Source organism: Cibotium barometz, chromosome 49, assembly GCF_041138505.1.
Source record: "Cibotium barometz isolate CiBa-2024 chromosome 49, ASM4113850v1, whole genome shotgun sequence".
NCBI classification, from domain to species: domain Eukaryota; kingdom Viridiplantae; phylum Streptophyta; class Polypodiopsida; order Cyatheales; family Cibotiaceae; genus Cibotium; species Cibotium barometz.
In genome coordinates, this window is record NC_141094.1 from 31,472,552 (window position 1) to 31,544,640 (window position 72,089).

The 72,089-nt window shown below is 38.5% G+C and overlaps 1 protein-coding gene across 5 annotated transcripts; it reads right to left on the bottom strand.

Moving 5' to 3' along the window:
• Positions 1 to 32,622: 32,622 nt before the first annotated feature.
• On the bottom strand, positions 32,623 to 38,606 carry LOC147610492 (putative aquaporin PIP2-8). Of its 5 annotated transcripts, none has more exons than XM_086786298.1 (5): positions 38,367 to 38,606; positions 37,951 to 38,235; positions 35,482 to 35,777; positions 33,519 to 33,659; positions 32,623 to 33,422 (listed from the first exon to the last, which is right to left on the bottom strand). In XM_086786298.1, the coding sequence occupies exons 2-5, from the start codon at positions 38,231 to 38,233 to the stop codon at positions 33,303 to 33,305; spliced, it is 840 nt and encodes a 279-aa protein (XP_086642424.1). In that variant the 5' UTR covers positions 38,234 to 38,235; positions 38,367 to 38,606; the 3' UTR covers positions 32,623 to 33,302. The 5 variants fall into 5 exon arrangements, with proteins under 5 accessions (XP_086642424.1, XP_086642422.1, XP_086642423.1 ...); XM_086786296.1 differs by having other exon boundaries at positions 38,340 to 38,606; XM_086786297.1 differs by having other exon boundaries at positions 38,327 to 38,606.
• Positions 38,607 to 72,089: the final 33,483 nt, after the last annotated feature.

Consider the following 72,089-nt stretch of genomic DNA (forward strand, 5'->3'; position numbering starts at 1 on the left):
AGCGAGGCTCTTCGCCTGGCTTAGCAATATCAATTTTTTTTGCATCCTCTGGACCATCATATGAAACCCCTGGCATGCATGGCTTTTGTCGCATGGGCTATTGAAGAACAATCTTCCGATCTTGAAGAGTGTACTGTGTGAAGTTGGGGGAAACATTGAGACCTTGTTCTTGTCCACTTGAGTCGTCACTCATTGAAGACCATGCGGTTTTGAGCTCTCCTTTGCAATCTTGCATCAGATTTTTTTGTTCAACCGTTATCTTTGCACTTCCGACATTCTCTTTTGAATCGGTTGTAGACTTGAGTTTTGGTTTTTGTTTCTTCGTTTTTTTTATGATTTTTGCTAACAGTTTTTAGCTTTTCTCCTGGTTGGAATCCATCTGATCGTTTTACTTGGTCTTTGATACTATCTTGTGCTTGGACATAGTATAGATATCCATTCTTTCCTGAGAAGTGAGGTGGTGGTCGAGAGTGTTCATTCTTAACCTCCTCCTTTTCTTTTTGTAGTCTCTCACGTCATTCCCTCTCATCTTGTTTACAGATTCTCTTGTGGCTCTTACAGCATTTACGTTTAGGTCGGCTTCGAGGGATATCTACTTGAACCTCCCTTCCTCTCAAGAGTAGGCGTGCCTTTCCTAACTCTTCCTCAGGGATTATCACATCATCATCAAAATCAGAGTCCCATCCATCTTCCTTATCAGCATCATTAGCAGATTCGAGTGTTAAATCCTCCACTGAGACTTCCTCTACATGCAGTGCTGTTGTGGATGCATCCCCATAGTACAAAACATCTAGAAGGTCACGTGGTTGTACCATTCGTATAGGAATAATGTCATATCCATCTGAGTCACAAAATTGAATTGGCTTAGGTAAAGCACATGTTGATAATGTTGCAAGGACATGGCTCCATTCTAGTGGATCAATTAAGTGCTCAGGGAAGGGTTGTGGAATGTATGCCTCATCTGATACACTCCGATTACCCTTAAGTCTCTCAGTGTTGAAATCTCTACATGAGGCTCCACACATCCACAGATCTTCTCGCCCATCTGACAATGTAACTCTTGAGCCCTCAGATGAAGCAAAATCAAACTCATCTATTGGAGACCTTGTTACATCATGATATGAGTGATTCTTTAGGTTGACCCTTGTGATGACAGAATCATGTCGGAGGTACAAATAATTGTATCCCCAATCTTGAATCATTTGAAATTGTCACATGAATGGTCTACCCAATATCACTTCATAGTTTGGATGTTTTCCAAAATCCACTACTACAAAGGTGTGCTCATATTCAATCCCACATGTGGTGACCAATATGTTCTCAAGCAGCCCAAGGGGATGTTCTAAGCTTCCATCTGCTAGCTGCAAGTGCATCCTGGTAACCAACTCCTAATAGCTGGTTTGCCCCACTTTTTCCAAATGGACCTTGTCACAATGCCCACTCCTGCACCACTATCAAGTATTGCAGTTGAAGCTACTTTTCGCACTTCTAATGGGAGGGTAGCATTTCCCTGATCGTCCTCACAAAATTTTCCTACTTTGTTGATAGGAACTGGCATAACATGCTTTGTCTCAGGGTGTATAGTACAATGATGGTGACTCTTTTGTAGCAATACCTGCTCTGACAAACATGTGGCAATATCATTCCACAACTCAGGTCGAAGCTTTATCAAATCAAGCAAAGGTAAGGTATAAGCCACTGGTGCTGACAAAACAGCTTGCACGATACCCATATCCATCTCCTTTGTCAACCTTTTATGCATGGAGGGTATCCTCAAGGTTTGAGAACAGTTCTCATATTCTCCCAAATATGATGGTAAGGTTTTCATTGTATGCTTACTTCTAGGAGAAACAATTGTTTGAACTTCCTCCTGGATGCTTGGGCGTCTAAAGTTGTTTTCTGTGCCCCTGGTAAAATCCACCTCAGAGAATGGAGGTGAAATAATAGAGGACATATTCTCATTAACTTTCTCATGAACTGCTGCCCACATCTCATTTGCCATGTCCTCGTTAGCATCAATAACTTCATCATTGCATGGGAAGGCAAGGCTAGGTGGTGGCAGAATACCTTCTTTCAATGGGGTGGCAATTGGTACAGACCTCTCGCTATGAGATTGTGAGATGAGCTCACTTTTCATTTCCCAACTTCATGACACTTCTGGTATGGTTTCTAATGTTGGCTTAAGAGAGGTTGGGCCTCGAGGAATAGGTGGAGGTGGTCCCTCAAGTATTCATTGAGCTTCCCTAATGAGTTGCTGATATATAGCTAGATTGATCTTCTTCTCCACGAGGGTTTGGGTATTCTTGAAGCTTCTTGGGTAGCTCAGATAAAGCTACAATGCGACTTCTATGAGCATCAATGATGGCATCTAGAGCCTCATTCACCTTATCCACAAAAACAGAATCCCCAGAACTATCCTCCGTCGTACTAGCCTCATCTTGTTTAGCACTAGGCCCAGGTTGAGGTTGATGCTCCTCATGCACTTCTTGGGATGTAAAAGTTTGATCCTTCATGTTTTGTTTAGAGGCTTCTTGAGAACTAGTGGATGCACTCTTAGTTCGCTTGCTGCGGTTCTTTTTCCTCCTAGTGGTCCTTTTTCTATTGGAATGTAGGGTCTTGTCCTCAGTTTGCATTTCGGCATTTCGTGTCTGTGATCTAGTCATGACTCTAAGTGGCACGACATCCTCATTCTCTGATGAAGGTGGCGATGGAATTGCCCCTAAAAGGTTGAGTGAGACCTTTGGTTGAGAGGTGCCTTCCTCATGTGGTTTCAGCAGACAATTCTTTGGGAAGTGTTCTACACAACACCCTAGATAATATCTTTCAATTTGTGGAAACTGTGGTGCTGTTGTATTGGATCAAGCGATGTGGACAATCACGAGGCCAATGGGGTTCTCTGCACTCATAACAGGGACCCATTAGTTTGGCTTCTACTTTCCTTTGCTGCCATTGACCTGAGGAGCCTGGAGTCCTAGGTTGGTAGCCGCCTAGCAACATCAAAGAATTTTGTTCCCCTGGTTGAATCTCCAGTGTGCTTATCTTGGATATGCGAGACTTTCAAAGAGATTTTCCTTAGATGAATATGATGCATATTCCTCCTCCACATAGCCTGGGTTTACCAAGTCTCTACACATATTTGAATTGTCATAGTCAATAACCCTCACAGGAGCAGTCCCAAGAACAGGAGGTTGAGCTCCAAGAACAGGTGGTGCTTGCTCTTATGCCATCGGTGGCTTACGTTGTTCAAAATTAGTATACTGTTGATGTATTTGTGGAGCCACTCCACCCCTTTGCTGCTCACGCTCCTATCTCATTCTTGCAATGCGAGTACATTCCTGTGTGGTGTGGGTAAAGTTCCAAGCACCACTTCTTGTGGGTTGGTTTGTGACTAGAGGAGAAAAGGTATTACATTCTTCGGTTTTATGGTTACCGCCACATGCTCCACAAAGATGAGGACCTGTAGGTAGTACACTCCTCATTCCCTCTGCTACTGTTGTTATGGATGCATGGGTGGGTGATAGGTTTGTCCCAATCTCCTTAGTAGTAGGTTAGCTATCTGGTCTGGATTTACTAGCGCACTAGACCCTGAACTTTGGTCATCACCCCAGTGATCTCTAGGTTTCACCTCAGGGCCCATCTTGGAATTTGAAGTTATCAGTGAAATCCATAGCATCATGGCAACACTCATTGAAATTCATATGCTTCTTTGCATAGAGATGTGTGTGTAGTGTTGAATTTTTGAGTCCTTTTAAGAAGAGAGAAATTAATCGACTCTGGGTGGGCTTCTCATCTTCTGGGCAACGATTAATGTACTGCTTCATCCTATTTACACAATCTCTAACACTCTCAGTCTCGCCTTGCTTGAAAGAATAGATGTTTGCTACCGTGTCATGTTGAATCCCCATCAAGGAAAAAGCAGCAATGAATCTCTCTTCCAGAACTCGTAAAGAAGATTTTTCTGAAGCCTCTAGTGCCTGAAACCAAGCAAGGTCCTTTCCCTCAAGAGTGAGCCCAAATCCTTCAATTTGAGTATGCTTGTCAGCCACTTGCTCAGCTCGAACTGCTTGCCTAAATGCTGCTACATGGTCATATGGATCTCCCGACCCTTCGTACTTCTTTACCAGTTTCTGAAGAGTTGATGACCTTACTTGTCTTGAATACTCATCATAGGGCCTACGGCCTCTCACTCTTAGTGGGAATTGTTCCTCTCTTTGGTAAGATGGTCCACATGCATCCCAAATTGGTGTGGGTCCCCTATTACCTGCCTTACAACCCCCTCCAAAGATCTTGTTACCCGCATTTCAGGAGGTGCATTTATGGGAGGCCGAGTTGGCTCCCCTACCCTGTGATTGTCATAGTGAGAGAAATGTTGTTGTGGTGTGATCTGTGGTCGCACTTTTGGTGTAGGATAATATCTTGGTGCTAGAGTTGGGCTACTTGCAGTGGTCCACTTTGATGTTGAGGGTCCCTCTCTAATGAACTCTCGTAGGGGAGGAGCAACAGTTTCTCCAAGAAAGGCTGTCTCTCCTGGTTTAGCTGTATTTGTTGAGAACACTTCCATGAATAATGGTTGTCCTTTCCACGTGAGTTCCCGAATCTCCTTCCAATCTAAGGTTCGGTATTCATTGGCCCATTTATCAACGATTCGGTTCATGTGTCCTGCAAGCTTCTCAACTACCACCACAAGTGCTAGAGGAAGATCTAGCTCTGGCAATCTAGTTGTGGCATAATATCCCTCTACAAAGAGTCCTTAAAGACCTCTTGAAGTGGGTCATCCTATAAGACCTTTGTCACTGGAATTTGTCGTACAAACTCCCATTGGTTCTTAGCCCCCTGATCCATTTTGCTCTTGCCTTTCCTATCCCTTTCCAAATTTAGATCTACAAGAAGTAAATCATCTATGGATGGCTTTGAGGACTCGGCATTGGATGGTCCAAGCATATCCGGCTCAATGAGCCAATCATCTATAGACTCCCTTGTTCTGGAAAGCTTTGATAAATCTAAGAACTCGCTTTTAGAGAGCTCCCCTAATTTGTCTACATTCTCTGGATGATAGGTGACTTCATAGAGCGAACACCATCTCCACCCATGTACATGTTACCCTGGTCATTAACTAGAGGTGCTCTATCAAGTTCTGAGAAAAAGTCTGTGATCTTAACAAGATACCGTTGTTGTGGATCCCTAAAGATCTCAGCTCCTTGAGCGTTCGTGTAGACATATTGGAGTCTCACATTGAGTGGTAACCCCATGGTGTCGGCTTCAAATGGATTAAAAGATCTTGTGGGTGTCTTATTTGGGGCTAAGGGATGACTATTTGACGACCCTAGATTGTCCATGGACAATGAGCTAGTTGTTCTAGAAAGGGTATCAGATTGGGATTCGAAAAAGGTTTCAACAATATCTGCCAAATTTCCTACCGATTGGGTCCCACTTCCCTGCGTTCGTAGGTACTCTAGAAGGTGCCCTAGGCCCTATGGCAGAGTCTATAAAACGTCCCGACCGCAAGTGCATAAGGTCAATTTTTTAATTATTTTTTTAAATATATATATATATATATTTATGTATATATATATATATATATTTAAACCCTACCTAACCGCTAAATGCAACTATCAGGAATATGTGTGTAAATACCTATCCTATTTTTTAATTATTTTTTTATTTTTTTAAACTAATTACATAAAAATACTAATTACAGAAATTTAAAAAAAGATGCAAAATATACAAAAAATATGGACTCAAAATAAAACACATAATTTACAGAATTTTTCTTTTTTTTTTCTTTTTTTTAAAACTAATTACACACAAATACTAATTATGCATAAAATTACAAAATTTTAAGAAAAATGCAAGTTACACTAATTATGCAAACAATTATAAAAATTTAAAAAAATACAAATTATGCAGAAAAACATGGACCAAAATAAAACACAATTTTTTTAAATTAATTAATTTATTTATTTTTATTTCTTTCTTTTCTTTTCTTTTTTTTTTAAAAAAATATTTTTATTATTTTATATTTTTTTTCTTTTTATTTTTATTATTTTTTTCTAAAAAAATACAAAAAGACATGAAAATTAACAAAAAATAAAAAATAAAATTACAAAAAAATAAAAAATACTCACCTTATAATCCTTATCAGCTCCGGATCGTGCGCCGGCTCCACACGTGCCTCCTCGCGACGCGCCTTCTTCATCGCCTTGACCTTCTGATGCCGCCTCATAGCTGCAGCGCCTCAGCACCCGCCCTTCACCGCCAGCTACAGCCTTCACCGCCTTCACCGCTTCCTCCTTGCCCGCCGCCTAAGCTGCACATCGTCACCTTCGGTCACCTCAGCCTCCTTCTCTTCGGTGCCTTTGTAGTGCTGCTCGGTGACACGTCACTTCGTCGGCCTCAGGCTTCTTCACAGGCGCGACCTTCTTTTCCTCCTCGCCTGCGTCTACCTCCGCTCTCTCTCCAGCAGCCTTTCACTTCCTTGCGGCCGTTTCACCACCTTAGCTGCACCTTCTTTTCTCCTCCTGGATCTTAGCTTGCGTTGGCCACTGGTTGGCTTTTTTTTTTTTGTTTTTTATTTCACCGCCTCGCCTTCTACACGGCCTCCTACGGCAAGCTCACCACCGCTGCCACTCTCCATGCCACCGGCCAGTCGCCTCCACTCCACCGGCCCTTCTCGCCTCTGCTGCTGCAGCCAGCCCTTCTTTTCCACTTCTCCTCCAAGCTCTTACCACCGCCTTCTTCTCTCCGTCTCGCCGGCCACCTCTTCACCTTCACTGCGCCTCAGCCCCAGGCTCTCACCTCCTTCGCAACCTCAGCGGCCACCTCTTCACAACTGCAACCGGCCACCACTGCTGCAGCCGGCCAGTCAACCTCACTGCTGACCAGCCTTTGCACGTCTGCTTGCGCTCCACGCTAACCTTCACCAGCCGCCTCCACTCCACCGGCCAGTGAGAAGCTGAAGCTCGCCGCCTTCTTTTGCTTGCGCTTCTTTTATTTCTTTTATTATTTTTTACTAATTAGCCTTGCTTATGCACGATGTTACTTAAAAAATGTTTTCTACATTACTAGGCACTCTTAGTCTAAACTCCTCTCTACCCTTATCTTGGATGGTCATACGTGCCTCCTCTAGAATGTTATGCTAACACACCCAAATCCTTCCATAGTAAAGAAAACTATAGTACTCAAATTGGAGAGGATCTTCTCCTCTATGGTTGTTGTTAAACTTCTCTCTTTCTTTGAAACAATCTTCTAAATGCACTGAAGAGACCAAGATTCACTCCTCCTCTTTTCTTATCTTTATCTTTCGGTTGCTTGAGCTATATTGCTCACAATAAGGGTGAAGCTAGTTAACCTAATGCAAAGATTCTAATGTGATCCTATTAACCAGAGGAGAAAGAGAAGAGATACTAAAAACATGACCTAATCTATGCTTGAATCAAACACTTGCAATGGCTAGCCGTAGGTGGCTCTGACACCATCATACGAAATATGGATCTAGGGAGGCTCATAATAAAACACTAATAAAATGCTTCAGCTTGAGGAAGTTAAAAATGTTGTGTATGATATTTTTGGCAAAGCTTTTCAACAAGGTTGTTCTTTCTCTCAGTCTTGTGTGAGTTTTGTTAAAAAAACTCAAGGGGTTTTGGGTAAACTCATAAGAAAAGATAGGAAAATCAAAAAAAGAAGGAGAAATGAGATCCAAAAAGAGATAAATGACTTGGAATCTTTGGAGGCCACTGAGAACCTCTCGACCAAGCTTTCACACCTTAAAAACTCTCTAAAATTGGAAGAGCTTCTTGAATATGAAAAGATTCTCCTCTACACTAAGGAGTTTGGGGCAGGGAAAATAGACAACCAAACAAACACATGTTTAACCCACTCAAGAAAAAGAAAATTAGAGAAATGGTTCCTCCATTAAAGGAAAACAAGGAAAACTCCGAAAACATCATGATGATGAAAGAAGACAACCTTAAATTTGTGCAAGAATTTTTCAGCAACATCTTCTCTAAGTCTCCTACTAGGTCAGAGAGGTTACTCAAGCTAGAGCCCTTATTGCTAGAACTAGGGGAAAAGCTATCCCCATTGAAGTAAAGGCTCAAATGGATTTTCCTCTAACTGAAGGGAAGTTTAAAGAAGCTGTTGATGCTCTGGATTTGGGAAAAACCCCTGGTCTTGATGGGCTACCAAATGAGTTCTATATAGCTTATGTGGAATTTTTTCCCCCTTATCGCATTTTGGTTTGAAGGGAATTTGTAGGTTTTTTCTCTTTCAATTTCAGTTAATACTGGGGTTATAAAGCTTATACACAAGAGGGGGTCCAAGAACTAGATTGAAAATTGAAGGCCCATTACCTGCCTCACTTCTGTTTATAAAATCTTTGCTCTTGCTCTTGCTAGAAGAATATCTCCTCTATTAGATTCTTTTATTCTTAAAGAGCAAAAGGGTTTCATCAAAGGTAGGTACATATTGGATGCTATCGTAGATGTGTGGGAAGGTATGGAGTATGCTAACGATCATCAGATGGATATTATTTTCTTTAAAATTGATTTTGGAGTGGGATTTTGTTTTCTAGTCTCTTGAGGATATGGGGTTTGGGAAAATTTCAGAGGGTCAATCCACACCCTCTTTGGGAATTTTAGCGCTCTTATTTCTTTGAATGGTACTCTCACTGAACCCATCCCTCCAAGGAGAACTATCAAATAGGGATGTCCCCTTGCCCCTCACCTTTTTGTCATTACTACTAATGCCCTAGGATGGCTTGTCTCTAATGCCTTGAACAAAGGCTCTTTGAAAGGGCTGAAGCTCCCTAGATCTCCCAAATATCTTTGTCTACAACAGTTTGCTGATGACACTAACTCTCTTGTTTTTAATGATGCTCAATCTATAAAGACTTTTTGGAGTTGCTTAAATACCTTTTGTTTATCTAGTGGGTATATCATTAATCATGCCAAAATAGGTTACTGGACTTATAATGGCACCGCTCTTGATGTGCTCACTAAGGCTAGATGTAAGCAAATTATGAATGGTGAGATTTTTAGACTTTTGGGCATTCCTATGGGCTTTAAGGTTTCTCTAAAATATAGATGGAATTGGGTAGTAGACAAAGTTTATCTTTGGAAGGGCTATCAACCCTCCCTTCTTACCAGAGTGTTTGTCCTCAATCACTACGTTCTCCCTTCTGTTAATTACTTCCTATCCTGCAAAACATTATCTCTTTAGACTCTAATTTTTTGTGGGGTGGGAATGTAGGAGTCAAGAAGGTTGCTAAAGTTGCTTATAAAATTTATGTTTTACCTAAAGAGAAAGGGGGGACTTGGAGTTTACCTAAAGAGAAATGGGGGCTTGGAGTTTTGGACCTAAGTAAACTTGTTGACAAGTTTGCATAGCTAAGTGGGTTTGTAGAGGGATTGATAGTACTGATTATTGAGCCCTATTGATCAAAATAGACTGTCACATATTTGAGCTTAAGTAAAAGAAGTGTTGGACAAGGTTCTCTCCTCTGGAAATATTTATGTCTAGGAAGGAATTCATTCCTAAAGGTTCAACTCTGATTAGGAACATGTGGGGGGCTGCTTGGAAACCCTACCTTCAGGTAAAAGACACCCACCGTTCTAAGTCTAGACTCATTCTAGAGGACTTTGGCTAGTTTGGTTCCCTCCTTCCTAGCATAGATAAATAGGACTTAAATAGAGCTCACAAGCTATACAAAGTTGGTATCAAATCTTGGAGAGATTTTCAAAACAAAGATAAGTCGGAATGCTCTTCACTTTTGTTGGAACACTTGTCTACTACTTTTTGTTTGCAAGGCACTTCTAAGGGAAAGGATCAGACAAATTTCTGATATAGGTATTTGGCCCCTCTCATAGGGGATGGTAAGAGGTATTAAAAGGAATCTCTCTTGGATATTAGGTGCTATAATCAACTTTCTAGGTGATAACTCTGCTCTTATAGCTAATTTGAATGATAGATGGGGCATCAATTTGAATGCCTATTAATGGATCTATAGATTCAAATCTATTTGGGTCTTCTCTGGTAGCTCCAAACATGCTTGTTTTCTCAGGCTTATTCTGCACAAAGTAGTTTGGTCTGGCTAGAGAGCTATAAGAGTGGGGGTTTATAATGGCATTTGCTCTAGGTGTGGCAAAGGTGTAGAATATTTAATGCATCTGTCCATGAATTGTGAAAGCAATAAGAAATTTCTTAACATCTTGCATGATTGCTATCCCCTTCTCATGGAAAGAGATCCTTCTTGGTGAATGTAGGCATATGGATCCTGTTCTATGGAATAACATTGGGAGTAGTCTTCTCTGCCATATTTGGAAAGATAGGAATTCTAGTGTCTTTGGGAAAGGGTGTACTAGTCACATTTATGCCTTTGTGACTAACCTAGAGCTATTGGCTCTATAGGCTAAAATGGCTATTAAAGAAGCTCGTGATGAAGATTCCAACATCCACTCGATGATAAAGAAATACAAATGGTAGGAGTGGCAGGTTAAGCTGTCAAAAATTTATGCCTCCACAAGGCTCATTATGGTGGAGAATATCTTGGAGAGAGCTACTAAGATCCCACCACTAATGTTGATGGACATTTGCACGAATATAGTTTTTTAGGCATACATGTTTAATGTCACATTTGAGAATATTGTTGCTAACTATAGGGGGACGCACACTTGAGAAGGGAGTAGCCAGGTATATAGAGGTAAACTTGGGAAGGCTTGCATCATAGTGCTTGGAGGATGGTTGGTATAACCCTTATTATAGCTTTGTGTGGGACCAAGGTACAAGCTCATTAAATTTTTTTTAAAAAAAATCTTGGACCTTTGATAAAAAAAAGGGATGACCAAATGCCATCTGCCCCTGCACGAACAGTCGCCACACACGCACGATGGGGAAAGAGGAGGAGTATGTGTGTGTTTTTATACTACAAACCGAGAAAGGAGGAGGAGCTTGTATGGCCTCTAATTAACTTTCATCACCCATGGGCGATCGACAAGGTGCACTACTACAATCACTACAGTGGCAAAGGGTGATAGTGTGAGAGGGAGAGAGGAAGGAACTCCAAACACTGCTAGCTAACCATCACCATTCTAGAGCATAGGTGGAGAGAGGAAGATCATGGGCTGACAGGGCATAGAGAGATAGAGAGAAAGGGTGCTACTGGCCACATTGCAAGTTAGTAAGATAGAGAGGTTATTTGATTCATGGAGAAGCTCTGATGCTTGGGTCTTAAGTAATGTCTCTTAATGTTTTGAGGGTTGCAAACTTGGTTAGCTACTAGTAGAATAATGTTCTTGAACATAGATGCCATTGCTATGGGCCAAATTATGGGATCCTATATATGACTCTTCCACGTTCTTTGCAACAGTCCATATATGACTCTTGCAAATTTCGAGATGTGGACGCATCTTGCTTGGAGTTATTTAGTCAATGTTTCTGATTAGATAGATTGATCTCTCCTCTAACAATGTATCTCTAGTCTGACATATAGTTGTTTTAAATATATAGATACGATGAGTGACCACACCCATAAAGTGAAGCTGGTCATCAAGACTTTGCTACGAGGCACTGGACTTTCTGGAGATACACTGTCAGAGGCCATGGCAGATTATGTGGAGATGGAGTATGCCCGTATGACCTGGAGAGGGTACATCCTCCTAGCCACATGCAGGAGTGGAGACTTATTCTCATGCACACACTACAGCACATCGGTAAGCTTCTCGATTGATAAAATAGTAATGTCATCCTTTTTTTACATATAGAATTCTTAATATATATATCCTTTTGATGTCTTTGTTTGCTTAGGACTCCTATCCTAGGTACATCACATCACGAGAGTCAGCCGGCTTACTCCTGATGTACCTCCTGGTACTCAGGTGACACCTGATTCACAGGCTAGTGGCCGTTTGTTTGCTTAGGACTCCTATCCTAGGTACATCACATCACGAGAGTCAGCCGGCTTACTCTTGATGTACCTCCTGGTACTCAGGTGACACCTGATTCACAGGCTAGTGGCCGTTCGTCTCGTAGGTATATCTTTTATGGCGATTACGGATTAAATATCAAGTACTTTTTAAGAACTCACATCTCAATATATCGTATGTTTGTATTTCACGTAGGCGTCGGCGGCGGCAGAGTAGAACACCACTAGTGCCCCCACCAGTGCCCCCACCAGTGCCGATGCGCACGTGCACTGGCACTTTGTGTGGTGTCACATGCAACATCACGCCTAACAGGGGTATCCTTCAGGTCGGAGCCGGCATCGCCTTCAGACGTCGAATGAGAGACCTTTGCATGTCTTATCTATAGCGAGTTCATATACCATGGCAGTAAGTATTATTCAACATAAAGAATATGAATTACAGTTTTTTATTTGAATTACTAACTAGCTTTATTTTGCAATGTAGCGATCAACTTGAGGATGACAAGAAATATGTCATCAACACACTGGAGATGGAGTTTGGGACAGGATGAATGCACGGTAAGTAGAGAGAGAGAGAGAAATGAAACAAAATGAAATGCTATATTTACGTCTTCAAAAGGCCAAAATGACCCATGAGACCAAAAATTTACCACCAGAGAGCTCTGATACCAATGTCAAGTAGAACAGCGGTACTGATGGTTTGCTGCGGAACAAAAGGTGAGATCATACATATCTGTGGTCTCTCAATCTATGTTCATGAGGTGGTTGACAAGCATGGGGCCCATACTGCTGTCGCATACATCAAAGCTAGGGTGACCATACATCAAAGCTGGGGTGACCATAGTGTCATAGAGAGAGAGAGCAGAGCTAGAGTAGCAAATGGGCAGCGTGGGGGGTGCTGCGGCTAAGGGTACTGCAGGTACTCACTGAGGGTGCTGCTGGAACTACCGCCACAAAATGCTAGAAGACTGCTGGCTTCGATGGTCTACTGCTAGGCCAAGTCGATCCAAGAAACAATGCATGATTACGGGTACTGAAGGTTGAGATGCTGATACTCGGGTTGAAACGCAAGATAGAAGCCTTGGTAGAGGAGGGGAATCAAATCCCAATACGAACTTTCTTTCAGTGAACTTGAAGCTGAAATTACCCTGTACATAGCTAGAGCAAGAAAAACGAGTCTGAGGGGAATCAAACCCTGACACTAGCCATATGAGGCTATCACCACGAGACTCCCATACCTTGCAAGAAATCCAAGGCAATATATTACATCTCGGACTCCTCTTGTAGTGCATCCATCAATAAGAAGGGGTAGAACATGATGCATACATGATTAATCCGATCAACAAAACATGCAAGAAAATAAATACTTACAAAGATCTGGATAGATTTACCTTCACAAAATTGTGCCAATCATGTGTTATTAAACCACCAAACAAGCTCTTGTCATCTAGAGTGAACATGTTTCGACAAGATGCTCCATATCCTATAGGCATACGAATCGAATGAATCTTCCTGTTGATAGTCTCCAGCTCTTCTATCTTGAGCACCCATGGGGCAGGCTTGTAGGTTGTCTCACGTCGAGTTTCATCATAAAGTGGCCATAGATTGGGCTTTGAGTTTTGATCCTTTAAGTCATTTCTTGCTGCCGCTGTGTCTTTCAAGCCAACGAGGTGTTGCCATAACAAATGACCAACGTTCTTGAATATGTGCATAGGATCAAGAAGATGACATATCCTCAAATCCTTCCAATATTCCAAAGTATACCATATCGAAGGACTTTGAGGTAGAGCACGTTTTCCTCTCACTTTCTTTACAGCCGCGTCATCATCATCGCCGCTTATGATCTCTGACTCCGGAGATCGATAGCGGGTCCAACAGTCCACTTTAGATACTAATCCTTCGGTGTCATTGGTATTGGACATCTCCCTTCTTCTACCTTTCCATTAAAATGTATGGGTTGCCTTTTGTCTTGTAGATAATGATCTTCAGATAAAAATCATCTATGTCAAAGATATATATTTTTGTTGAGGTTTTTGCTATAAGTCGATCTCAACCAATCACCACAAAAATTGGACAAGCTTTTTAACCCTTGGTACATATCCCTCCATGGAAAACATAACAAACATGATTAGCGCAATGAACATCGTACAAACGTATGAGACAATATATATATTTAAACCATTTACTTGAGCAAAAACCATATCCTAGAAAGTCATGGATAGTCCATGCTAAAATTCCATGAACAATGAACTGTCTTTGAACAATGCTTCTAGACATATCCATGACATCAATCCCTCTCCACAAATCTTGAAGATTGTCAATGAGAGGGGCCAAATAAACATTCAGATCTTTAACTTGTCGTTTTCTCAAAATTAAGAGTGAGAGCATTAAATGTTCTTTCTTAATGCTGAGATATGTGTGTCGGGGAGAGAGAGTGTGAGTGACAGGTATATAGAGTCTAATTTTCATTTAATTTAAAGTTTCAATTTCAAAAATTAACAATTTTGCATGTGAAAGGTCATCGAGCAAGAAAGGTTCTGCATGCAAACAGAGAGAAACACAATAAATAATTGGAGTGTGCATTTATTTAAAAAGAGTTACCTTGTGGGATTGGCGCGCAGCGGTTGTCAATTCTTGAAAGGGATGCATTACATCACTTGGCACTTGAGATTAATCTTTCATGATGGTTTGGAGAGGGGTCAGATATCAAAGTGATGGATATCTAGGTGGTGAATTAGTGGTGCTGCCACATCGATGAAGGGATTTGGTGGCATTGGTGCATGGTAAGATCGCAAAACAGTAGCCATGACAAGCTTTTGGGATTGTTCACCATTGAGCATGCTGAGTAGGAAGGTGCCATCGTAGAACTTATCCACTATCTAGAATAGTCCTATCCACGAGAACTTCAATTTTTCGGGATGCAAACCCATGCGAGATTGAAATAACATAATCAGATGTTCTTTAAACATGTAGAACTTGGAGTGACGCTCTACCTACTTCTTCCTTTGTTTTCAAATGACACTGGTGAGACGAAGAAACTTTTGAAGTAATCGCGAGCCCGTGCATCGCCTGGTCATCAGAACCCTCTAGGATCCTCCTTAGGTGTCCTAGCACTTCACTCAGGGACCGCTTCGTTGGTCCTCGCCCATCGTACCGAAAGTGCACCATTTTAACCGCACCGAGGCTGGTCAAGACCTCGGCAGGCTTTGCCGCGAGCGACGTCCCTTGACAACTCCCCGCCACCAGCTATTCCAAACGAACCTCCTCTTAGAAAAACATAAGCCAGATGCTTCCTCCAGCATTCTGGCGTAAAACAGTCCTTTGAGTTTAAAAAAAACAGAGGTTCCAATATGCAAGTAAATGTCAATTTGAGATTGGTTCTAAAAACCCTTTTTTCATAATTTTGAGTTTCTTAATGAGGATCCTTGATCCCTCATCAGGGTAATCTACCCATCATTTAGTCTGATTGTCCAACTAGATTCTTGGTGAGTTCGGTCAGGAAAAACTAGTTTAGTTCCGGTAGTCTATTCTTTGTGATTAGAACTGGAATTGGTCATGAAGTTTTTACTTGATTAAGATCGAGAGATGGACAAGTAGGTTTACTGTCCGTCCCTCTCGTAGTCTAACCAAATTCATTCGGTTTAGTTCTACAAGGATTCCCTTCAGATAAACATCTAGTTTTGGGTAAATATCCATTTAGTGATTTTACCAATTAAAATATCCAAAGATATTCCTTCTCACATAGTTTCTCAACCTTAATTCATTAGGTAGAATTATGGTGGAAATTCATCTTTTGACACTAAAATTTAATTAAAATCCATCTTTTCTTAATTATCATAAAAATTCTTCTTTTTAACTAAATATCATACCTTTTTTTGTATAAACTTGAAATCCCTCTTTTTCTCATTTTAATGAGTGCAATCCAATTATCAGGGGAATTCCTCTTTTACCATAAATTAAATCTATTTAAAATTCTTCTTAAAAATTATATAAAAATATCCATTAATTCCATTAAGCTAAAAATTTCACTTTTCTCATTTAAATATTTGAATTTCAATATGGTGGGAATTCCTCTTTCATCATTTAAACTTATCTATGCAAAAAGATAAATTTAACTAAATTTTCTCTTGAAATTTAAATAAAAATCTCCATTAATTCCTTTACACTAAGAATTACAGTTTCCTTATTTAAATATTTGAATTCCAATATGGTGGGAATTCCTCTTTCATCATTTAAACTTATCTATGCAAAAAGATAATTTTAACTAAATTTTCTCTTAAAATGTAAATAAAAATCTCCATTAATTCCTTTACACTAGGAATTACACTTTCCTCATTTAAATATTTGAATTCCAATATGGTGGGAATTCCTCTTGCATCATTTAAATTTATCTATGCAAAAAGATAAAATTTAACTAAAATCCTTCTTTAATTTTTAAATAAAATATACATTATTTTAGCATCACAATTTTTCTCTTACTTCATTGGAATACATGGATTTCCATTGTCATGGGGATTACTCTTTTAACATAAAAATGGATTACTAGAAATTCCTCTTTTTTCTAATTAACTATTTATGCATAAACAGAAAAATCAAAATTTCCATGATTATAATGAGAATCTTTCAATTAATCTAGGATGATTAATCCTAGAATATGGTAGGAAGACCTCTTTTCATATTATGAATGAAAATGATTTATGTGTTAATTTTTTAGAAATTTTGCCATAGCTCCGCTGCTATTACTAATAATTCTCAATAATTTTTAAAAATATAAAGTTTAATAATATCATATGATAAAATAACCATTAATTAGATCAATATCCAATTATGGACTTGTTTCCTAGTTTTTCCATGAATTAAATAGCATAAAAGCATTAAAAAGCCACTTATTTGGCCTCAATTTGACAAGCATAGAAATTACTTTTAGATTAGAGAATTGCTTCATGAGAAGCTTCATTTGAATATAGAATAGGTCATAGGAATGACCATTCTTTGGGGAAGAGAGAGAAATCCTTTAAAAAAACATTATAATTAAAGCATTTATCACTACAATTCATTAAAGAGCTTCAATTGTATTAAAAAGCCATTCAATTGAATGCTTCTCAAGCTTGAGAGGGGTTGAGAAGAGAGAAACTTTTGGAGATTTTAAAAAAAAGACCATAAACCACACTTTACCTCCTAGATTGCTTGATTATTTAATCAAAGTAGAGGCCCCCAACCAATCAATTGGTTTGGTATGTTGATGAAGACTCCAAGGAAGATTGAAGAGAGAGAGAGAGAAGCTCCAATCTCTTCAATTTGTAGAGGATTTCTAGAGAATAATAGAAAATAAGCTTATCTTAGAGTAATGCCGACATAGTTTAGCTCACAGATGAGAATACAAAAGAATGAGGGTCTATTTATAGGTGAGGGAGGCCACTAACTGAGTCCAGCTGAGTTCTAGAGTTTTTTAGCTTCAGTTTGGCTGAATTTGGACAAGATTTGGACCAGTTTGGCTCCCTTTTTTATTTGGTTTGATCTAGGAGAGAGGAGAGATAAAAATATCCTATTATTTTTTAGTTTAAAACTCATCCACACATATGAAATAGGCGCCTCCTTGAAGGGCCCCCTTCTCCTTACCAATGTGTTAAAAATGAATGATTACTCTAAAATATCTCATTTTCTTATTAATACTTCATAATTTTTAACTAATAAATCTAGTACTCAGTCAACTCTTCATCTTATATGGACATTTACTCATTTTTGGGTATTTTCTTTTATTCTTTGGATTTATCTTATCCCAACACTTGGATTAATCTTATTGGTCCATAGGAACCTTAATCCAAAATTTTCAGAAAATCTTGATCCTTAGGCTAAGGTCTTCTAAATCATTTTTAATTAGTTCCAATTGCACCTTGGAAAATCTATTTTGATTTTCTGTTTCAGGGAAACATGCTTTTGATATTTGTAAAATTTATTTATCCAAAAATATCCCAATATTGATTTACCACTCTCTAGAAATTTTTATCTCACTAGGCCAAACAAGGAAAAATAATATTTTCTTGTATTCAGAACATAGAATGATTTCAAGGGATTGAAGTAGAGGCTTATTTGTTATTTAGGCTGAGGAGGAATATTACAGCGGACAGGTGTACTACCACGTGCACCCATGGTAGAGGCTACACAATAAGATTCTACTATTGCTGCACAACAAGATTCTACTATCAGGTGCAGGTGTACAACCACATGCACCCATGGTAGAGGCTACACAATAAGATTCTACTATTGCACAACAAGTTATAGAGGATCCTTGATAGCCACCCAAGAAGTATTAACAATAATTGATAAGCATGGCTTAGTGAAGACACTAAACTATGCTCATGCATTAATTGGGCTTCACCTAAGACCAAAACATGGACCAACTCAATGGCCTTGAGATTCAATATAAGGGACTAGTTAGACTTAGGTTTATGAAGAATCAGAGCATTAAGACCCCTTAGGGTGATGGAATAGTTAACACCACTTGATTGGGATTTTTTCCTTCATGAAACAACATGTTGAAGGTCTTGCTAGGGACCTAGGGAATCTTAAATAGGTGGCTTCATGCGCGATCCATTCACAACAAGTGCTTGAGAAATTAAGCTTCAACTTGGAGGTTCTTAATCGTAGATTAGGTAAAGTTTAGGCAAGGAAATGAAGAAGGAAGAAGTGTCAGATTAGCAAGACTAATGCCAAACCAAGTGGCCATAAGCTAAGGACCCAAGTGCTAGAGTTAGAGTGCTAAGAAATGTTAAAGAGGAAAATAAGAGTTAGAGAAGAAACTAAAGAAGAAAAGTGAGGAAATAAAGAGAAGAAAAGAAAAAGAAAAGAAAGAAAGTGAAATTTAGAATTAGTAAAGAGGAAGAATGCATGGTAATGCGAGGAGATTATAAGAAATTTTAAAAATAAAAGGTGTAAAAAAGAAGGAAAAATAAGGGGAAAAAGCACAAAATCTAATCAACGAATGAGGCAATTGCACTAAACAAACCAACAAGCAAGTGGAAAGGAAACAAAAAATAAGCTAACAAAAAATGTGAAGAAAGGTACACACTTGGACCTCCTTAAAGTCTTTTTTAATCATCTCAAGGCTTTGTTGAGACTTGTCTCATGGCTCCTTACAAATTTTAAAAATAAAAGGTGTAAAAAAGAAGGAAAAATAAGGGACAAAAGTACAAAATCTAATCAACAAATGAGGCAATTGCACTAGACAAACCAACAAGCAAGTGGAAAGGAAACAAAAAATAAGCTAACAGAAAATGTGAAGAAAGGTACACTCGTGGACCTCCTTAAAGTCTTTTTTTATCATCTCAAGGCTTTGTTGAAACTTGTCTCATGGCTCCTTACATCCCCTTAGATTCACCTTCAAGCTCTTCAATGCACGAGTTTCTTATCTTCCTTTAAGCTTCTTAAAACTTTTATACTTGTTTCAAAATTCTTCTAAGATTTTTAGCACCTATTCATCCCATGAGCTTCTCAAGGCATCATGAGCCTTGCATAGGTCTTGAGATTTCTCTTAACCCTCTTAATTTATTGTGTAATCTCTAGCTTGATTGGCTTCACAAGAATCACAAGAAAATGGCAAGAACAAATTTTGAAGACCGCAAATGTAATAATACTAATATGTAGGGTATAATCCACCTTTGATTGAAGCAAAGGAACATGCTAAAATCAGTGCAATCAATCACAAACTGTATGGGATACATTAGGCAAATTTTGGACTTAACTTTGGGCCTTTTTCGTGTAGAGAGAGAAAGGCTTTCGACCAATAGGAAGAGAGCCATCGTAGCAGAACTTTTGATAGTTAGACGTTTTTCATATATTATTTATATGAATATATTGTTATTAAAGAAATACGAAACCACACTTTATAATGTCATTTCTTTAGTATATATGAAAATTAGAGTGTTGTCAGCTCATTTAATAAATCTCAGCTTAATTAGTGATGAACGGTTTTCAATCTAAAAATTTCCCTCGTTCAGCTCATTTAATGTGTTTCTTTCCTCTAAAAATTTGACATGTCTTTGAATTTCCTAGCTCATTTAATGAATGGATTTCCCTCTGAAAATTTCGCACGTTTTGGAGGTTATCTCTTCTTCCATCTTCTTACATGTGCTTTTATTTTTTATTTTCTTCCATGGAAACCACACGTCCTAGGCGTCCTTGCTCCTCTACTAGAGCTATTATAGTATACAACAGTTTTGATATGGATAATCAAAGGTGGATTCCTACCACAATCTCGATTGGTAGTTGGATTATGTTGCAGGCGAGGAAGCCAAAAAAAACAAAGAATGAGTTTATCGAGACTTACAAAGGTAGAGTTCAGAATTTCAAACTCTCTGACATAGGAGGTAGGAGCATTAAGGAAGGCTTTATTCAACATGCCTACATGCACTTAGAACTCCATTTGCAACATTTGCCTAATGGAATCCCACTACATAGACCAAACTGTAAGTAAATGTTTTTACATTGTGTTTATGTGATGTGTTTCATTTCTATACTCATGCTTCTCTTATATTCATCTGTATAGATATAAATCCTTCAAACTTGGTTGACTGGCAGCCTATAGATAGTATTGTGGGAATCTTTGATGTTTTTCATGCATCTATTGCTATACAAAGAAACATCAAGCATGTCTTTGGAAGAGAGAGGAGTTTTCTTTTATAATGAATTTTACATGGCACCTCATAGTGTTACAGGTTATGGATCTTTGAAAGCATTACCACTGCCTTCATTCGACAGTCCAGAATGGCCAATACCAAAACAGCACAAACAAGTGAGTGCTTTAGATTAAAGATATACCAAGACGTGGAGAGGTGTATAAGACCAAATGTAGCAAGTCATCACTTGAAAATCATTGTCTTTATGCCACTGCATGTTTTTGTCGACTTCTTTTATGACGAGGAGGTAAAAAAACATCGTCAATGTTTATCCGTAAATTAGAGAAATGTTTGGATTTCTTAGGTCAAAATTGGGATGTGAAAGAATTAAATAGGGTTACTTGCAAAATCCATAGGAAATCTATTGTTTGTAAATATACGATTAGCTCCCAAAATTCTATTTTGGCCTTTCATTATATGAGATGGCATTATGTCAATGTAAAACTTATAGCAATTGATCAGGACTTGGAGGATGACATTGAAAATCCATTGATATTATTAGAGGTATGGTTTGAACATGAGCTCTTGAGACAGTACTCAATATAAGGTCAAACAACTCACTGCGTCAAGTGAGAACAGACTTGGCAAATGAGGATGACCTACAAGTGCCTCATGATTATGTGTTCAAGTGCAACGACCATAAGGTATGTTATTCAATCTAACCTTGAAAAATTATTCATTTTAAAAATATGCCATAATCATTATTACTTATATATATTACTTTGATTTTTGGAAAAAGGTAAGGACCATTCAATGTACAGACATTATAAGAAGGAAGCAAGTTTTCATGGTGCAAACGACCATCACATAGAGATAAATGGAGATAAATGTATTTTTGACAGCATATAGTTACATCAATCATGATAACATTTTGTATTTCTCAGAGCAATAGAAACTAAGACAAATATTCTACATTTTCTTATTGGATGTTTAAAACATTGATAGCATGTTCTTATTTTTTCCTATGAAGCGTGCTATCGGGTGTGGGAAGATTCTTGTTGTTGGGGTAGTGAAGCTTGTCGTTGAGGGGGTGCTTGCTCTTCGAGATGCTCTTGGGTTGGTTGCTCTTCCAGACGCTCTTGGGGTGGTTGTTCTTGGGGACGAGACGCTTGCTCTCTCGGGAATAGAATCTTGTTGTTGTTGTTGCGGGGTTGAAGCTTGACTTTGCATAGTTTGCTATTGTTGGAAACTTGAAGCTTCTAAATTGACGTCTTCAGATCCATCAGATTCTGGAAGCTCGACAACCAACCTGTCAACTTGTGTTTGGGGATACTACTGTGTGTGGTGGTGGTCCTGGTAGCGGCCGTGGGGTGGAGGGGGCACAAACACAACAAGGATATTAGGTGGCCTGCTATGAATGTTGATAATAATATGCTCAATGGTCTCTTTCTTGAACAACCCTAAATCCACATCGGAGTATTCTGATAATCACGGATTCTACAAAAAGCCAAAAAATTAGACATGTGCCATCAAAGAATGAGGAAGGAAAGTAAGATATCATTAAAAAAAAGGATCATGCCTACATTTTCTGCGGGGCAATGAGAGAACTAAGTGTAGCAGCAACTTTGCATTGTAGCACACCCTCCAACCACAACTATGGCCATCCCGTTGTGTTGCGGGACTCTGCATCTCACAGTCCTTGTGTGTTCTAGCAGTGTGTCCTCGATTATGGCCTCGAGAGCAGTTATTAGCTTTCTAATCAATCTGCACGAAATAATAATGTTGTCAATACTGAAAGTTCTCTAACTACCTCTCCTTCTCTTCTCTCTCTCTCTCTCTCTCTCTCTCTCTCTCTCTCTCTCTCTCTCTCTCTCTCTCTCTCTCTCCAACTTGTTATGATATATAAATAATGATTGTGTGGACTTATTATCTCATGGTGCCATGGAATTCTTCACTGAATTGGCCAAGTAACAAGTCTTGGATTCCATATCATAAAGGATCAAACTCCAGTGTGAACTACAACATGAAATTAGAAGTATCAGAAGTAACATAAAAAATATATAGTAAATTTAGGTCACAATACTAAGACTATAAATGAGATTGCATGTCACTTACTCTTCATTGTATGCCATTAGAATTATTTGAGCTACATCTAAATTTATCGGACTAAACCATGGACATACATCAACCAATGAAGTATGTTGTGTAGTAAGAACCGAGGAAAGGAAAGTCAATATTAGATAAAATGGGAAAAATCCCTCAAAATGGGAATGTATTTAAAAAATTTGTTTTGGTCATAACTTGAACATGCAAACTCCAAATTTGTCGGACAAAGTAGATCTAGATTCTACTTTTCAAGCTCTTTCCAATGATATGTCACATGAATATGTTTTGACAAACTTTTGGATGAGTTTACCATACCTCCACTTTTTTCATGGGAATGGGATTTTCCCCACTTTATCTAATATTGACTTAGGAGGGAATCTACAATATATACACCATTTTGAACATCAAATGGGAGATTTGATATAATCAACCAATGAAGTATGTTGTGTAGTAAGAACCGAGGAAAGGAGGGAATCTACAATATATACACCATTTTGAACATCAAATGGGAGATTTGATATAATCAAGCTGCACAAGAAGATTACATTATATAGGTTCTTTTGGACAAGCAAACTACTTTACAATCAATATGATGAGAAGGATGTAGCAAACCTTAGATCTGCTATGATAATTCTATCGTTGACCTCCTTTGAAACATTGGATAAAACATCAATCTCCTCCGCATCGAAAGGAAAAAATTGCACGGTGCCTCGCACCAGAAGTCTAACATGAAATGAGGGGACAAAATAACTCAAAGCTCTAACATTCCACTTATGCATTTCCCGAATAGCCGCTTTCTTCAACTGCAATTCTTGGAGCTCTTGCATCCTGGCTTGGTCTCCAATCCTTTAAGCATTGAGCCTTGTGTTGAGCCTTGTGTCATGAGAATGACTAGCCTCTGTCACTTCTGTGATCTTAACTTTCTTCGTCAAAGGAGGGATTTCTAAAATTCCTTTCATTCTCTTATCACTATAAGTAGGATGGGCTCCAGCATACGGTCATATCTGAACCTGAGCAAACGAAGCGAGTTCATGTCTTTCGGCATCACAATGATTCTCTGTGCATGCACGGCAAGGACGTAGCTATCCTAAAAAAACTCGACAAGCCAGTCTTCCGCAGCCTCTTGGCAAACATCCTAGGGCAAAGGCCTGCCAACGCATATTAATGCCAAAATCTTCGCATGTCGATCGGACTACACGCTGGAGTGGCAACTTTGGAACCGCGCAATGCATTTGTTTCTCCACCTTCCTTAGTTCAAGAAGAACGGATCTATGTTGGTCGTATGCGTCTCCTCATTAAGCGTAGTGCAGACATTTTCTTTCCCAAACTAGCTTCTTTACCTACTTTAGGGTCATCTATAGATGAGAGCCTTGCAGTCTTCCTTGTACCCGCCATCTGAAAATAGTCATAATGTTATATGATAAGTTTCTTAATAAATACATAGGACAATAAAATAGCAACAAATCACTACAACCGTGATTTGGGCATATCAGATACAATCACAACACAATCCTTGCATTGTAGTGATTTATCACGCTTAGCGCTTCAAAACACAAAATAATACAAAAACTACTGAAAAAGTTAGCTTGGATAACAAAATAGCTTCAAATCACTACAAACGCGATATGGATACATCAAATAAAATCTAAATCAACTCCTCGCGTTGTAGTGATTTCTCAAATAGACCCTTTCATTTGATAAAATAACACATGAACAATACACCTAATAATATCTATGACGATAAAATAGGTTCAAATCACTACAACGCGATATAGGCACATCAGACTTAATCGTCATACCCTTCTCATGCTGTAGTGATTTCTTGCACAGAGCGTTTCATTTCACAAATTAAGTCATGAAAATAAGTCATAGATAACATACATGACACATAACAATGATAGGACAAGAAAGTATGTCCAAAATATTATAACGCGATATGGCTACATCAGAAAAAATCGTAATTCATTCTTCATCATAGTGATTTGTCAGATATTTCTTTTCGTTTGACCCAATATCTAATGAATGTAGGTAAAACATGATATATATGATTGAATATAACATTTAAGACCAGTAGTGATTGCTTGATAACTCAGCAAAGAATCACGCAGGGAAAATGTTGAACAGATGTACGCTTGCTTTGTAGATAAATCGCAGAGATGGCGTAGATGAAGCAGGACAGAGAAATATATGTAGCTGAAGGAGGTAAAACAAACTGGGGGCAAAAGACAAAGACACTTACATTTACCGAGGACAAGTACCACATTTACCGAGGACAATACGACACACGTGTGAAAGAGCATTCCAACACGTGCGAAGGAGGACATGGGACTGTACTCATTAAATACATGATGATTACTATCAATTCATTTTTGACACATGTCATCATACGTGCGCAGAGCACGTGGTCTGCCATCATGCATGTCTGCCATGTGTACAGATCGTTAGTTTCCATGGATAAAGGTGACCCACATTCATTATTCATTGCTTCTCGCTCTCCTACAATTTTTCTCACAGTCGTGACCTTCACATTGCTTCTTGCTCTCCTTATAGTTAACTCCGTTGGCTGCTTCTTGCTCTCCTAGTGAATTTTGCGGTATGTTTTCAAATATTTTCACGTTTCAGTCTGGTCCAAATTGTATAATTGTTTTATAAATATTCCATCAAAGATTTCTGCTTTTAGATTTTTAAGAATTTAATTTATTTCTCACAAACATTTCATCAAATCACTACAATGCGACGAGGGATCTTGGTGAGAACTATTGTACCCATATCGCGTTCTAGTGATTTTGCCTACAATGGTAATTTGCTTGCATAAATTTCTTGAAATCGCTACAATGCAAGAAGAGGACTCGGTGTGAACTCTCTCAAGTATATCGCGTTATAATGATTTGTCCTATTGCAGTTCTTTTTTTGCTTTTTCAAAGATTTCGGTGTTTATATTTTTAAGAAATTGATTTGTTTCTTACAAATATTTGATCAAATTACTACAACGCAAAAAGGGAACTCGGTGAGAACTCTCCCACCCATATCACGTTATAGTGATTTGTCGTGTTGTCGTTCTTGTAGTGATTTTTCTTACAATCATCATTTCCTTTGAAATATTGCATCAAATCACTATAACGTGAAGAGAGGGCTTGGTAGGAATTCTCCCACACATCTCGCGTTGTAGTGATTTTGGCACATTTTTCTTTGCAATTTCATTTTCTCACTAATATTTCATCAAATCACTATAACGTGACTAGAGATCACGGTGAGAGTTCTCCAATGCTTATGGCGTTATACTGATCTTGCCTAATCCTTTATTATCTTACACTGAACTTTTGTGTGGTCGTGACATATTTTCTGGCTTGTAGATGGATCTTTTTGGGATTGAGGTTGAGTATGATGATGCTGGCCTTCAAGAAACCCCAGATGAAAAGTTGTTCGACTTCCTTTATAAAGTTCGACAGCATCATCGCTATCCTGAAACCTCAGGCATGATTAATTTCAATTTCTCCATTGAAGACATGATTGTTTCTGCTCGTTCATATCTTGAGGAGAAAGAGCAGCAATTTCAATAGATCACTTCAAGTGGTACGGTCATGTTTGACGACGTTCAGTACGTGCAAGTGAATGATATTGAGCCCTCAACAACCATAAGATAAAAGTTAAACAGGGTTACATACCACTATGGATTTATCTGCTACCTGTATGTGCTACTTTGAGGGGATGAAAAAGTTACAAATGAAGAAATTGAGGAGAAGGCAGACAAACCTCCAAGAGCACAAGATGAAGTTCAGGAGATTGTGGAGGAGATAAACTTGGCTACGGAGAGGGACTTAAGTGAGCAGTTGGATATTGACGCGCTCAAAAGAAAAGACACCTTAGTGGTTACAGGTGATGAGCATCCCTCTATGATAGAGGAAGCAAGGGGACATTCCAGCCACACCACTCCCCACATTTCCTATTGGTGACAAAGAATATTTGTTAACTACAGATATTCAAGTTGTGTTTGACATAAGGGAAGACTACTGTCTGGCCATCATTGCACAGAATCTTGAGGAAGATGAAGATTTTGTCAATCCAGATTTGGATAAGTATCTCTTATTGGATTGAGATGTCAAGGACAGTGACATTATCTATGATGTACAAGTATGTAAAAAGCTATGAATCCAACCTTCCCGCTGAAGAGGGATTTCAGGCTATTTAGCAAAGACTTAATATTTCACACATGGGAAGGGAAGGGGCGTCCTCATCGGTGGTCCAGGACACCAACTCAACAATCAATATATGGACAGATGATTTACTTGTTAATTGATGAAAATCAAAAGGTGTGTTTACTTATTAATGACTTTTTATTGTGCTGAGTAGCTTGTTCTATTTGTTGTGTTGGCTCATTGACAATATTATTTTACAGCTAGTTGTGTTTGAGGATGAGTTTCTTGGGTGCGGAGTAGGCAAACACGTGGGAGGACTTGGAATGGGGACTCAGCACTGGGAGAGTACATAAACCGATTGCAGTTTCCACAATTCATTATATTCCACAAAAAAATCTCGAAAGACAATGCATAATTTCCTTTGTTTGCAACCAAGACATTATCCAGATACCTTGGGGCATATCCCGTCAAGTGGAATGTAGACAAAGTCATGCTTTTGGAGAAGCAATTAGCGTTGTGAATCTTTGGGCAGGGCCGTGGAGTCTATGCACTAAGGAGTAAATATTACTTAGCCTATACTGCTTATGGATTGGCATGTGGGATTAAGGATCCCAATATGCTAAGTGATTATGGCAAAAGGGAGCTTCTCAGATTCACAAAACCGAGGGTTCCTCCAGTTTTACAGTTACAGGATATTGTAGAGCTATCTTCAAAAAGGGCAAGGCTTCATGCACCCGAGGATGTTAGTTGAGTAGGTTAAGGAGTAGTAGTATACTCCTATCTCTTGTAATAATATTCTCTCTCATGTAATGTCATGACACTTTTGCATATGATCATTTCTGAATTTGAAATGTTAATCATGGATCTATGGGTATCCAAATCTTTCCATTTCTTTGTTTTGTTCCTCGCCATTATGCATGCTTAATACTTGCATTAGATCTAATGCTTAATACTTGCATTAGATCTCCTCCATATATCTTGTTTTCTTTCTTTATTCACAAGTTTTACTACTTGATTAATTTTGGATGCTTTGAACTGCTGCTTCTTTTTGGCTTTGCGTACAAGCTTCCTATACTGATGTAATTCCTCTAAATTATTAGCTTTCTTTGCTCCTCCACCATGTCTTGTATGAAATACCCAGAGCGTGCTTGATAATGTGTTTTCTCCATTCCCTAGGTTGACCATCATATTGATAAACTACCATACTTCTTTGCAAACCAAGGGGTATGATGGTATATAATATGCTTCAAGAGAATAAAAGAATACATTAATCAGTATATTTTTCAATATACAGTATAAAAACTAGTTCAATGCATAATCACTCTAATACCATATAGTGGGTGATGTGTTGATCCGTCCACGCATCAATCATTGATCTCTTGAACTTATCTAGCACAGTTTGAAATATCTCACGGTCCTCTTCGTCTACACTTTCTTGTCTCATAGAGCTTAAACATAGTGTCTAGAGATTTCCACACCTTGGCTTTCCGTGTTCTTCCTTGACCATTGTCTGCATGGTCTACTACTGCATTGTGAACGCACTTCCATTTGTTATATTTTACGATCTACGCTGATCATCTTCTTCTACGACCCTCTGGTGTTTGTTCAAATAGAAACCTTCTTGCTTTAAAACCCCCAATGGAAGGTTTCTTAGGTACATTCTTCCCATCCTTAGACCTTTCTTCATCTTGTTCAATTTTTGCATGTCCACCATGCAAACCAATGTCTGATAGAACTTTCTCTAGTGCTTTAATGGATATAATCTTTGTTGTATTGGGCTGTAGAGTCCATGCAAAACATATGTATAAAAACAAGAGTTTTTCAATAATTTTGCAAAGAGCATGCATTGTACAAATTTGGACACTTGACAATGGAATATCGAGAATTGGCTTGAAGTTTGGGTCTTTCAAGTGCCTATCCGGTGCCTTCTTCCAATACCTCTTATCAAACACCTTTGCACTACACATGCAATATATTAGCAGAGGGACTTTTTGAATTGGCACCCTTTGACACATTGTGCATACATTTCATAGTTTTAAGATCACCCACCATCATATGCCACTCCACCTTATATGGTCCCATGCCTTCCACATCCAAGATTTTATCATTTCTCTACTCGTTGATGATCTCGGGTATCGATGTCTTATGAAAGACCCAATGCAGAACATCAAAATTCTTTGATTCTACCTGCAATACATAAGAAACATAGGAATGCAACACCCATTAGTGTTTTTTATATGTAATTATTTTTTCACCAACATATCCAAGACTAATAAATTTTACCTCAAACGATCCCAAGGACAATATATTGTTTTCAGATTGAACACTGAACCATCTAGGATCATCTTTTAGAATAGATGTATCAAGTTCCCTGTTAGTGTGATGGTAACCCTTTCTAACTTTCTCTCCTTCGCAATTTGACACTCATCAAGCTTTAGCATAAATTTGAGGACACCATCACATTCTTTAGAAGTAACTTCAAACAATTGAACAACATATGATTGTAAGGCCTCCTGCAAGTCGTAGAAAATATTATTGTATCTATTGTAGACCACATCTCCTGTTGGTGCAGCAGCATAAGTGTGTTCAATATGAAATGGGATTCCCAGTGCTTGCAGTACCTCTTTGTTTACTTGTTTATGCATTTTTTTTACCAAATAAGGATTTGGCAATAATGATCCTTTCACACTAGAATCCTTCATCTTTTCTTGCAAAGTCTTATAAATGGTTGAGTACCCTCTGTGTGATATACCAACCTCATCAAGTATTGCTTGGATGTCCTGTGGATTGAGTTGATTCTCTTTGAAAAAGTCATCTATTTTCTTTTCTGAGACCTTCTTATATTTCTTCTCGTTCATCAGTGCTTCTACATATACTGGTAATCTAAAAGAAGACGTAAATGTGCGCCAGAAGGTTCTGTCACCATTGATTCTTTATCAGGGTGTAATAATGATCTGATATCATATTGAAATGCAAAAATTGATATACATGAGCATATGCAGTACTGATTGCTATTCATAAAATATCACAATAGAAACAATAATAAAATATCACAATAGAAACAATAAACTAGTTAATAGAAAGGAGCTCACTTGACTACATGTATTCTCTTCTTGATACCACTACCTTCTAGCTTCATTTGCTCAATATCCCTTAGTTTTTTTTGTCGTCTATAAAGACCTAATGAGGTGTGCTTATGTCTTAGTTCAAACATTTGTTTTTCAAGCCCTAAAATGGTTTCCTTATTACTAAATAACTTCTGCACACAATGCTCCATGGTTTTCTTTTTCAAATGAATGTTCTCCTTCTCAAACAAATCTCTTTCTAATTTAAGAACATTGCTTGTTGCTTCCAAATGATGTGTATATACTAGGAGCCCATTATAGCCATCTCCAATAAAGTTAATCAGAGATGTCATATTCCTAAATGGGGGTGTGGAGTTTGTAAAAGGGTCTTTTGGATATAACCTCCCATCAATCCATAAATCTATATTTTTCTTCCCTTGCATCCTCAACATTTCTTTAGAAGCAGTACACAAAGTATTAGGTTTATTTCTCTTACTTAGAGATTCATATTCATGTTCAAGCTCGATGTGCAGGTTGTAGATGTCTCTTTTCTCTGTATTCCTCCTTGCTCTTGATCCCTCTGCCATCCTCTATGTGTTCCTCCTTGCTCTTGATCAGTAGAAAAATCTGAATGGAAAGAGAAAGGTGCCAAAATAGTAAAAAGAAGTAAACAGTCGAACTAATTTATGAGAAAAACCTTGATTTTGATGGTACCAGTACCTGCAAACTTTGATATGTAAAACCTACAAAATTTGAGGTGAAGTTTCTTGTAGGGAGGGAACTCAAAAACCTTCAAAATTTGAGGTGAAGTTTCTTGCAGGGAGGGAACTCAAACTATTTTTGGATGATCCTTGGTTCAAATTTCAAGAAATATTCTATTTTAGCTTGTACGTAGAGATTTTGAGATATAAGCCATGAAACTTGGATAATTGACCAATTCATTGTTCACGTAGTACATATAGTACATGAACGGATTAAAGACTTCGAGAACTAGCAATATTCTATTATTTTTATGTACATTTAAGAATAAAAATATATCTTTTACTTCTCATGATTCAAATGCCAAGAGAAAATACGCCAAAATCAATTTAACCTTATTTTTTAGCCTTTTTGGATTCTCTCTCTCTAAGCTTAGTTGGCACTTCTTAGAGGGACCAAAGTTGAGTCCAAAATTTCCCTAATGTAGTAGAACAATAATTTTACCTCTAATCAAACACAAGCAACATGGGGTACAAAATGGCAAGGGGAGGTGTCTTTGGAAATCCCAGTAAATTACAAGGGGAGGTATCTTTGGAAGGCCCAATAAATTGATTTCATGAACTAAGTGCATGCTTTCACTTGCTTAAAGAGAATACACATAATTCAAAAAGAAGCTAAAGGTTGTATGCCCAAGATGGTTTCACACTATAAATTTATCATTTATAAGATAGATCGTGCATCTATATCAACCAAGGATAATTCCTTAATGACAAATGAGTGGGGTCAAAGTATATGAAAGAAGCCTTATTTTTCAACCGGTAGTTTAATTCAACTAGTAGTTGATATATAAATTAGAAGCATACGAGGCGGCACTATAGGCTATGCCAAGAATGTGCTTAGGTATAATATATTTGTAGAGGAATAAAGGGATAGGGAGTTGAAGTAAGGAATAATATAGTTGCGGGCTAAGTAAAAGCGTGAAATAACCCCAAATTATCTTATCAAATTGTCTATAAGTCATTTTCTTTACTTTCTAAAGGACCACACATGCATTACCTTGAATTGTGAATGTATCTCTTGTCTTTCCTCTTGCTTATGCTTCTCTTGTCTTACCCTGATTTGTGACTGCATCTCTTGTCTTACCTTTTTCTTGTGCTTCATGATATGATTTTATGTTGAATGCTTTGTATGATTTGTGAGTTCCATTATTGTAATTGTGTTTGTCTTAGCTCTAACTTGAGCTCTTGCTTTTGTTGAATTTGAGAGAGCATGTGTGGAATTAGCACGAGATTTAGCTGTATATTATGGTTGTGTGTGATATAGCTTCCTTAGAGATATCTTGATGAAAAGCACAATCCCGTTGCCTAATTTTCATTATAGAGCAGAGTGGAATGGATGCATGGTTGTGAATAGAGCTTGTAAGCTATGAGAGATGAGCTTTGAGTGATTGGGAAAGTGGGTGCTGAGAGAAGATGTGTGAGACACAATGGGAGAGAAACACATAAAATCAATTTTTAACTTATTGAAGTCCATGAAATGTGTTTAATTTTATTAAACATTACATTCATGTATTTCTTAGCATTCTCCTCCCTTTCAAATTTACTCCAAACTTATTGAATCCATCAAAACGCATGCAGGTTATGTTTAATTTTATTAAACATTAAATTCATATATTTCTTAGCATTGTACTCCCTAAACCCAAAACCCTTCCAAATTTACTCCAACCTTATTAAATCCATCAAAACATATGCAGGTTATGCTTATTGAAACTTTACCCACAAAATTAACCATACATCTCTTAACAACGTAAATGTTGTTACTCATGCACCACATATAGTTTGGAGCTTGTCTCCTTATAAGTAGTATATATGGTCCTAAAAAGCTTTTAAAAAATCACCTTCAATAATAGATCAAAATAATTTTCTCTCTTGGCATAGCCATGAGTTTTAAACTTAGTTTGGATTAACTCACATATAGCTAATCATAGCCATGAGTTTTAAACTTAGTTTGGATTAACTCACATATAGCTAATCATTTCAATAATGTCCATGCCATGGGATTTGAACTAATTTGAAAGTTGGGTATGGCTAACAATTTTCAATGTTCTATCTTTTATTTTGGTAGCTCTCATAAATGACATTAAGGAACAGAATACTATAATTTGCAATAGCTTCCCACAAAAGAAGTATATTAGGAGAACTTCAAGATTCATATGGGAGCCCATGGGCATTGTAGTGGGTTGGTTAAGGGGGGATGCCAAGAATGTAGAAGTCTTAGGTTCAATCCTTGCCCACCACATCTAGGAGGTGTAACCCTAAAATGACATCTCTTTCAATATAATACAGCACTAAGCACATGGAATAGAAAAAAGATTCATATGGTCAAAGGGCGTGTAGCTCAACTGGTAGAACTGTCGGGCTGCATGATGAAGACCCGGGTTCAATAACTAGGGGGCTACACAACGGATGGCACCACACATGGTATGCACAAATGTACCCTCCCCAAAAAACAAAAGATGCATATATGGGACTGAATTCCAAAGCTCATTTATTATAATGCCTGATGAAGGCACCATTCACCACATGTAGAAGTGGCTTTAGTGACACTTACTAGCCAAGGAGGTTCACACTTCTATGCGTAAGGATATGTGCATTTGCGTGAAGTGTTAAGGAATACAAGCGCAAAGAAGCACGTCATTGAAGGATTGAAGGCGCAAACTAGTTAATATTTACACAGCTAGCTTGACTCTAATTGTCTTGGTTTGTCATATATTTGATTGGCTACCGAAAGATCCCATGGCCTTGAATGCTGCGGCACGCAAAATATATTGATAGAACCCTGCAGCAAGGGCGGCCCCAATGAAGGGACCAGCCCAAAAAATCCACTGCACACAAGCAATCCAATAAGAGAAGCTAATTTTTCTTTAAACTTGGTTTTCAATCAAAAAGATTAAACAAAGGTGCGATTAGCTTAGAATTACGTGATCGTCCCATGATTTCTTATGGCCAAAGATGACCGCAGCTCCTAAGCTTCGTGCAGGATTGATTCCAGTTCCTGTTATGGGTATGGTTGCCAGGTGAACCATGAACACAGCAAACCCAATGGGCAGCGGAGCTAGAACCTGCAAAGTTGATTAATGCTGTTTAATTCATCTTTTATCTGTAAAATTAGTTGCTTAGATAATCTAATCCATGAGAATGAGAGAGAGAGAGAGAGAGAGAGAGAGAACGCTCAATCATTGCAAACCCAATAGGCAGAGGAGCTAGAACCTGCAAAGTTAATTAATACTGTTTAATCCATCTTGTATCTGCAAAATTAGTTGCTTAGATAATCTAATCCATGAGAGAGTGTGTGTGTGTGTGTGAGAGAGAGAGAGAGAGAGAGAGAGAGAGAGAGAAGGCTCAATCATGCTAACAAGTTGCAAACCCAATGGGCAGAGGAGCTAGAACCTGCAAAGTTAATTAATACTATTTAATCCATCTTTTATCTGCAAAATTGGTTGCTTAGATAATCTAATCCATGAGAGAGAGAGAGAGACAGAAGGCTCAATCATGCTAACAAGCTGCAAGTGTTGTCTAATAAAAAGTCTCATCATTTCCAAACTACCAACAGAAAATATTCATGGCATTTCTTTTAAACATGGTATGGTGGCCTTGTCTTTGTTTTCCCCGTCTCTTGTCTTGTTGAGATTAAAGTTACACTAACCTTTATAGATTTACAAGAATGATGAAAAAAACACAATGATGAGTGCATTGGAAAGTTTTAGTAATTTTTGAATTAATTAACAATAGTTCATTTGAGCAAAATTATTTTCAAGGGATGTTCAAATTTTATCCTCTATGAGGATTTCACATGTATACTTGTAGCATCATGCACATAATACATCAGGGATGATTGAGACAAGATGATTTGAAAGGTTAACAAACTATGCAATGTAGACACTAAACTACAAAGTAATAATGATGTCATGGATGAATCCTTAAGTTACACATGTAATGAAGTGTATCTCACATAAACATAGTTGTTGTCTAATGTCTTTTTGAGAATAGATTGTCTTTCATAGGAAAATTGGTTTACAAACATTGTATCTTGATCTCAATCAATAGGCGCCCTTGTGAGAATGGCAACATGTTGAATATGCGTAAGAACTATATATATGTTTAGTACATGCTAAGGATTAGTGGGTTATATATGGAAATGCATAATATCAAAAAAGAAAACTAAATGCTATTATGTACCCATCATAGTCTTGTGTGGCTTAGTTTTAAGCTATAGCTTAGCGGGTTAGCATAGTGTTGGGTGGCTTAAGAGGTATAGCTTAGTGAGTTAGCATAGTCTTGTGTGGATTAGTTTTGAGGTATAGCTTAGTGGGTTAGCATAGTCTTGTGTGGATTAGTTTTGAGGTATAGCTTAATGGGTTTTATAAGGAAATGCATACAGAAGAGGAAAACTAAATGCAAAGTTATGAGAGGAGAAAGTCTCACATTGGCTAATAGTAGGTGACAAGAATTTCTATTTTTTAGTTCTCAATTAATTTATAGTGAATGTGGTATATGGTAGGTGTAGGGCAAGGGGTAGTGATCGCGAATGGATATGGTCTCTGTAGGGCAAGGGGAAGTGGTCACACAAACTAATGGATATGGTCTCTGTAGGGCAAGGGGAAGTGGTCACACAAACTGTAGTTTTAGAGATATTTTTTAAGGAATTCATCAATATAAACTTATCTATCATTGCCAACTGAAGTTTTAGAGATGTTCTTAAAAGGAATTCATCAATGTGAATCTATTATTTAGATGTAGCGGCATTAATGCAAAGCTAAGGTTTTAGAGATTTTTTTATTTTTTTTTTAAAGAGGGGCGGATATGAGGAGGTAGCAGAACCTTAGAAACCAGCCAATATATATATATATGAATGTGGAGGCCTAAATGGGATTTAAGGTTTACCGGGACGTGGGAGTCGCGGGCATTGCGCTTGGGGTCCGTGGCGGAGAAGACGGTGTAGACCAAGACAAAGGTGCCCAATATTTCCGCCGCCAGGGCAGTCCCTTCGGAGTAGTCCGGATTCACCATGTTGGCGGCGCCGCCCGAGTGCACGTAATAGGAGCGCTGGAACGCCTTCACCATGCCCGTCCCGCATGTCGCCCCAAGGCACTGCGCCACCATGTAGAAGAACGCCCTCGGCAGCGACACCTTCCGCGCCAGAAAGAGGCCCAGCGTCACGGCCGGATTGATGTGCCCCCCTGCATGAATTGTTTCACACTTCTCTCTCTCTCTCTCTCTCTCCCTCCTCACACACACGTGCAAGTCCATGCATGCAAGTATCCATGTGTATTCACACATACATATATAGTGAAACAAGTGCATGCATGCCAGTACCGACACATACATATATATTCACTTCTAACTATGTATCTCTCTCTCTCTCTCCCTCTCTCTCACACATATTTGCAAGTGCATGCATTCAAGAATCCATGTTTATATATTATTATGCATGGGCTTATGATAGATATCACATCCCAAGCTCGGGTTCGTCAGTACTTGTTGGTAAGCCGCCATGTTCACTACTCTAGTGCTCTGTACGTGTCGGTGAGCTACCATGCTTATTATTGCATTGCTCAGCAAGCTACCATGCTCATTATTGTATTGTTCGGTACCAAGGATGATTTTTGACGGGTTGTGCCACTCTTCAAAATGACAAGTTTATAGAAATAATGCCCGTTTATTTTTTTGATGCACTCAAAATAACTGGTTGTATTTTACACTCAAAATATCCAAAACGGGCATGACACCCCCTCATGACTAAGTGACACATCATGAATCAGGAGGGATCTATGGTTGGAAAGAGGCATCCCGCGATTGGGATTTGATCAACAGTGTTGGATTCCCAAGTGAACTACGGGTAAACTCGGGGATAAACTAGGGGTGAACTCCCGAGGTGAACTAGGGGTGAACTCTCGAGGTGAACTAGGGGTGAATTCCCAAGGTGAACTAGGGTGACCTTTTCCAGCAAGAAAGTGAACTAGGGAAACATTTTCCGGTAAGAAAGTGAACTAGGGACCAAAAAATCAAGATTTAAATTTAAAAACACTCTCCACAACCTGTTGGAAAGTATAGCATAGTGGTTAGATGTTGAAAGCTTCAGCGAATGGTTCCAAGTTTGAATCCCCTTTTGCATTGAGCTCAACCCCTCCAAAATTTTCTAAGTCCCAAAAATCCCCATGGTATACCCTGAGTTCACCCCTAGTTCACTTGCCCGACGAGAATTTGACGGTCTAGATTAGGCAAGATCGCGACACCTCTTTTCAGCTTTAGATCCCTCCTGATTCATAATGTGTCATTTAGTCCCATGGCATGACACCCCTAAAAAGCAGCTTTGCTCGGTACTTATCGATAATACCAATGTTCATTAATGTTCGTGAACATGTGTTCACTAGTGTAGTGCTCGGCACTTGTCGGTAAGCCCCATATTCTTTAATGTAGTGCTCGGTACTTGTGAGTACCACCCTTGTTCACTATACTATGGGTGCAAACCCAGTGTCAGAAAAAAACCATCCATTAGTGTAATTTTCACAACTCAAATTGAATAATTTTACTTAGCCTTCAAAGAAATTTTAGCTATAAAATCAGTTAAGCTATGCATTTTTTAATAAAAACAGGTTGAGCTGAAGCTCATCCTTTTTTTCACTAGTCAGAAAAAAAGTTTATTTCCAACATCGATGTTCACAAAATAATAGACACATCAAACCTAGGACTTCTAGCTCTACACCCCAAAAAGTTTATTTCCAACATTGGTGTTCACAGAATAATAGACACATCAAACCCAGGACTTCCAGCTCTACACCAAAATTTTCGCATTAAAATCATTGATTTTAATATGAATATAATCTAAAAATACCTTCATTACTAGCTAAATCCACGCCACAAGTGCCACAAGGACGGCCACCTCGATATCTATCCAAATAGTATATATATTTACATATACACACACATGTATGGCAAAAATAGCATATGCGATGGATAGTCCACCTCTTTCACACACACACACACACAAAGAGAGGCACACAAACACGCTCACAATTGCAATATATAGGTAAATATATGTAGAATTTGCACCTCTCTCTTCACACACACAAACTGCAATATGTAGGTGTATGTATGTATGCATGCATGTATGGCAGCCATATTATGTGCCATGCCATAAATTCAAATAGCAAGCAGTAGAAACACAACACTTGCAATAAATACAGCCGAATCAATAAATACCATTTTTATATGAAGTAATATGCTATATAGCTATATTTAGTAAATTTCCATCTTTTGCAGCAGATTAACACAAAGACAAGCGATTAATTGGCACTTAATCGATATGGGAGATTATAAATAATTAGATGATTAAAGAAAAGATTAGTAGACCTGATATCCCAGCAGTGCAGTAGACCAGAACAAAAATCATTCCTCCAAAAGCCCACGAGATGCCAAGAAGGCCCACTCCACCACAACTCTCGGCCTGTGAGGCCCCGATCACGGTGGCAACACCTATGTAGAGGAAGAGGAAGGTGGCAATAAACTCTGCAACGAGGGCGCGGTAGAATGACCATAGCCCAAACTCAGCTGAATCCACCAAGGGAGCCGGTGGGGGGTCTGTGTAGTCCTTGGAAGACATGCTCTCATGCTCCTTTACGCCTTCCTTCACCATCTCTGTATACAAAAAAAACCTGGTTAAAGCTAATTACAATTGATGGGCTCTATGAAGACCTCAGACTGCTTTGTTTTGGTTAATCTCCCCTACATAGATTGATTACCACATAATTAGCATCCCAGGACCTTACTAAATGTAATCACAATTGATGGGATGTATAAAGAGCCTCTGTTTGTTTTGGTTGAATCTCTCTTAACGATGCTGATTAGCACATGATTAGGATGTCAAAACTCTCTCCCCGAAGCTTCTAGGGAGGAGTTTAAGGAAGGATGAGGAAGAATTAAGAGCTTAGAATGAGTAGGGCTAAGAGCTCATACTAGGAATGGAAGGGATAGGTTCGCATATTTATTGGGAAAAGGAGTGAAAGTGCGTGTGTAAAAATATGGAGAGCTCGATAGAAAACACAAGGACTGGGTGTGGATCGTGGGTTTTCAAAGGGTACTTTAGCCATTTGTGGCTATGGATCTGAGAGCCATGCACATCATTCACATATGGGAGGAAGCTCGGTGGATATGGGTAGTGCCACGACCTCTCTCATGCACTACATTTTTCAAGCATGGATGTTGAAATCTACCTAAAATACACCTAATTGCCTCTTATTAGTGTGCCCACTTCCTTTCAACTTTTATACATTGCAACAAAGGTAGTAAGAGGGTTTTACATAGATTACAAGCATAAACACAAGGGGAGGCTCCGTGAAATCCGAGTGGGTAGGGAGAACTTGGACGGGGGAGATCTCTTCACAAAGAGGATTATAAATATAACATAAGGGAAGGCTTCCTAAAATTTGGGTAGGCAAGGAGATGGACACGGGAGATTCCCTATTCACAAGCCTAGGAGAGGGAGATCCTTAGATCTTCCACAAAAAGCAGGGTTCCCTAGCTTTTTAGGGCTGAAACCCCCTAAGACTTCTTCTGATTCCCACCCCCTCCCACCACCATAACAAAACACACAAAAACCTCTTCCCCCCACTAAAACTACCTCTATCGACCAAGTTGTGAGTTCACTAACACATGCCCTTACATGTATAACTCTCCTAGATGATTATAAAAGTGCCTAGCCTCTCTTTTGGGAAACTTTTTTTATCTAGAGGACTCTTGAAGCTTGTGTTCCACACAAATCTTCTTAATGTCTTTCAATAAGTCAAAGATTGAGTGAATAAAAGAGTAAGGTTACACACATGAAAGTTAATAAACAGGCTATGCCTAGAGTTATCATCCACACTGCACACATGCTGACATTTAACGCACATACTTGTTCATAATAGAGAAGTAACCTTTTTCTTCTTCTTGAAACATGCACGGGGTTTTGTTTCTAGCTAATGAGGACATAAGCAAGCATAGTAGTTTTAACCATGAGTTAACACTAAGTCAACTCTCGTTTTGGTGCCCAAGGTTGAAGTTTTCATTTAGGGTCTTATGAAACATTTTGTGGGCCTAAGCATGCTATGGTGTAACTAAAAGTACTACACATTACTATTTGTACTATGGAGAATAAATCAATGCATATGCTTAAAGAACTATGTTTATCTTTACCAAAAACTTAAAAAACTGTTTTTTATAATAGCAATTAGATAACCCCATAGTCTATAGAGAATTTGGGGATCTAATATACATCGTATTATGATTTTACCCCTTGTATCTTGTAACATGTTGTTATGAAATTCATGCCTTATGATCATGCCATTATGTTATTAATGCCACCAATGTTATTAAGATAAGCATGAAAAGGTCACCCTCACATTTCTAAGAGAGAAACTCTTTTCCAAGCACGAAGGTACTTCTTGAGAATCGATCACACGAAGAGGCAATGATGAGAAGTTCTCAAAGAACACCCACTATCTACAATCAATTATTATAGAGATTCTTATAAAAGACTACAGCACCTTGAGATGTTTCTTCAATTATCAAAATAACTAAGATACTAATTACTATTATATGATCTGCTTTGCTTGTACACTTGCTTCAATGTTTATTTTCTAACAATTTTTCATTTTGTCTAATCAAGCTTTTCATTTTGTCTACTTAAGCTTACATTCAAATCTCAACAAGAGCTTAATTAATTATACATTTATTTCCCAAATGTCAACATAATTTTTGAATATATTTCGAGTCATTTTCTAATTTTGTAATAATAATAATTATGAGTTTTGTAACATTAATTGAGAACTTTTCAAATTTCTACGAGAAAAATTTAGTAAATGATTTGCTTTGAGCCAACATGCTATGATCGAGACTTAAGGCAATGCCTCCTTTATATACAAACATAAGGGGTAAAGTAAACATTTTTGTACAATATTTTATATTCTTAAAATTTACAAGCAATGTGTGTAAAAATGATAAAATTTATAGATAAGGGTTTTTAGTAACCCCTTGAATGCCACACCATGTTTCTCATAAAATAAATGTAGTAAGTATCTCCCCCACCCCCACCCCCACCCGCCCTCAACTTCACCCCAGTCATCGCTGCCCATCCTCCCCCATATCCTTCCCACCCTGTCTAGTCCATTCAATAAAGAACTTCTTCATTATACATACATACATACGCACACACACACACACACACACACATATGATGAAGAGGTTCTTATTGAAGGGAGTGGATGGAGAGAGAGGAAAGGGGGGGAGGGGGAGAGCAAATAATGCAAGATACCTTCAGAAGAGAAATAACAAGCTTGCATGTCACACACACACACACACACACACACACACACACACACACACACACACACACACACACCATTAACATTACTACTAGGAGTGGTCTCTTCTTTAAAAATCTTAAAAATATGATGACCACTGTGGTAATAAATATGTAAAACGAGAAAAAAGAGGGTTAAGGATGTTTCTAAGATCTTTCAATGTTAAAACATGCTTACTTAAAAGGAGTTTTTGGATGTACGAATGAACAAAATGTATTAACATTGAACAGTTTTGTTTAAAGTTTCCATTGGCACCTTGAAAAGCATGTTGTGCATTGGATCGAAATAGCTCTAAGTGCATGAGGAAAAATTGGAGAAAATTAAAACCGGGGGGTTGGATGCTTGTTTTTATGTGATCATCACCAGAGTCTTAGACAATGATATGAAGAGACTTTTTTTCCATGTACAAAAGAAGAAGAGAGATACAACAAATTTGTTCCTAATCCATGCTTTCTTTGATTGTATATTGAGTAATCAAGAACCAACAAAGTGAACTCTAGTAAACTACGAAAACATAGAGACTAGTGAAACATTCAAAGGTTAATTAGAAAAACATCTATTATTAAGAGACTAAAGGTTTGATATCTTAAATGAGGAGCCATAGAGCTAAGAACAACATGTACTGATATTAAGACACAATAGGACATAAAAATGTCAACATGTACTGATATTAAGAATTAGACAATGATATGAAGATACCTTTTTTCCTTGTACGAAAGGAGAAAAGCCTAGATACAGAAAATGTGTGCCTAGCCCATGCTTTCTTTGATTGTATATTGAGTAATCAAGAACCAACAAAGTGAATGATGCTAGTAAACTACGAAAACATAGAGACTAGTGGAACATGCAAAGGCTAATTAGAAAAATATCTACTATTAAGAGAGAGAATAAAGGCTTGATATCTTAAAGGAGGAGACATAGAGCTAAGAACAACATGTACTAATACTAAGAGACTAGAGGTTTGATATCTTAATGGAGGAGACCTAAAGCTAGTCTCTTCATGATTATTAAGAAACAAGAGGTTTAATATCTTAATGGAGGAGACCTAGAGCTAGACTCTTTATGTTTATTAAGAGACTAGAGGTTTGATATCTTAATGGAGGAGACCTAGAGCTAAGAAAATCCAAAAATGAGGTAGGTGTCTAAGGCTAGGGGTTAGGTAAGGAGACCTCTATCAAAAGAGAGTGGCCTCCACATAGAGAGACCACCACTCATGTGACATGCAAGAAAAAGGTTTAGATTCAATTGTGGAGTGAGATGTATTGATGGGTTTTGGCTTAGAGAATGTTGAAGATGAAAGTTGGTGAGATCTTGAATTGGTCAAGTGAAAGAGTCCTTGCTTGGCATACAGCCTCGTAAGGGATGCTTAAAAAGATACTCTCTTAAGTGGGATCATCATCACCAAGTTAAGACACTATAATAAATTATGATGTTTGAGCACAACAATTTAATTTACAACCTTGAACATCAATGGAGGTGCGCTTACCAAAGAAGCACAAAGTGGCTTGGTGAGTGAATCTTCAAGGTTCTCTCAACTTTTGTTTCATTGTCAAGGGGATTGATCTCCTAATGTTCAATGAATTCAAAGCATTTACCAACGTAAATACCACGATATTATGTAAATAATAAAGCTAAGCAATATGGTGTATTGAGTGATTTTTTAACTCGGTAAAACGAAGAAATTTAAATAATTTTGTCTATAAAATGTCTTCTCATGATACGTAGTGTAAATCAACCAAATTCCTCCGTGCCCCCCTTGTGTATGGCCCCTCACTGTCTTCTCTTCCATTTCCTCTCTTTTCTTATTAGCTCGGTAATCAATTCTTTTATCACATGTCTTTGAATGAGTTTTTGACAAAGATTATGTTTCATAGAGCCTTTTCCATATTTCTATTTGCTCTTGCAAAACCATAATTGGAAAATTATTCTTGACAATCTTACTCATGCGTGGTCATGAGCAAATAACACTATACTATCCTTTTAGAAAGAGTATGGGGAGAATCTGGGGGATCCATACATTTGTTGAGGTTTGTGAATTCTTTTTTTTAAAGAAATGTAAAGTGTGTATTCTTTTTTTTAAAGAAATATAAATATATTTATATTAGTGTACTATCCAAGCACACATACAACAGTCCACCTTTTACATATGCCATAGGACTAGTTTAGATCTCACGAAAAACAAAAACTAGTATACCTCTTCACTATTTAATAGCCAGCACATACCTTCCTAGCATTGATAGAGAACCCAGGTGGATTGAGGCATGATGTGAAGATATGGAGCAAGAAGGAGACTATGGAGGAGTAGACCCCCAAGGGTTTCACCAGTGAGGTTGTGCTAGTAGCCGGCTGGGTTACCATAACAGATGGGATCAATTATCTTTTGTGTGGGAGGATGAGAGGTGTGAAGTGTGGAGAGTAAAAGTGTGAAGTGTGTGTTCCAGATATGTTGGTTATAACACACATATCTAGATTGTAATAAAAGTAGTAGATTAGTAGTCAAACTTTAAAATATATATATATATAAATGTGTGTGTTCCTCTTTGGTTAGTTTATTATTTCTCGAAATGATTATGTACTTGTTTCAAGTTTCAACATCGGTCTGGATCAAATCATGTACATTTTGTACATTGGCAAGTGATGATGCTGCAAGCATTCCGCTCCGTGATATCACACGAGCTCGGATGCGATATCACACGTGCAAGAATTCGAGCTCGGATCACATGTGCAAGAATTCTGCTCCACAAGAAGGGCGCCAAAGATTCCAAACATATATATATATATATATATATATATATATATATATATATGACACTTACACCTTAGTCAAACTAAATTGCATTATAATATAAGCTACGAAGTTACCCGGTGTTCACCACTTGACTACGCAATAATAATAGCTATTCATCAATCTTTTGTCTCCATTTGTATGCTTCCTAAAAATAATTTCCCCTACACAAAAGAATACTAAAGGTGTGTAGGCACGCCAAATAGGCTTATTGGGGCGTAAATCTCAATTGGCTTATTGGGGAGTGGATCTCAATCATAGTATGTAACACCATTGCTATAGGAGAAATTTTTTCAGCTCTTTAGGTGGTCAAACTTCTTTTTTCCCATTCAAAGAGAAACTAACACTTAGGCCCGCCGCCCATGGCAAGCCAAAAACTGCCTAAATTAGAGTTACGTATGATGATTAGCCTAAACACTGACTATATCCTGCACCAAAAAAAAAACTAAAGCTATGTAGGCACGCCAATAAGACTTATTGGGGAGTGGATCTCAATCATATTACATAGCACCATTGTTATATAGGATGCTTTGTTTAGTTTTTTAAGCGGTCAAACTTGTTTTTGCCCATTCAAAGAGAAACTAACACTTAGACCCACCCATGGCAGATCAAGAAACTCTATAAAGAGACTTTCCATTTTTCTTACAATTGAGTGCGCACATCGACCCTTCTACAATAGCTCTCTCTCTCTCTCTCTCTCTCTCTCTCTCTCTCTCTCTCATTTTCTTTATGGACTTACGGGTTTATTTTTTCAAAATTGATTTAAAAACCCCTTTTGTAAATGTATTTCTATAAATTTACCTTAAAATTTTGAATTAAAAAAACCCCTATGTGTTTAAACCTTATGTGACATTCATGTTAAGCGGGCGGGAGCTGTTTGCTGCGATTTTACTTGACACTATGTACATTCTACATTGATAATTAAAAAAATAAATTATTGTCATATGTTTTCATACTTGTCTCTTTATGGTGTGTTTTTTTATGGTTTCCATTGTAAATTTTTTATTTCAGAGATATTGCTTTGAAAAAAAGTAGAGGTGTGAGAAAAATCTTTGTTGATCATTCTTGACTTATTAAGGTCCTACACTATTTTTACAATAGGCACTTGGGACCAACACCTTCATTTGCTATAGTTTTCTTACACACTCCGTAAAAAGAATGGTGTTGTACAAAGAAAAAATAGGCACATTACAGAAGTGGCATGTGCCTTGATGTGGCTGAAAAGAATATGCCACATTATTTTTGGGTAGAAGGAGTAGCAACTACTATGTATATTAGAAACAAGACACCCACTATAATTGTTCATAGTATGATGTCTAAACATAAGTTTATAGGCATAAGATTTGATGTGTCTCACTTGAAAGTGTTTGGGTGTATTGCATATGTGCATGTTCCTGATGAAGTAAGAACAAAGTTGAATCCAAAGGTAGTGAAATGCATCTTTATTGGTTATGCTATGGAGAAAAAAGGTTATAGATTTTATAACCCTACCATCCATGAGAATGTGAGTAAGCAGAGATGTTGTCTTTGTCAAGATGTGTAGCCTATATGCACCAGTTGGTGAAGGCAATATAAACATGTAGAGAATGGTCCTAGGACAGTTCTAGAATTAACTATGTTGACACAAGAGGGTGGATAACAACATAACGGCCATTCTACCATCCACAATGTGATTTGTAATGGCCCTAGGGACATTCTAAGCACATCATGGATTGTTAAATGGCCCTAGGGCCATTCTTTTAAGCACATTGTATACCATTCACAATGTTGATGTTTTATGCATGCACATGTAGAGATTGGCCCTAAGACCATTCTAAAATTCACCAATAGTTGACACAAGAGAGTAGAGAATGTCCCTAGGCCATTTTTTGAAGCACAATGTGCTTTTTAGAATGACCCTAAGTACACTCTACCATGCACAATGTGCTTGAAAGAATGGACCTAAGGAAACTCTAACATGCACAATGTGCTTTCAAAGAGTGGACTAAAGGACATTCTCTACTCTATTGTGTCAAATGTTGGTGAATTTTAGAATGGCCCTAGGGCCATTCTATAACACATTATGCTTTTTGCAAGAATGGCCCTAGGGCCATTCTCCCATGCACATTCTTGATGTTTTTTGCACGATCATATAGATAATGGCCCTGGGATCATTTAGCTTGATGTTTTATATGGTGTTTAGATTTTTGTGATAATGAAGTGTCATTGGTGTTTTAATGTTGCAAATGATATGAACATTATAAATATTTTAATTGAACAGGGACATTTGACATTCACGATGAAAGATTGGTGCTAAGAAGCTTCAACGATATTCCTATAGATGAAAATGCTATTGAAGTTGTGGAGGAGTCAATTACAAGCGATAATGAGAGTTGTACAATATAAGACATGTCTAAGAAATCAATGTTGACAGTGGTGTTGGATTTGAATGGATTGCTATTGAAGTGTTGTATTCAACCATCAATGTTGCATCAATTCAATATGTATGGTCCAAATAGATATTTTATACTTCGACGTGGACGTATAAATTTAGACCCTTTTTGAAAGATATAATGTTGGGATCTGGTCAACGGCAATGGAGGATAACGTTATTCAAATGGTGACAGCTTTGTAAAAAAAATCAGGGAAAATACTTCATTTTTTGCCATTTGGGGTCAACAGGCTTGTTATACTTATGAGAAAAAGAAATTGTTTAGGCCAGATAGTCCAGGTGTTGAGGCAATGGTTAAGCCATTGGAAAAAATATCTAAAGCCTTTGAATGTGATCCCAGGAGGATTGTTCTTGTTGTTGATGACTCTCCATATAAAGGATGTGTTACTCCCACTAGTAACTACATCTTCCCATCCAACTTTAATATAGATAAGAATAATGACAACATTCTTATGGGGGAATTACTGCCTTACTTGTGGCTTGATGATGCTGAGGATGCACGCAGAGTGATTAACTCTAACCATTATGGACATCTCCTAGTGTCCAATGACCTTAATTTTAAAAACCTTGTTAGTGGTATTGTTGATTATTGGAAAGAGTATAATGTGAAATGGTCATAATTAAGATTCAACACATGTAGACTTTCTCTTGCAAAGCAATTACAAGACATTTTTGAGGGTAATGAAGAAGCAAATTGGGTTGATATCGGTGGTCTAAGAGGTGATAAAGGAGCCAAGATTGGTGCAAGGAGTATGAAAAACGTCACCATTCATGATCGCTTTGAGAGATAAAGTATGTAATGGATGTTTACTTGAAAGATGCTTGATGAAGATTTATACATATACATATTAAGGAATATAATACGTCTGTCATGATTCTCTATAATTGTGTACTCATTTGAGGCCATGTACAACTTTGAACACATTCTAACATGTTCTACGTGTCTTGTTTTCTTACATTAGAGAATGGCCCTATGGCACTTGGACAGACCTTGTGCTTCACTAGAACAGAGTTCCCATGGTAGAATGGCCCTATGGCCATTCTCAAACCCCTTTCGCATGGTAGAGTGGCCCTAGCGCCTTTCCATATGCTTTATGCTACATTCAAGAAAGAATGTGCAAGGTAGAGTGGACCTAGGGTCATTCAATAATTTGGCATGCATGGTAGATGTAGAGTAGCCGGGACATTCTTAACATCCTACTATTAATATACTTATCTCACCTTTGATTTTCAAGTGTTTGTTTCAAAAACCAAATCTTATGTAATGCTCCCCTCACTAGCCTAAGAGACAAGTTCTATAAAAACATTCTTGATTTGAACATTTTTTAATACACGTTCTATAGATTGAGCAACCTTATTTTTAATACACGTTCTATAGATTGAGCAACCTTATTTTCAATTTCTTTTTGGAAAGAACAAAAACCTTAAAATGCATAGAAGATGGGCCAATTTGGGAATGGGATTTTTACCATTTTATCTAATATGGAGTTAGCTCTTGTTAGCCAACTGGGGATGATCATATTGTTCAAGTGGATGTTTTTGGTGGTGTGCCTTTGCACAAGGCTCCAGAGGGTGATCTAGATGAAAAGATGGATGTTTTTGGTGGTATGCCTTTACACGAGGCTCCCGAGGGTGATCTAGATGAAAAGATATTCTATGATGGTTACTTATAGGTGTTTGATCTAGATGGGAGGGTAAATTCAACTAGATGGCTATGGAAGGTGATATTATACCCTTTTGAGGATGTTGAGTTGTACCCCACCTACTAAGGAAAGGACTACGTAGACCCTTTGACCCCAAAACAAAAAAAGAAGAGCCCAAAAGCTAGGGTGAAACACTGTTTCACAATGGGGTGTTGAGACCAATGAAGAAAATACACGGAAAAGCTTAAAGGAGGAAAAGATAGGTTGTAGGACGATATGATGCACACATGCTAGACTAGAACATAGTCTGTAGTCAATGTAGTATGAAAAGGATAAATAGAAAGGCCATGAAATCACTAGAAAGGGAAATTGTGCATGAAGATACGAGGAGATCAAGAAGATCTAGATGACCAAAAAGATGCGTATGGGGAGTTCAAAGGTAATAGGTGGCAGTCTCTTGTTATGAAGGTAGGTAAAGTGGTGTGTTTGCTTTTGGGATGAAAGGGGTTTTTCTCGGAGGGGCACACAGAAGGCCCAGGAGGAAGAGAAGAGAAGAATAAGGGTACACCCATTAAAGAGGGTAAGAAGTGTGAGTAGGAGAGGGCAAGACCACAACAAAGGGAGTGCATGTAAGTTAGAGGATTAGCTTAAGGTTGCGGAGGCAAGTCCTAGGATCTTTGATTGCATCTTGGTTGGAACTTGGTGCTACCTAGAATTTTGCTCAACTGTAGATTTATGTTTGAAGAAGAAGATCTACAGAGGTGTTTGAAGAAGAAGTTGTGGGAGAATCCCTCAGTTTTTATGTCTTTTACTCTTATTTGAGCCTAGGGTCTTAGGGTTGTTGAGACTGGTTTGGTTTTATCTATATATAGAAGATAGAGTGCTTGGGTTTGAATCTTGTTTGAGCCAAGGGTCTTAGGGTTGTTGAGACCGATTTGGTTTTATCTAAATACAGAAGAAGACAGAGAGCTTGGGTTTGAATCTTTGTAAGTGGATGATAAAGTTTTGTGAAATGGTGTTTTAGTTGGGAAGGATATGTTTTTTTGATTGAAATTGTTGAGAAAAATCGATTGTGAGTGAATATATGAAGCTTGTTGAGCTAGGGCTGAATGAGTTTATGTGTGTTGAGAGTCAGCAGTGTAAGATAGGGTTAGTTGAGTGTCAGAGGAAGTTAGGTGAAGGTGTAGAATAGTAGAATTAATCTTCTTGAGTTGCGAGGGAGTCAATTTGAGTTAGATTTGTCAGTTAGAGGTCTGTTAGAAATAGTCAGACAATTTTGTGGGCTGAAGGATATCTAATAGAGTCATTTGGGGGTTAATTGATGTTAGATTAAGGGTTGTAAAGATGAATCATTGTTGGGTCTAGAGTGTTTAAGGGTTTGTAAGTGTCAGAAGGCACAAGAGTTAGCCGAGTTAACTCAGTCACAACTGGATCAAGTAGGAGTTAGCTCTAACAGTTCATTAAAAAGGTGTTGACATGTTTAGTAGGGTTCTGGAGCAAGAGATTTGAGGATTGTTGGATCAAGAGGAAAGCCTAAGAGTCTAGAGGGCAAGAAGTTTCTTGAAAGTCTGATAGAGTCAGCTGAGATCAAATAGGAGCAACAACACACAATTAGGGATCAGTTTAGGTCGGAAGATGATAAGAGGAGATCAATTGAGTTGATAGGACTAAAGATCAGAGTTTTTGAAAGTCAGATCTAACCTAGGAGGACATTTGATTCAAGCTGAGAAAGGTTAGGCGTCGGACTATATCAGTAGAGGTTCAAAGGATAGTTGTAGGGCTGCTAGGTGTCATGTGCTAGATGTGTTTAGTGATTTAGATGCTATAGAGGCAAATTTTGTTTACTCTTCCCAATGTACTTGAACCTCTTTTGACTAGGGTCGTGTAGTGAGAGAGGACTCTTAGATGGGCTACGGGAGCTTGTGTTGGGCATACAACACAGGCTCCCGTGTAGTGGTCCTGTCAGAGATAGGGTGAGCTAATAGACTCCTCGTTTCAAGTGTCCCACTGGGCATGCCAAATTTTTAGTATACCTATCTCTAGAAGACTCCCTTGGCACAACAAGATCTGTGGGAAGAATCTCCTATCTTTATAATATGCCGTTGGAATGATAGGAGTGATAGTGCGGCATCCGTGGCCTTTGTCGTTGAAGTGTTAGTGCAGCGCCTTTCTCCATCCTATGCCTGTGGTTAAGTGGGTGGCATCCTCTATCTCTTAAAGATGCACTTGACGTGGTGATATTTGTGGAAGAATCTCCTATCCTTAGAAGATGCTGTTGGAGTTATAGGAGTGACAGTGTGATGGTGACAACCATGGTTGTCAGAGTGTCAGTGTGGTGTGCCTTCAATGCTGATGCTTGCGCTGCTCCTTCAAGTTGGTTCCTTGACCGCAGTGGCACCCTTTGTGGCTACACTCAATAAATTAACTTTATGATTTTATTTGAAATCTTATTTATATGATTAGGTGTGGTGTGTAACATTTCAAAAGCATTCGTATAGTAAATGAGGCTCACATCTTTCGAGCTCGTTTCATCGACTAGGAAGATGAAAACTCTAGTCAAGTTTTTAAATAGCGCTCCTCCCTTGAAGGCATACTCGCATATGGGATTACAGGGTGCCATAACATCCATATATCCATGTAGCAACCACCATAAGAGCTATTTGATTTGCCTGCAATAGATTGTCTACATCACGATGATCATTGATGCTCCCATATGCAATGTTGTCTTAGCCATAAAGAACTATTAGAGGTTACTACCACCTCCCACGGCCCTTCAAGCTCATCCTATGCCTTGTTTGGGTCTCGTAATGTCAAGACACGATGTCCTAGAGTAAAGTCGAACTACCTTTTGGTGTGTTTTATTTTTTGTCTCATGGTCTACACCTATATGTCTTGTGTTTTTGCTTGTTTGCCATACCTTTTAATACCATCCACTAAGGCCTAAATCGGGCCTCTATGTCAAGTTGTTTAACTATGGCTTCTCTTCATGTGTTTTAAGTGTCTCTCTTAAAAAAGTTTAAATAATGTGGTTTAAAAAAGAAATGGGGATAGAATAGGTGAGAAATGTGGGGGACACGTACCCCACATATCTCACCCATTCTGTCCTTGTTTTTTTTTTTTGCAAGAGAGTACGCAACTACATGCGCTGTTGTGGATGCGGTTGTGTTGTGCACTACTGTAAACGCAACTATATATGCTACTGTAGAAGCCACTATATGTGCTGTTGTACACGCGATTATATGCATGGCTATATGCGCTGTTGTAGCCGTGTGCTGACAGCCACGTGAATGTTTTTTTTCCCATTTATGGATCCTTTGTAATTTTCATGGTTCTTCATGCAGTTGTGCTTTTCATTTGTTGTAGTGTGTCTTGTTTTTTCACTCCTTTCAATACCATCCACTAAGGCCTAAACTGGGCCTATGTGTCACATTGTTTAGCTATGGCTTCTCTTCATAATGGGTACCTTACAAAACATGAGCCAACTAAGCCCATTACCAAGTAGAGTAAGGGTGGGTATCAATGCCTGATGCCAAACCTACCTGAGCCATTTTTTAACCGTATGGCCACATATGGACCTGCCAAACCTACCTAAGCCATTTTTTAACCATGTGGACCCTCTAAAATTCTCCTTATAAAAGGGAGTCTTAAAACGTAGAGCTAAACAGTACTTTGGTAGTCTATGCAATGGCAGCATTCTTTTGAAGTTATAAAATGTCACATTGAAAAGTGATGATTTCCAAGGATCAAAACAAGAGGACTGGTTCTCTTATAACACTTCAAATTCTTAGTTTGGCTACATACAGACACTTCAAATTCTTAGTTTGGGTACATACAAACACTTCAATTTCTTAGTTTGGGTACATACAAACACTTCAATAATTTTATCTCCACTTTAGGACCAAGATCCTTCTCCACAAGCACATTGACTCACAATATCAAAGCATATTTGGGGGCTTAGAAGTCATGCGTTTTAGTATTATTGAGACCAGTACCATAACGTGTAATCATAATATACGTAGTAGTAGACCAACAAAAGGATAACCTTTGATTATAACAACTGTAGATCTTAGGTTAGACTCCTTGGTTTGAGTCCTTTGTTCTTAATGAAGTCCATGAAGCTATGGATATGGGGAAGGTTAGGGAGGTCGTCCAGCACAGGGTAGCGGTGAATACAATCGTGCCAAGGGTTTTGCCCTTCTAAGATGGGGCTATCAAGGGTCTTCAATACTCTCCACACTGCAGTATTGCACTTGAAGCCTGAGCCCAACCCAATTTGCCACATCTTATCACCTTTCTGAAGCCTCTTCTTAGCCTCACAATAGGGCAATACATACCATAGCATGAAGTGTTGCCAAACTTGTGTAGAGACATTAGAGATGGCTCTATATCATATGCACTCAAGCTCAGGCTCTTGCCCACCCCTTCACTGCCTTTCCACCTAGATGAATGCAGAAGTGATCAAAAGCTAGCTTGAAAATGGGCACATATGGCTTCACATCCTTCATCTTAAACACGTTACCCTTATTACATTCAAACCAGCCTTACATAGCTCACCCAGGGGCAACACTCTTGGAGCCAATATCTTTATATTGCTTCTAAGAGCATTGCCAGCCATGTTGATCAGTTGAGTACTCAATTGAGCTCCAGGCACACCATCTTCATCTTCTTTAACAACTACAACATTGTGGGCTTCATCTTGGGCTGCAGTATTCACCCTCACAAGATACAGCAGCTCGAGCTTGGCTCTGCTCTTATCTTTCCTTCTATTGGAGAGCAACAGGGCATTGCTAGCCGCCCGAAGATGAAGATGGTGTGCCTGGAGCTCAATTGAGTACTCAACTGATCAACGTGGCTGGCAATGCTCCTAGAAGCAATATAAAGATATTGGCTCCAAGCGTGTTGCCCCTGGGTGAGCTATGTAAGGCTGGTTTGAATGTAATAAAGGGTAACGTGTTTAAGATGAAGGATGTGAAGCCATATGTGCCCAATTTCAAGCTAGCTTTTGATCACTTCTGCATTCATCCAGGTGGAAAGGCAGTGATAGAAGGGGTGGGCAAGAGCCTGAGCTTGAGTGCATATGATATAGAGCCATCTCTAATGTCTCTACACAGGTTTGGCAACACTTCATGCTCAGGGGTATGGTATGTATTGGCTTATTGTGAGGCTAAGAAGAGGCTTCAAAAAGGTGAGTGGCAAATTGGGTTGGGCTCAGGCTTCAAGTGCAATACTGCAGTGTGGAGAGTATTGAAGACCCTTGATAGCCCCATCTTAGAGGGCTTAGTTAGCTCATGTTTTGTAAGGGACCCATTATGAAGAGAAGCCATAGCTAAACAACGTGACACATAGGCCCAGTTTAGGCCTTAGTGGATGGTATTGAAAGGAGTGAAAAAACAAGACACACTACAACAAATGAAAAGCACAACCGCACGAAGAACCATGAAAATTACAAAGGATCCATAAATGGGAAAAAAAACATTCACGTGGCTGTCAGCACACGGCTACAACAGCGCATATAGACAAGCATATAACCGCATGTACAACAGCGCATATAGTGGATTCTACAGTAGCATATATAGTTGCGTTTACAGTAGCACACAACACAACCGCATCCACAACTGCGCATGTAGTTGCGTACTGTCTTGCCAAAAAAAAACAAGGACAGAATGGGTGAGATATGTGGGGTACATGTGTCCCCCACATTTGTCACCTATTCTATCCCCGTTTCTTTTTTAAACCACATTATTTAAACTTTTTTAAGAGAGAAACTTAAAACACATGAAGAGAAGCCATAGTTAAACAACTTGACATAGAGGCCCGATTTAGGCCTTAGTGGATGGTATTAAAAGGTATGGCACACAAGCAAAAACACAAGACATATAGGTGTAGACCATGAGACAAAAAACAAAACACACCAAAAGGTAGTTTGACTTTACTCTAGGACATCGTGTCGTCTTGACATTACAAACAAGGCATAGGATGAGCTTGAAGGGCCGTGGGAGGTGATAGTAACCTCTAATAGTTCTTTATGGCTAAGACAACATTGAACATGGGAGCATCAATGATCATCGTGATGTACACAATCTATTGGAGGCAAATCAAATAGCTCTTATGGTGGTTGCTACATGGATATATGGATGTTATGGCACCCGGTAATCCCATATGCGAGTATGCCTTCAAGGGAGGAGCGCTATTTAAAGACTTGACTAGAGTTTTCATCTTCCTATTCGATGAAACAAGATGGAAAGATGTGAGCCTCATCTACTATACGAATGCTTTTGAAATGTTACACATCTTCACACCTAATCATATAAATAAGATTTTAAATAAAATCATAAAGTTAATTTATTGAGTGTAGCCACAAAGGGTGCCATTGGGGTCAAGGAACCAACTTGAAGGAGCAGTGCAAGCATCAGTATTGAAGGCACACCACATTGACACTCCGACGACCATGGTTGTCACCATCGCACTGTCACTCCTATAACTCCAACAGCATCTTCTAAGGATAGGAGATTCTTCCACAAATATCACCTCGTCAAGGGCATCAAGGGCATCTTCTAGAGATAGAGGATGCCACCGATAGGAGATTCTTCCACAAATATCACCACATCAAGGGCATCTTCGAGAGATAGAGGATGCCACTGACTTAACCGCAGGCATAGGATGGAAGGCGCTGCACTAACACTCCAACGACAAAGGCCACTGATGCCGCACTATCACTCCTATCATTCCAATGGCATATTATAAGGATAGGAGATTTTTCCCACAGATATTGTTGTGCCAAGGGAGTCTTCTAGAGATAGGTATACTAAAATTTGGCAAAGTGGGACACTTGAAATGAGGAGTCTATTAGCTCACCCTATCTCTATGTCCTCTCTGTAGTATGCCCAACACAGGCTCTCGTAGTGGTCCTGTCATCCCATCTAAGAGTCCTCTCTCACTACGCGGCCCTAGTCAAAAGAGGTTCAACTACGTTGGGAAGAGAAAACAAAATTTGCCTCTATAGCATCTAAATCACTGAACACATCTAGCACATGACAGCTAGCAGCCCTACAACTATCCTCTGAACCTCTACTGATGTAGTCCGACACCTAACCTTTCTCAGCCTGAATCAAATGTCCTCCTACGTTAGATCTGAATTTCAAAAACTCTGATCTTTAGTCCTATCAACTCAATTGATCTCCTCTTATCATCTTCTGACCTAAACTGATCCCTAATTGTGTGTTGTTACTCCTATTTGATCTCAATCTGACTCTATCAGACTTTCAGGAAACTTCTTGCCCTCTAGACTCCTAGGCTTTCCTCTTGATCCAACAATCCTCAAATCTCTTGCTTGAGAACCCTACTAAACATGTCAACACCTTTTTAATGACTACTGTTAGAGCTAACTCCTGCTTGATCCAGTTCTGACTGAGTTAACTCGGTTAACTCTTGTGCCCTCCTTTGACACTTACAAACCCTCAAACACTCTAGACCCAACAATGATTCATCTTTACAACCCTTAATCTAAAATCAATTAACCCCCAAATGACTCTATTAGATATCCTTCATCCGCCACAAAATTGTCTGACTATTTCTAACAGACCTCTAACTGACAAATCTAACTTGAATTGACTCCCTCTCAACTCAAGAAGATTAATTCTACTATTCTACACCTTCAGCTGACTTCCTCTGACACTCAACTAACCCTATCTTACATTGCTGACTCTCAGCTGACATCAACTGAGTCAGCCCTAACTCAACAAGCTTCATATATTCACTCGCAATTGATTTTTCTCAAAAATTTCAATAAAAAAAACATATCCTTCCCAACTAAAACACCATTTCACGAAACTTTATCGTCCACTTACAAAGATTCAAACCCAAGCTCTCTGTCTTCTGTATTTAGATAAAACCAAACCAGTCTCAACAACCCTGAGACCCTTGGCTCAAACAAGATTCAAACCCAAGCACTCTATCTTCTGTATATAGATAAAACCAAACCAGTCTCAACAACCCTGAGACCCTAGGCTCAAATAAGAGGAAAAAACATAAAAACTAAGGGATTCTCCCACAACTTCTTCTTCAAATACCTTTGTAGATCTTCTTCTTCAAACATAAATCTACAGTTGAGCAAAATTCTAGGTAGCACCAAGTTCCAACCAAGATGCAATCAGAGATCCTAGGACCTGCCTCGGCAACCTTCAGCTAATCCTCTGACTTACATGCACTCCCTTTGTTGTGGTCTTGCCCTCTCCTGCCACACTTGTTACCTTTAAACTCCCCATGCGCATCTTTTTGGTCATCTAGATCTTCTGGATCTCCTTGTATCTTCATGCACAATTTCCCTTTCTAGTGATTTCATGGCCTTTCTATTTATCCTTTTCATACTACATTGACTACAGACTATGTTCTAGTCGAGCATGTGTGCATCATATCTTCCTACAACCTATCTTTTCCTCCTCTAAGCTTTTCCATGTCTTTTCTTCATTGGTCTCAACACCCCATTATGAAATAGTGTTTCACTCTAGCTTTTTGGCTCTTCTTTTTTTGTTTTGGGATCAAAGGGTCTGCGTAGTCCTTTCCTTAGTAGGTGGGATACAACTCAACACCCTCAAAAGGGTATAATATCACCTTCCATAGCCATCTAGTTGAATTTACCCTCCCATCTAGATCAAACACCTATAAGTAACCATCATAGAATATCTTTTCATCTAGATCACCCTTGGGAGCCTCCTGCAAAGGCATACCACCAAAAACATCCATCTTTTCATCTAGATCACCCTCTGGAGCCTTGTGCAAAGGCACGCCACCAAAAACATCCACATGAACAATATGATCATCCCAAGTTGGCTAACAAGAGCTAACTCCATATTAGATAAAATGGAAAAAATCACATTCCCAAATCGGCCCATCTTCTATGTTTTTAAAGGTTTTTCTTCTTTCCAATAAGAAATTGGAAATAAGGCTGCTCAATAGAACGTGTATTAAAAAATGTTCAAATCAACAATGTTTTTATAGAACTTGTCTCTTAGGCTAGTGAGGGGAGCATTACAAAAATAAGATTTGGTTTTTGAAACAAACACTTGAAAATTCAAAGGTGAGATAAGTATATTAATAATAGGATGTTAAGAATGTCCCAACAAGGGCTCCTATACATCTACCATGCATGCCAAATTATTGAATGACCCTAGGTCCACTCTACCTTGCACACTCTTTCTTGAATGTAGGATAAAGCATATGGAAAGGCGCTAGGGCCACTCTACCATGCGCATTGTTTTTCTTATAAAGTGAAAGGGGTTTGAGAATGGCCATAGGGCCATTCTACCATGGGAACTGTGTTCTAGTGAAGCACGATTTCTATCAAAGTGCCATAGGGCCATTCTCTAATGTAAGAAAACAAGACACATAGAACATGTTAGAATGTGTTCAAAGTTGTACATGGCCTCAAATGAGTACACAATTATAGAGAATCATGACGGACGTATTATAGTCCTTAATATGTATATGTATAAATCTTTATCAAGCATCTTTCAAGTAAACATCCATTACATACTTTATCTCTCAAAGCGATCATGAATGGTGATGTTTTTCATACTCCTTGCACCAATCTTAGCTCCTTTATCACCTCTTAGACCACCGTTATCAACCCAATTTGCTTCTTCATTACCCTCAAAAATGTCTTGTAATTGCTTTGCAAGAGAAAGTATACATGTGTTGAATCTTAATTATGACCATTTCACATTACTCTTTCCAATAATCAACAATACCACTAACAAGGTTTTAAAAATTAAGGTCATTTGACATTGGGAGATGTCCATAATGGTTAGAGACTAGAGTTAATCACTCTGTGTGCATCCTCAACATCATCAAGCCACATCAAGTAAGGCAATAATTCCCCCATAAGAATGTTTTCATTATTCTTATCTATATTAAAGTTGGATGGGAAGATGTAGTTACTAGTGGGAGTAACACATCCTTTATATGGAGAGTCATCACAACAAGAACAATCCTCCTGGGATCACATTCAAAGGCTTTAGATATTTTTTCCAATGGCATAAACATTGCCTCAACACCTGGACTATCTGGCCTAAATAATTTCTTTTTCTCATAAGTATAACAAGCCTGTTGACCCCAAATGGCAAAAAATGAAGTATTTTCCTTGATTGTTTTTTGCAAAGCTGTCACCATTTGAATAACGTTATCCTCCATTGCCGTTGACCAGATCCCAACATTATATCTTTCAAAAAGGGTCTGCAAAAAAATTATACGTCCAGGTCGAAGTATAAAATGTCTATGTGGACCATACATATTGAATTGATGCAACATTGATGGTTGAATACAACACTTCAATAGAAATCCATTCAAATCCAACACCACTGTCAACATTGATTTCTTAGACATGTATTATATTGTACAACTCTTATTATCGCCTGTAATTGACTCCTCCACAACTTCAATAGCATTTTCATCTATAGGAATATCGTTGAAGCTTCTTAGCACCAATTTTTCATCGTGAATGTCAAATGTCCCTGTTCAATTAAAATCTTTATAATGTTCATATCATTTGCAACATTAAAACACCAATGACACTTCATTATCACAAAAATCTAAACACCATATAAAACATCAAGCTAAATGATCTCAGTGCCATTATCTATATGATCGTGTAAAAAACATCAAGAATGTGCATGGGAGAATGGCCCTAGGGCCATTCTTGCAAGCACAATGTGTTATAGAATGGCCCTAGGGCCATTCTAAAATTCACCAACATTTGACACAACAGAGTAGAGAATGTCCTTTGGTACATTCTTTCAAGCACATTGTGCATGTTAGAGTTTCCTTAGGTCCATTATTTCAAGCACATTGTGTATGGTAGAGTGTACTTATTAGGGTCATTCTAAAGCACATTGTGCTTCTAAAAATGGCCTAGGGACATTCTCTACTCTCTTGTGTCAACTATTGGTGAATTTTAGAATGGTTTTAGGGCCAATCTCTACATGTGCATGCATAAAACATTAACATTGTGAATGGTATAAAATGTGCTTAAAAGAATGGCCCTAGGGCCATTCAACAATCCATGATGTGCTTTAGAATGGCCTTACGGCCATTCCAAATCACATTGTGGATGGTAGAATGGCCCTAGTGTTGTTATCCACCCTCTTGTGTCAACATAGTTAATTCTAGAATGGTCCTAGGACCATTCTCTACATGTTTATATTGCCTTCACCAACTGGTGCATATAGGCTACACATCTTGACAAAGACAACATTTTTGCTTACTCACATTCTCATGGATGGTAGGTAAAATCTATAACTTTTTTGCTCCATAGCATAACCAATAAAGATGCATTTCACTACCTTTGGATTCAACTTTGTTCTTACTTCATCACAGGAACATGCACATATGCAATACACCCAAACACTTTCAAGTGAGACACATCCGATCTTATGCCTGTAAACTTATGTTTAGGCATCATACCATGAACAATTATAGTGGGTGTCTTGTTTCTAATATACACAGCAGTTGCTTCTCCTTCTACCCAAAGATAATGTGGTATATTCTTTTCAGCCATCAAGGCACATGCCACTTCTGTAACGTGCCTATTTTTTCTTTGTACAACATTCTTTTTACGGAGTGTGTAAGAAAACTATAGCAAATGAAGGTGCTGGTCCCAAGTGTCTATTTTAGAGATAGTGTAGGACCTTAATAAGTCAAGAATGATCAACAAAAATTTTTCTCACACCTCTACTTTTTTTCAAAGCAATATCTCTGAAATAAAAAATTTACAATTGAAACCATAATAAAACACACCATATAAAAGAGACAAATATGAAGACATATGACAATAATTTATTCTTTTAATTATCAATGTAGAATGTACATAGAGTCAAGGAAAATCGCAGCAAACAGCTCCCGCGCTTAACATGAATGTAACATAAGGTTTAAACACATAGGGGTTTTTTTAATTCAAAATTTTAAGGTAAATTTATAGAAATACATTTACAGAAGGGGTTTTTAAATCAATTTTGAAAAAATAAACCCATAAGTCCATAAAGAAAAAGGGGTCATTTTATTCATGAAAAATTCACAAGTAAGGGGTTTTTGAAATACCCCTAAACACACGTGATACATAGGGTTTCTTATTAGTAGTGCACCCCCTGAGAGATGGAATCATCGAATTGAAGAAGGTAGACATGGTTCTTAGACTAGTCATGTACCATCTTTGCCTCTCTCATGAACGGGCATCCTAAGATCATTTCATATGATTTCAGGTTGTTTGGAAAATTCCATAACAATGAAGGTATGTTTAACCCGATGTTTAAGAAGCTTGATCTTTCGATCTCATAACATCTTGATAGGTTTGGTGACAATTCCATTAGCTATCCTGACAATGATATCCGAGACTTCTAAACGGGGCTTGGCCATCTTCTCCTAGCATTTCTTAGTGATTATGCTCACTCCCGTACCACCATCTAGGACTCCCATTATTGTGATGCTTTTTATAGTGATTGGTAGTAATGCATTAGACTCATCACCTTCAAAGTATTGTCCTAGTTTATTAAATGAAATTTTAACCATAGATTTGGTATTTTCTTCTTCCGCTGGGACTATTGATTTGGGTACAACGTGAGGTGTCTCCATTGTATAGTGGGGACATGTCTTATGCATGTCAGCAAATGGTGGTAATCCTACGTTGGTTTTTCCATTAAGGAGAGCTCTCATCACTTCAAATAATTCAGGATCTCCACTCAATTGGTTGGTTATCGTTGTACTTGTTTGTGTGGCCATAAAGTCTAACAATATGGGGATGTTTACTGGCGCATTCATGACCTCCTTTACACCATAAATAGGTGTGATTGAGAATGGAAAACCCATATCCAGGATGGGCTCAAGGTTTGCATATGGTAGTTGTCCATCTCAGACCAATCACCATCCTTGCCATCTAGTGTATGACTAAAGGCATTGGTCTTTGCAAGCTCATTCCTCTCACCTTAGGCCTCACAAACTTGATCGAAGACCTTAAGATGTCTTCTAGGATCACCCTCTCCATTGAATGTGCGTGAGCTTCACAATTTGTGCAGCCTTTTGAGAGCTACTCCGTCTGTTATCTCTCATGTGACTAGTCCTATACTTTCAACTGTAGCTCACTAATGCTTGTGAGACTAGTCCTATGAAATTGGCCATAGTCTTAGCACTACATATTCATCATCACTTTGCATAAAACATAAAAGCTAGACAAAACATCCACAAATGCTGAACGTGGAGCTTGCACATGTGACACCACATAGAGGCCTCATGCATAAGCCTCATGTATGTGGCTTATGCATAAGGTTTATGTATGAGGCTTATGCATAAATCTTATGGATGAGCTTATGCACTAGCCATATGCATAAGCTTCATGTATAAAGATATAAGTCTCATGTATAAAGCTTATGGATATGGCTAATGTTGCATAAGGAAGGTGCATAAGCTTTATGCATAAGCCGCATATATGAGGCTCATGTATTAGGCTTACACATATGGCTAATACATAAGCCTCATGTATATGACAGCTTATGCATAAGGTTTATGCATGAGGCTTATGTATAGTCTTATGCAGGCTATGAATACATAGCCTTATGCATAGTCTCGTTGTGTACGCTATGAATTCTATTCATAAGCTTTATGCATATTATGCATGGGCGTGTGCATAATATGCATTAGTCGTGTGCTACCTAGGCATGCCAGCAGCTACCATGATGCAATGGGAGCTCCCATTACATGCCGGGTGGTACCTAAGCATATTGGTAGCTATCGACATGCCTAGGCTACTAGCATGCACCGGCGGGAGCTCCCCTAAGTATGTCAATACCTACCATCATACACGGAGAGCTCCCATTACATGATGGGTGCAACACCTAAGCATGCTAGTAGATACCGACATACATGCAAAGCTCCCATTACATGCTAGGTGCTACTACCCAATGTATGCCTGTCATACCGATAGGCATGTCCATAGAAATCGACATACATTGGAACCTCCAATGGATGCTGAGTACTAACTAAGCATGCCAGTAGCTACCAGAATGTATTGAGAGATCCCATTATGTGCCGAGTGCTACCCAATACATGTCGATAGGCATGTCAGTGTAGCTAGTGACATGCTCCGAGAGCTCCGATATATGAAAGCATGCCAGTAGATTGACATGTACTAGGAACTCCTAATGCATGTCGGGTGTTACCTAGGAGCTCCTAATGCATGCGAGGTGCTACCTATGCATGTCCCTAGCATGCTTCAAGAGCTCCCAGTGCATGTCAATAACTATCGACATGCACTGGGAACTACCCAAGTGCTACATATGCATGTTGATAGCTTCTCGTGTATGTTGGGTGCTACCTAGGCATGTCGATAGAGCTATAGACAACTCCTAATGCATGTCGGGTGCTACTAGGAATGTCGGGTGTTACCTGGGCATGTCGCTAGTAGCGGGATGCATGAACAATGCTATCTAGGCATGCCGGTAGCTTACCGACATCCATCGGGAGCTCCCAATGCATGCGTGGTGCTACCTAAGTATGCTCGTAGATAGCTAGCAACATTCACTGAGAGCTCCCAATGCATGTCAAGTGCTACCTAGGCATGAGGGTAGCTATTGGCATGCACTGGTGGAGGCTCCCAATGCATGCCGATAACTATCAACATGCACTAGGAGAGCTACCTAGGCATGCCGGGTGGTACTTAGGCATGCCGAGAGCTATTGGCATGTAATGAGAGCTCTTCTTGTCTTCTCTTCTTCAACTTCTTCTCTTTTCCTCTCCTTTTGCATATAATAAAAAGTAGTTTACTTATAACTTTTTTTGTGTGTAGAAACCCATTATTGTGTAGAAACCCAATAAATTATTAATTTACTAATTATTTTAATCTGGTTTAATTTTGTAGGCTCTTCTTCTACATCTTCAAGTAAATACAAACAAGTCCCTTGTAATATCTCAACACTTACACCTCTCTTGATGTTTATCATTCTTATGGCACCCTGAGGTGTTTTTTGGGAGTTTGTTTTAAATTACCTATTTTGTAGCCTCATGTATAGAGCTTCATGAAGCCTCTTTGCATAGAGAATTATGAAGCTCTATTGATATAGGCCCTTTGCATGAGACTCTATGCATAGTGACTTTGCATGAGACTCTATGCATAGTGGCTTGCATGAGACTATGCCTGCATTATGGATTAATGCATGAAGCCTTTATACATAAAGCCTCTTTGTATAAATCTCATGAATCTCCTAGACCAACACTTGCTCCTATGATGTAGGGAGTCTAGTTAGGGGTCTAATAGATGTAATATTAAGGGAGGAGTGTGATGTTTCTTTGGGAGAAGCTCCTACTAAGTCTCACAAATTTTATCTTTATACAGAGGAGAGTTAGGACAGACAAGTTCTTTTTAACGGTGGGTAGACTGGGGAGTTTTGTGATAACTTCTCAGTCTGTCCCAACTTCTTTTTGCGGGTTTTTTTTTTGCTGTTAACCACATTGGTTATCTAGTTATGCTTCTTGTAACTCATCATTATGTAGTCGGGCTAAGCGCTTCATGAAAAAGATATATGGGATGACCGACTTGTGTAATTCTAGACACAAGAATGAGCCTAGGTGTACATAGAGCTAGAAAGTCAGTTTTGGGCCCCCAATTGTAAATGGGCGGCTAGCCATTGTAAAAATTGAGATCATGTATATAAGTGATTTACAAAATATAAAAAGGGATAATCCCATTATCACAATTGAGTTTTCTCTTCTCTCTCTTGTGGCTATGGTAATAGGCTTGTATTAGTTGATGCATGCTTGCTTGATTGTGGTGTATGCATGTAGACGATGATTCTTATCTTGTCTTCTCTTCTCCCTCTTCTTGTCTTCCTCTTGAGGTCACTCTTGCATACACATATGCATTGAGTAGAGGTAGAGATTTCCATATCTCCCGTCCTCTTTTCTTTCTACCTAGCTTGTGGAAGCTCCATTTAAGTGACATAAGTGGAGGTGGAGTGAGCCCCTAGCAGCCTCACATTGAGCAGTTAACCCTTATTAGGATTGGCTAAGTGCTAGTCTTTGAACTGACACTTACATGGTCTTACTTCTCTTCTTCTCTCCCTCTCTTGTTCAAGGTAGCATGTTGATTTGGTTAACATCTTTGGCACCATTTTTGGGGATGGGCATTTAGCTTAGGGTCTGACACACTCTATCACTTGCTAGAGTCATTGTATGACTTGGTTGGAATGCAAATCCATCGGTGGTTCTATGTTTGATATGTTTGTTTGATCTTGTCTTCTTCAATAATGAAGTTTAATGGAGCATGAGGAGCTTGGGAGTGTTCATCAAAAGTGGGAGACACAAGTAAGTGCCTAATTTTACTTTTGAAGTTCATGAATTTTTGTTTCCTTCAACATATGTTCAAAGTTGCATAAGTAGCTTAATCCCTTAATTAGTATTAGGTAAATAGGTTAAGTTAAGAATTCTAGGTACCATTGGGTAGCTAGAGATAGCTCTAGCCACTCACAAAATAGGTTAAGTTAAGAATTCTAGGTACCATTGGGTAGCTAGAGATAGCTCTAGCCACTCACAAAAAGAAAAACACAAACAAAATCATTAAGGAAGGACCCAAAATCTAAAAAATCAGAGGAGGAGAATGGGTGCATTTTGTTGCTCCTTCCTCTTGAGCAAATCTTCCCAAATCTGCTCCATAAATATGAAAAGTGTGCATTCAAGGGAAAAAAACTTCAATTACAAGGTACAAAGGGCATTAAAAAGGGGTATAAAAAGGGTAATGTTGTACAATCAAGAGAATATAAGAGGGTGTATGTTAGAAAATATGTCATCCCTGCACAATTAAGAGATCTTCCTGACTCAACAAGCATACGGCCATACCTTTCCAAGTGTACGCCCATACCTTTCCCCAAAAAAAGTCATATGGCCATTCCTTACCAATTTAAGGCCTTAATGCCCGTTCCTTAGCTAGCATATGGCATTAACCAGCGTATGTTTTAATCAGCCATGCTCGTTCCTTAACCAGTGTATGGGTGTAGCTTTCTCCACAAAAATAATAATATTTTAAAAAACCAAAAAATAAAAAACTATTCAAAGGGGGATCCAACACTACTACCTCCCACATTCATGCACTTACACTCGTGAAAAAACCTTTGTTCAATAAAATAGATTCCTCAGACACTCCCTCACTTATAAAATTAGATCCTTTAGTCAATAGAGCATGGACCCAAATAGTGTTGGTCTTTGATAGCACCTATGAGAGTAATGAGCATCCTAGCACGAGGCGCACTACCTCAGAATTAGAAAGAGGAGGATTGGTGGCCCAGTGGATGGACAAACCACCTACCTTGGAGCAAGACCCAGTCCCCCATGCACTCAGAAAGAAGTTTTGCTTTGAGACTCCAAAACTTTATCTTGGGAAACGTGCAATTAGACTATTGCATCCAAGGAACAGAGGCACGAAATGTCAACCAAAAAGGGAGCCATTCCGCCTCTCGATCAAAGGTCAAAAATAGGGCAAAGAAAAAGTAACCCAACCCACACTAATCCACTAGTCTAGGGGACCATGCCAACTTGGATTGGTCGACCCACACCAAGACTAGAATCCTATGCCAAACCTAGATGAAGAACCTACTCTCCACATCCTTGGAATATCCTATCAAAGGGGGGAGAACCTACCCTACACAATCCTATCAACCTACTATACCAGTATACCCATAATATCCACCTCGTGGGGTATACCGTGGATACCATATGGAACCGTATGAAGCACAAACCAGTCCTCCCTTGAGAAAAGGACCCCAAATGGTATATTATCCACCCGGCCCAACTCCCTCACCTTTCTTACCCCAGCCTCCTGCACTAGCTCTAGCCATTGTAGGACCGACTCTTGAATTTTTAACGATACAATGGGAAATAGGGAGGGGGATGGCTACCCGAATAACACCACCAACACTAGTTCAACCATTAGCAAAAGGGCCAAGATAAGAGTGAAATAAACCATCCAACATTTCTAAACTAATCACCAAGTTTGATGGAACTGGAGATCCCATGCCGCATTAGGAAATGTTCAATAAGATCTACAAGGCATTTAACCATGCAGATGACAAGGTTAATGTAAGTGCCTTTTGGCCTCATCTTAGATGGTTTAGATCACAACGGTTGAGAATAAGGCCACCTTTGAAGCCTTGAAAGAGGCCTTCAAGGTCAGAGATTCCCGCCAATGAATCTGATGGAGCCCACTCAAGCAACTACATAACGTAAAATAGAAGGATAGGGAAACCACCCGAGACTATATCAACCAGGTGAGATATCTCCATTCCCACTGTAGTAGTGATATATACAAGTTCTTAGAAGAAAGGCTGATTGGGAGATTCCTTGAAGGCCTTGAGGATGTGCCCTTACACAACTCCTTATCTGCTCTACCCACACCTCCTTTGAGAAATTCTACTAGGAGTGCTATGGACTTTGAGGATAATTTCAAGGTAACACGTTCCTGAGAACTACATGAGGGCACACTTGAAGCTTCCTTCAAAATTACCAACACAAGATCTGATGGAAAAGTCAAAGAGTCCTCCTCAAGACAACGGGTTGAGTCGCTCTCTGACCATGGCCGTAATGTAGCAAATGACCCAACATTGGAGATTCACGCGGGCCAAGGATGGGATGTAGTTGGCCAACCCCAACTTTACCCAAGGAGGGAGTTATTGTGGTGCCGAATTTTGTTGAGCTAACCGTACTAGCATGAAGTGCCCTGTGAGATCCCCCTCCGGGGTTCCGGTGGCGAAAGCGGCATCGGCCTCCCATGCAGGTTGGGGGATCCACACTCGGGACCTCGCGCCGCGGATGTCCGGATGAGAGGCTAGCCCGGCGGTTCCTCTGAAAATTGAGCCTGGAAAAACTCCCCTCGCCAACGTCTTAGCTAGTTAAATTGATCTAACCAAACCTAAAGTCACATGGTCAAATCAAGAAGAGACTTGCACTTGGCCCATGGAATCACCGCTTTTTTCCTCTTTTACAAGGCACAGCCGTCGCTGATCCCCCCCACAGAACAAGGTCTTCTCAGGATTTATTCTAATTAATGTAACTAATCGTATCTAGTTGTTTCACAGGAATCCTCCAATCCAGCCAACCCCATCTGGCCCATGGATTAGCCAACCACCCGACCACTGTATTGGTGGGATCCATTTATAAATATTTGGTTGTGTTTTACCTGAGTACCGAGGAAAAGAGTTCCCAGGCCCCCTAGCCGGCATTTCATGCAAAAATTAAGGTAGGCATTCCACATACACACCCAATATAAAATTGCCATTTATAGCAGATTTGGCTGGCTTTAAAATAATCCTTCAATAGAAATCATAATTTTACTGATCACATCATTCTCCAATATTCTGAGTCCATTGTGTTACAAAATGTGTCCTCTGGACTCTCCGTTAAAGACTAGCTGCCCAACCAACGAGATCTAGTATCAAATTTGGTTCCCAAAAAGTTTTCCTTTTAGTCCATCCAAATATTCCTCGATGTACGCATGGGTGTCCTAGCAACCGCGAGCCCATGCATCGCCTAGTCAGAACCCTCTAAGATCCTCCTTAGGTGTCCTAGCACTTCACTTAGGGACCGCTTCGTCATTCCTCACCCATTGTATCGGAAGTGCACCATTGTAACCGTACTGAGGCTTGTCAAGACCTCGACAAGCTTTGTCACGAGCGACGTCCCTCGACGACTCCCTGCCAGCTGTTCCAACGAGACTCCTCTTAGTAAAATATATACCAAATGCTTCCTCCAGCATTCTGGCGTAAAACAGTCCTTCGAATGAAAAACAAAGGTTCGAATGCAAGTAAAATTCCTAGTTTGAGTTGGTTTGACAAAACCCCTTTCTCCATAGTTCTCGGTTTCATAATGAGGATCCTTGATCTCTCAAGCGGGTAATCTACCCATCATTTTGTCTGTTTGTCCAACTAGATCCTTGGTGAGTTTGGTCAAAGGAAAAACTAGTTTAGTCTCGATAGTCTATTCTTTATATTTAGGAACTAGAATTGGTCACTAAGTTTCAGATTGAGAGATGGACAAGTAGGGTTACTGTTCATCCCTCTCGTAGTCTAACCAGATTCATTCGGTTTAGTTTTAACAAGGATTCCCTTTAGATAAACATCTAATTTTGGGTAAATATCAATTTAGTGATTTTTCCAATTAAAATATCCAAAGATATTCTTTACGCCACACTTCAAGTCAAGCACATGGTAAACCTCTTAGTCGAAGAAAAATTAAATCTTTTTTTTTTGTGTTCTAATATTTTATTTAAATAATGTTGCCTTTTTTCATAGCATCAATGTTGTTATGGTCCAAAAGACTTGCACGAGGACAACAAAAGTCTGCGTATGCCAAGACGGCAAGGTGTACATCAAGTTGGATGTCAGTGTCATTTCTACATTGAACAATTGTACTTAGTTCCTTCTGTGGCCCGCATCAAGTACACCCACATGGAGCATACTGACCAATCCAATATTTTATGTCATGGACAAGATAGCAACAACTCAAGTATGCTGAATTCTTGTTTTTTTCCATGATTTCATTCTCAAAAAAGGCATGGGTATGGACAATTTTACACCGCTTCAAGTACAAGAGCAATGCATTAGAAATGTGCATGCTAGAAGTATGGTAGATGCAAGTTACATATTTATTCGTGATGACTTTCTTATAATGAGAGATATCATGAATATTTCAAGGAAGTATAACACCACCAAATATTAAGTGCATAAAGATGATGCTCAAAAGGTACGCATGTGGTGCATTGAGAATAGTGGCAGTGTTTTCAAGTACCAAGAGCATGATAAGGAGAAAACTCAACCATTTGTGTTGGTTATTCAAACCTATTGTTGGCAGCTTCAAAAGATGGATGAATATGGAAACAATGGTATCATCTCCATGGATTCCACTTTTGGAACAAATATGTTCAAGGTAAACTGTCTTATTTATATATTTTATAGTATTATGTATATGTATTCATTATTGCTATTTTCTTGATCTAATATCTATGATGTGTTATTGTAGTATCATTTATTTACATTGATTGTCTTCGATACACATAATAATGGAGTTCCTATTGCATGGGTTATCACATCAACAAATGATACCCAAACAAGTATGCAATGATTGAACGCAATTCGTAATCGCATTCTAGATTATAATCACTCATGGGAGCCCAATGCCTTCCTAGTTGATGATGCATCAACCGAGCATAAGGCCATCAAGTTTATACTAGAACCAAAAAAATAACATGCTCCTTGGATAGTATATGAATTCATGTAAACAAGACTCCTTGGATTCTTTTGCAGAGAAGTATTTTATGTGCCAATTTACCTCTGTATTTGGCATGTTAGACGAAATTGGCCCAAACATCTCGTTAAAAAGGTCAAGGATTGGCCCACAAGAGCTTCCATGTTTAGACTCCTTGGTACTATCATGAACATGAAAAGTATTGGCGGTACATCGTACACCAAAACAATGGAAGAATGCCAACAAATGGTCATTGTACATGTGAATGGGCACAAAAAGGAGACTTGTGCAAGCACCAAGTAAAAGTATTGCTCATGAAGGGATTCACAGTGCAAACCATTGTTACCAAATACATGAATATGTATGAAGGTAAAGAAGAAGATGATACAATGGGTATTCATGAACCTTTGGATACTACTAAAGCTCCTATTCACACTCCATTCTCTATTAGAAATGATGAGGGGATTAGAGAGGTGACTACAAATACCACTCTACCATTAAATACCCAACATAGTGATGGGCCCATTGTAGATGAATTGTACAACAATGTCGTGCTTTGGCTATTGTAAATCAGACATTGCTTCCACATATAATTTCACATTTGCAACACATGCTTGCTTCCTTGAGGGAAATAAATGCTCAGAATGAAGATAATGTTATCTTGGACCATGAAGCTCAGTTTGCTAGCTTGGATGATAGATTTGGCGCGTTGCTTGTTCGTGATCGATCCTTTATTGAATGTCGAGTGTCGAAGAAAAGACCTCCTCCAAGCACCTCCGAAGTGAGTGCAATACAATTCAACAAAGCTCAATCAAGCCACAAAAAAACGATACAAAAAAGATCTTGATTCAAAAGCTGAGAAGAGCACATAGTGTGGCAATTTATTTGTCATCATCAATGTATACTTTTATTGGATTTTACATTTTATAGAATGAATTATCATGTGTTAAAGTTTTCTAGTGCATTACTTTTCGTCAAACTTTGTTTCCTTGGCTTGTTGTCATACTTTGAACATTAATATAGAACTTCTTAATGGTTGTATGTATTTTTAGTTTGTGTCATGTGCATGACATGGTGTTTCCTTTTGAGCATTATAATACTTAATGGTTTTATATTTGAGCCCTTTATTATGCGATTTTGTGGCAATTTATTTATCATCATCAATGTATACTTTTATTAGGTTGTACATTTTATAGAATGAATTATCATGTGTTGAAGTTGTGTCATGTGCATGACATGGTGTTTCCTTTTGAGCATTATAATACTTAATGGTTTTATATTTGAACCCTTTATTGTGCAATTTTGTGGCAATTTATTTATCATCATCAATGTATACTTCTATTGGGTTATACATTTTATAGAATGAATTATCATGTGTTGAAGTGTTCTAGTGCATTACTTTTCGTCAAACTTTGTTTTCTTAGCTTGTTGTCATACTTTGAACATTAATATAGAACTTCTTAATGGTTGTATGTATTTTTGGTTTGTGTCATGTGCATGACATGGTGTTGCCTTTTGAGCATTATAATACTTAATGGTTGTATATTTGAACCCTTTATTATGTGATTTTGTGCCAATTTATTTATCATCATGTATACTTTTATTGGGTTGTACATTTTATAGAATGAATTATCATGTTTTGAAGTGTTCTAGTGCATTACTTTTCATCAAACTTTGTTTCCTTGGCTTGTTGTCATACTTTGAACATTAATATAGAACTTCTTAATGGTTGTGTATATTTTTGGTTTGTGTCATGTGCATGACATGGTGGTGAATTTTGAGCATTATAATACTTAATGGTTGTATATTTGAACCCTTTATTATGTGATTTTGTGGCAATTTATTTGTCATTCAGTGCATTACTTTTCGTCAAACTTTGTTTCCTTGGCTTGTTGTCATACTTTGAACATTAATATAGAACTTCTTAATGGTTGTATGTATTTTTGGTTTGTGTCGTGCATGACATGGTGTTGAATTTTGAACATTATAATACTTAATGTTTGTCTATTTGAACCATTTATTATGCAAGTTGAGTTAAAGATGTTTTGGCAATTTATGTCAATGCATCATTTTATTGGGTTGTACATTTTATAAAATGAATTATCATGTGTTAAAGTGTTCTAGTGCATTACTTGTCTTCAAACTTTGTTTCCTTGGCTTGGTGTTATACTTTGAACATTAATTACTTCTTAATGGTTGTATGTTTAACTCTTATATTGTCAATTATCACAATTTCTTTGTGGGTCCAATAGCTTGAATCCTTTATAATTCAAAACAAGTTGAATCTTTTGTGGTAATTAATTTGTTATTAAATATGCATAGACTTATTTTTTTGTATTTATTATAGAATTGCAATTCATGCATAGAAGTTTTCTAGTGCTTGGTTGTATTCTTAAAACCTTTTTATACTTAAACGTTTTGTCAATTGATTACATGTAGGAAGTCATGGCTTCAATGCAATTCAATGTACCATTGTGTTTGGCATCACACATATCAAGGCCCATTTATAAACCAATCATTATTCATGATTGTGCCCCAAAGATCTTGCCAGAATGTTGTACTAAAGAGGGAGCATTTGAGGCACTTGTGATAGAGCATTTGGGTGAAGTGCAAGTTACTGCAGTGAAGAATAATGGAAAAAGGGTTTTAAGAAGTTATAAAGTACTTAATAGAGAGAATGGTGAATGTTTAAGCATTTTGGATCAAATGATACCTATAGGAAATCCTATCCTTGAGTTTGTAGAGGGATACCCAAAGTTTGAAGATGATATTTTACCTTCCTTGATGGAGTCGCTTAGAAGAACACCAACGCAATCTAGACTGGGTATTTTGTTTTCAAACTAAACATTTTTATTCAGCTTCTCATATCGATCCTATGTGTCAAATGGGTTACAGGAATAAAGACATGGCAATTTTTGAATCCATGTAACTTAGAAATGATGAGGGAATGGAAATAATGTTTGACAAGTGGGACCTCACGAATGCCTAAACCACATATTTCCTTTGTGGGGGGGCAAAGGCACGCT

Coding starts and splice junctions, on each gene's coding strand:
- LOC147610492 (XM_086786298.1), bottom strand. CDS start 38,233: ATGGTGAAGGAAGGCGTAAAGGAGCATGAGAGCATGTCTTCCAAGGAC. Junction 35,778..37,950: donor CTGCACTGCTGGGATATCAG/GTCTACTAATCT, acceptor CAATTCATGCAG/GGGGGCACATCAATCCGGCC. Junction 33,423..33,518: donor AGAAATCATGGGACGATCAC/GTAATTCTAAGC, acceptor GCTTGTGTGCAG/TGGATTTTTTGGGCTGGTCC.